The sequence below is a fragment of the Coffea eugenioides genome, chromosome 1, assembly GCF_003713205.1.
Source record: "Coffea eugenioides isolate CCC68of chromosome 1, Ceug_1.0, whole genome shotgun sequence".
Lineage (NCBI taxonomy): Eukaryota > Viridiplantae > Streptophyta > Magnoliopsida > Gentianales > Rubiaceae > Coffea > Coffea eugenioides.
The window spans coordinates 46079835-46142207 of record NC_040035.1 but is presented as its reverse complement, the minus strand read 5'-3'; the positions used below and the strand labels follow the sequence as shown (position 1 = coordinate 46142207).

General features: G+C 37.4%; 8 protein-coding genes across 10 annotated transcripts; 5 read left to right on the top strand and 3 right to left on the bottom strand.

Annotated features, from left to right (window-relative positions):
• Nucleotides 1–8288: 8288 nt before the first annotated feature.
• On the top strand, nt 8289–14896 carry LOC113778375 (ARM REPEAT PROTEIN INTERACTING WITH ABF2). Its single transcript, XM_027323774.1, has 19 exons — nt 8289–8731; nt 8879–9039; nt 9816–9988; nt 10068–10188; nt 10271–10345; nt 10464–10558; nt 10735–10810; nt 10918–11025; nt 11382–11510; nt 11613–11681; nt 11824–11883; nt 12265–12388; nt 12467–12606; nt 13114–13177; nt 13265–13344; nt 13605–13669; nt 13767–13884; nt 13965–14089; nt 14452–14896. Exons 1-19 carry the CDS (start codon nt 8473–8475, stop codon nt 14543–14545), a joined length of 2136 nt encoding a protein of 711 aa, XP_027179575.1. The 5' UTR covers nt 8289–8472; the 3' UTR covers nt 14546–14896.
• Nucleotides 14897–15683: 787 nt separating this feature from the next.
• LOC113763818 (cyclin-P3-1) lies at nt 15684–19426 on the bottom strand. Of its 3 annotated transcripts, none has more exons than XM_027307786.1 (4): nt 18877–19426; nt 16827–17242; nt 16308–16371; nt 15684–16182 (listed from the first exon to the last, which is right to left on the bottom strand). In XM_027307786.1, exons 2-4 carry the CDS (start codon nt 17225–17227, stop codon nt 16027–16029), a joined length of 621 nt encoding a protein of 206 aa, XP_027163587.1. In that variant the 5' UTR covers nt 17228–17242; nt 18877–19426; the 3' UTR covers nt 15684–16026. The 3 variants fall into 3 exon arrangements, with proteins under 3 accessions (XP_027163587.1, XP_027163578.1, XP_027163569.1); XM_027307777.1 differs by lacking the exon at nt 16308–16371 and adding an exon at nt 17469–17567 and having other exon boundaries at nt 15684–16279; nt 18877–19333; XM_027307768.1 differs by lacking the exon at nt 16308–16371 and having other exon boundaries at nt 15684–16279; nt 18877–19330.
• Nucleotides 19427–21174: 1748 nt separating this feature from the next.
• On the top strand, nt 21175–25015 carry LOC113783483 (RAN GTPase-activating protein 1). Its single transcript, XM_027329636.1, has 2 exons — nt 21175–21586; nt 23176–25015. The coding sequence occupies exon 2, from the start codon at nt 23186–23188 to the stop codon at nt 24785–24787; it is 1602 nt and encodes a 533-aa protein (XP_027185437.1). The 5' UTR covers nt 21175–21586; nt 23176–23185; the 3' UTR covers nt 24788–25015.
• Nucleotides 25016–25327: 312 nt separating this feature from the next.
• LOC113760443 (chloroplast stem-loop binding protein of 41 kDa a, chloroplastic) lies at nt 25328–27807 on the bottom strand. The gene is made up of 7 exons (XM_027303019.1): nt 27742–27807; nt 27296–27711; nt 26941–27062; nt 26724–26826; nt 26494–26632; nt 25903–26180; nt 25328–25731 (listed from the first exon to the last, which is right to left on the bottom strand). Coding segments are annotated over exons 1-7 (1242 nt in total). The 5' UTR covers nt 27743–27807; the 3' UTR covers nt 25328–25548.
• A 1212-nt stretch (nt 27808–29019) lies between these two features.
• On the top strand, nt 29020–31218 carry LOC113781709. Its single transcript, XM_027327687.1, has 6 exons — nt 29020–29145; nt 29255–29401; nt 29556–29678; nt 29955–30221; nt 30350–30514; nt 30715–31218. Exons 1-6 carry the CDS (start codon nt 29098–29100, stop codon nt 31036–31038), a joined length of 1074 nt encoding a protein of 357 aa, XP_027183488.1. The 5' UTR covers nt 29020–29097; the 3' UTR covers nt 31039–31218.
• A 107-nt stretch (nt 31219–31325) lies between these two features.
• On the bottom strand, nt 31326–35580 carry LOC113751251. Its single transcript, XM_027295190.1, has 5 exons — nt 35267–35580; nt 33108–33593; nt 32902–32991; nt 32710–32781; nt 31326–31786 (listed from the first exon to the last, which is right to left on the bottom strand). Exons 1-5 carry the CDS (start codon nt 35315–35317, stop codon nt 31568–31570), a joined length of 918 nt encoding a protein of 305 aa, XP_027150991.1. The 5' UTR covers nt 35318–35580; the 3' UTR covers nt 31326–31567.
• Nucleotides 35581–36768: 1188 nt separating this feature from the next.
• LOC113763487 (probable transmembrane GTPase FZO-like, chloroplastic) lies at nt 36769–45926 on the top strand. The gene is made up of 11 exons (XM_027307351.1): nt 36769–37421; nt 37883–38439; nt 38551–38619; nt 40356–40553; nt 41325–41456; nt 42282–42368; nt 42501–42938; nt 43058–43225; nt 44365–44592; nt 44968–45083; nt 45533–45926. The coding sequence occupies exons 1-11, from the start codon at nt 36902–36904 to the stop codon at nt 45810–45812; spliced, it is 2793 nt and encodes a 930-aa protein (XP_027163152.1). The 5' UTR covers nt 36769–36901; the 3' UTR covers nt 45813–45926.
• Nucleotides 45927–48620: 2694 nt separating this feature from the next.
• On the top strand, nt 48621–50261 carry LOC113777878 (protein FANTASTIC FOUR 1-like). The gene has a single exon (XM_027323102.1). The coding sequence runs from the start codon at nt 48953–48955 to the stop codon at nt 49997–49999; it is 1047 nt and encodes a 348-aa protein (XP_027178903.1). The 5' UTR covers nt 48621–48952; the 3' UTR covers nt 50000–50261.
• Nucleotides 50262–62373: the final 12112 nt, after the last annotated feature.

The following is a 62373-nucleotide window of genomic DNA, read 5'->3' as shown; positions in this document are numbered from 1 at the left end:
AGTTGTGTAAGTTAGTGTAAAAGTAGAATAAATAGTTGCTGTCGCCCCAAAAAACAGAAAAAGCAAAAGAAGATGAAGAGAGTGATAGGCTCTTTCTACTGCTGTGGCATGCTAATTTCGTTTCCAGATCATAATCGCATTAGCAAGAAGGAAATGAAAGTAATTACGTAATAATGGAGTAAATGAAATGTGACTTCAAGACTACTGGCTAGTGGGAAGTCATATTGGTCGAGCAGTGACCAGATACATAATCGAAAGTCCATTGCCGTGAAGCTTTACTCAAGTAACAGCTAATCCAAAATTGAAGCGTATTCATTAAGGTGGGTAAAGCAAAAGAAGACAAGAACCAATTTGATTTAGACTCGAGTGATTCTCCCAGGAATCGACCCACTCCCACCAAACCAATTCGCATTTCACAACTTTTTTAGCCTTTAATCCAATAACAAGCGAACAACAACGGCGGCAATGGCATATAAAAATCCTTTTCGCTTTACCCATACTCGAATCATCATGACTGACGACCGTGAACTATGTTATACACAAATTAATCCCCCTTATTTTGTATTATTAGAACATACACATTCTCACACGAAAAGCATGTCTGAAACATTGGTTACCTAATAATTGATCAGCTTTCAGCAGGCAAAAGCGTAACGTATGATATTGAGACTTGCTAAGCTTACCAAACAGAGGAGTACATACAACAGCAGTTTTGCAGTGATGTGTACTCTTTCTTTTGATAATCCGAAGAACAATAATATACAATTGCACGGAGATCCGGTTCCTTATCACGACTCGAGCCAAAAACTATTATAGATCTTGGAAGAATTTGTTGCAAATAAAGGAGTATTTCAAAAGATCTTGTCCCACGTTGAAAAATCAAAGAGACTTCTCGTCATTTTATAATGCTTAGTTTTTATTTGGATTTGTATTAAATTGGCAACTAGTGTGGAACCTTTCTGGCAACTCTCTTCTTTTTCTTCCGCTCTCTGTTGGATTTACGCAACATTTGCTAGTTCTGATCCTTTCTGTTTATAACAAGAAGAAGGTTTGTTTAATGCTAGAGAAACATTTCAACCTCCTGAAATAGTTTTATAGGACAGTGCTATTAAACACGACACAAGTTTCATTTTATTAGCTTTAGTTAACATTGTTTTGGCTACTTCTCCTACAGAAGTTACCAAAGTAAAAGAAACAACAAATGTAACTGTGGTCTAAGCTGCTCTTCTTGGCCTGCACTTTTATTTGTTCTTGGTCCACCAGAATACAATTAAAACTTTCTAAGCTACTATTGCATTTGATCATCGTATTAATTTGAAGTTGTAGGGGTGATCTGCTCACTGTCATTTGTCAAGCATATACCCAAGCTACAGCCTGCAAACAAAGCAAATGTCGATCTATATTCAGCAACTCCGAGCCTTTAATCGCATAATGGTATGTGTCAACAACTGTAGTACAAGGGTACAGATTTGCCGCCTGAATACATGCCCTTATAGTAAACTGTAGTAAAAGCTTTACGTTATTATTGTCTCCTAGCATTTAGAAGTAGTCGCTTTTTTGTTCAGCTGTATTGGACAACGGATTCTTTTCTTTCTTGGGCACGAACAATTTATTATTCTTGTCATTGATTTAGTCGATTTACTGGCTTTGACAAGATTGATGGACCGCATCGTAGAGTATTGTGGGCATAAGAAAATAGATGAACACGGCACCGAAGTGAAAATCATGGTAACGAACTAATCCATATTCTGCAGGCGATAGCAAATTTTTAGCTTCAAACTTGTTTTTGTTTTATTTTATTTTTGGGGTGCGTCTATACTACCAGAAAATCTACTGAATGATTTCCCTTGACTTTTTTTTTTTTTTGGGTACGAAATCTGAATCCAAATGGGATGATTTTGACGAGGGAAGCAACTTCATATGTTATTATTTTTTATTTTTTTGAGTTAATTACACTAAACCCTCCTAAACTTTATCTTTGGTTGTGTTTTGTCCCTTTAAACTCATTAAATAATTAATTTGCCCCCTATTTGACATCTTAAGACAAAAGTGTCCTACTACAAAATTCTGTTTTATGTCCCGTGTTCATCTTATAAACTGATATCAGTAAATTCATTTCCACTACTAGAAAATTCAAGACAAACTATATAGCTTAAAAACTGATATATATCTATTGTAATCGAAAAAAGTGTATATTACTAGCAATTTAACTATTCAAAAATATATTAGCAAACTAGAACTTTGAATTGCTTAATTTTTAAAAGTATATCCAAACAATTAAGAAATTAATATTTTTTATTTACTTTTTTTATGTATAGTTGATTAAACACTATGTTATTACGATATGAATTTGTTACTGTCGTTACTATAAATTAATTTATTCAATAATCTAGGCATACTGATTTAAATAATATATAAAGTAGTCTATGTGCATAGATAATACACATTTTGTTATACATAGATTTTATGATAATTATTACTTTCAATAAAAAAAAGTACAATAGATAGAAATAAATAAAGAATAAGTTTAATAAGATTAAAATTAATATATAAATAATAATAGCAAAGAGAAGAAATGTAATTGATCACGCGAGAGAATGGAGAAAAAAAAATGGATGAGTTAAAAAAAAAAAAAAAAGACTGGTTATGGATGCATAGAGTAGGTGTAATACCCTTTATTACGCCTAACCATTACACCCTCTCCCATAGTGGGGGTATAGTGGGAGTTTTAATAATTACGATGCATATCATGACCCTTATATGTATAATAGACTGGCTGTATGATCTCATTTGACAATTTTAAAACTTGAAATGAGTTCATGGGATATGTATTGTAAATTATTAAAATAAATATGTAATTTGATCGTGAGTTCATATTATTATACTCTATAGCGTATAATATATAGTGAGAGCAATGGTGCAATGAAATATAATAAAGTGATGATGTGGCACATGAATTGCGTTCTATTAAATATATTTTATTGTGGATGCTGTAAACGGTACTTACAATAATGTCAGGCACAGTCAATTCCTAGGGAAATTCCATAATTAAATTAGTTCATAGCACGCGTTTATTATCTCTATCCAAATCGAAACACAATCCAAACACTTAATGCTTTGAGAATTAAATACCCGCTCTTTAATAACGTCATGATATCACAGCTCACAATTAAGCAAGCACTAGAGAAAATCCCATCAATTGCTTGTAACATGTTATTGATTGCAGTGGCCGTTCAAGACACATTAGTGCCGTTTAATTGAGGCCTGATACGAAACCAATTAAAGACGACCATGCATGAATTTAGTAGAACCAAAATAGCGAGGCAGAGCCAATTAAGCCCACCAAGCTTGCATGATCCAGTGGCTGTTTAAGACAAAATGACCTTCTTGTTTCCCCCCTTAAAATTTATTTTTCCCAGGATTTTTCATGCATCTGATCATAGCTTCCCCCTTCATGCTATAATTTACCCGGAATTGAAGTTGAAAGGCTGATCAGCACGTGGGGACTCAAAAAAAATTCCTGATTTCTGAGTACATTAGGAACCAAGTATCTCAGGAAGACAAGCAAAGGAATGCTAGTAGCACTTGAGTAACTCATATAAGTGGGTGCTTTCGAGAAACAAGTTTGGACGAAACCGCTAAAGGCAAGTTTTTTTTTCTGAAGCTGCGTTGTATTTCAGTTCATTGGGGAAATAGGAGGGATATCTTGAGATTGCTGAAAGGAAGCAAGAACTTGAGAAGTTTTGCTGAAACTCATGTGGCTCGAAATTGTGCACATGCATTAGAGGGGGTGATATTTCGAGGTTGCTTCTTCTAAAACGCATGGCACGCATACTGCAGCAGAAACGGCGGACCAAGATTTCACGGTGACGCGTCTGATCAGTAATCAGCAATATTTTTTATGCATGGTACTCCTATTTTAACTTACTCATATTATGGATTAAAGAAATCAGAAGGGTAGGGTCCGTCGACAAAAGTCATCGCGTGGTCATTCATTAACTAGATTGGAAATGATCCGTGCGTATCTACGATCTGATCATCTGGAGCTCGTATACATGAATCATGAGTCGACAGACGAGACCTCCAAAACCGTCCCGATCATCAACAGCTGGCATTTGTCTTTATACACGGCACGACGATGGGACTTAGGTCCCGTCTGATAAAACTGAATCTGAATTCTAAATATTGAAACAATTAATTTGCTGAATTTTAAATACTGAAAAAAATTTATGAATGTCTGAATTTTAATGTTAAACCTATTTATACTGTTTGATAAACATTTATAACTAGATACTTAATAAGTTAAATTTGACAATTTTACCCTTATATCTTTTCATCCAAAAAAGAAATAGAACCTATGATTTAATTAGTTAAAAATGTTAGGTATGAAAATGACAATATTTATGTTTAAATCAAATTAATATAAAAGATGAATTATATTATATGAGGAGTATGGAAAATAAGTGAAAGTCATTCAGAAGGGAGCAAAGAGAAATAGAAAATCATTAGATAAAGAATATTAGGTTGTTTAATTATATAAGAATTTTGAACATAATTAATAAACAAGGGTAGATTTGGCAGATAAGATAAGGTAGTTGAAGTAATTATATTGATTGTTATCAGAATTAAGCATTCAGTTAGGATTCTTATGCTGAAAAAAATATACACAAGTTCAACACTACTTAACAAGTTCAGCAAATGGATTTTCATTTATCAAACACTCAAAACATCTGAATGTCTGAAAAATTTCAGATTCAGCACTTTTTTATGTTATCAAACAGACCCTTAGTCAGATGCAAGAAGAATTATTACATTTTTTATTGATGCAATGGCAATTAGTATTAGAATTGTTACTACTAAGTGTCCTCTTCTTCTTCTTCTTTAATCAAAAGCGTGCATGCCCAATGATCAATTGTTTTAAGCGACGAGCCCGAGCATGAAACTTGGTGGGAACGGACAAATGCAGCTGGATGATGAATGCCAGTTAGACGGATGAGTTGGAACAGTCGATGAGGTAAAAAACAGTGGGATGAGATTCCGGTTGTCCCTTGACAAGTCCAACTGTCAAAGGAGTAAGGAGGAGAGGAGACTTAAAAATACCACAGTTGTGTTGAGCAGATAGGGCATAAATAAATTAAACAGGCAGCAAATTGCGCTGGGCGTGGACTGTGATTGATTATTGAGTCCACGTGAATGAGGCAACCACGAAAGCTGCTTCTTGGATTCGCTTGTGTTCAAAACTCACAAAATTAGGTGGGGCGGGTAGTTATTTGCAAAATTAACCGGAATACTGGCTCCATTTGGTTATCATAATTTGTTAAAATGATTTTAAATATTATTATACTTGCATCATAAGTCGAGTTTTTTTTTTTGCCCGAGTTTTTTTTTTTTGCCCTTCTGTCCTCCTTTCTTTCTTTTAAATGCTAAGGAAAGATAACTGTTTTGTTTTTCCTTTTTGCCCTCCTCATTAGATACTACAACATCCATGTCTTGCTTAACCAAAAAAAAAAAGTGTCCACGTTTGATGCTAAATTGAAAACCGAGTCCCCCACACCCCCGTTAACCGTTAAGCAACGTAGCTGTTTTTCTTGTCCCTTTATTCCCTCCGTATTCTTGAGGAGTTAAATTTGTGGGTTTCTGTTTTGCTTTGAGGCCCAATTCTACGACGCAGGTGGTGTAAAGTAATCTTGAACCCTCAAGTCCCAACTGCCTGGGTAACATCTAAACCCATGACTTTCTTCCCGGTCGTGGCCTGTAACGGATGACGCGGTAGGTTGCAGCTCGTAGGTTCTCGAACAAGAATATATTGGTTATGTGCATTTAGGCCCAAATGATCCGTGGGGGATGTAGCTTGCATCCAGACCCCCTGGATTTGAAAACAATCCCGGTTTATTACGCAACATAAAAAGCTGCAGTCAGGCCCAATTTCAAGATTCCCTTTTTCACTGGCGGAAGAGACACACGAGTAGATGTAACAATTCTCGATATGACCTGAAAGGACAACGTGAGTCAAGTACGAAATTAATGGGTTTGAATTGAGTCTTTACGGGTTCGAATCAAAATTGGGTCGAATCAAATAAGCCTGAAAAGAAAACAGGTTGAATTCAGATTACCCACTGGTTGACCTGATAACCCGTTTATGAATTAAAAAAAAGTCAATAAATATAAAAATATTTCATCTAAGGCTCCGTTTGGATTAGCTTTTTTGGGGGTGTTTTTGAAAAATTTTGTTGTAGCAGAGTTTTTAGATTATATTTTGAGATATTTAAGAGTTGAAGAGTTTCTAAAATATATTTTGAGATATTTTTTAAAATTTTAAAAAAATTTAAACTAATTTTTAGATTACCTTTTAGAATAGTTTTTAAAAATTTTTATTGTCTTTGAAAAACTAGTTTTTGAAAAATAGTCCCGTCCAATTCTTTTTTGTCCAAAGGCATTAATCAATTAATTCTAAATGAATTTGTTTAACTTATGTGAAGTTGAAATTATTATATTTGAACAAATAATCTATTACATTATTTTCTACTTTTATAGTGTCTTAATTTATTTTAGATCTGATTTGAGATAAAACACTTTTACAAATGTTTTAATTTATTTTAGATTTGGTTTAGGATTGTTTTATCAAGATTTTTATTATTTGATTATGTAATTATTCTTATATGAAATTGATCATATGGGTTTGTTTGGATTGTAAGTTATTTGAGATATTTTTACTGTAGCACTTTTTGTGATGTGATGTATGTGAGATGAAAAGGTAATTGGGAAGGTAGAAAGGTGTATTGAAAATTGTAATGATGATGTAAGCAAATATATTTGGGGAAATAAAGGCCAATTCAAACAAACTCATGTTGAAAACTATAATGGTTAATTAGTAAATTGAAATTATGTTTTATGTTATGCAAGTGACCCATCAACCCGAAAACTTTAGGTTTGGGTCAAATGTCCTGGCTCGTTGCGATTTGACAGATTGTTTTCGAGTCAGCAAGCTTCCTGTTGTTGTATCGGGATCTCAATCCGACATGCGCAACCCATTCCTGACCCGATTACCACTCCTACAAAAGGCTTTTCACTTTTTCCATGCCAGCTGCAATAAATTGCTCAATTTGTTCTTCAGTACCGTACGATTGAAGGTATGGTTAAAAGCAAAGTTCGTGTGGTAAAATAGTTCAGTGTAGTACTTACCTGCCTTAGGCTAAGTTTGGGAGTTTAGGATAGAAAAGAGAATAAGGGAAAACTTAAGTTATGAGAGAAGAGAAGGGATTGTTGTGTTGTTTGGGAGTTTTGAGAATTAATGAAATGATTTTGAATATAAAAGTCATTAAATATTTGTTCAAGACATTTTTAAAGATAAAATAGATATTTTAAAAAACTTTCATAAGCTTCCTCCAACTTTCTCTTCAATTTGGGAGGAAAACTTTACTTACTATTTATCATCTTAAATCCTTCCATTTCTCTTCTTTTCTTTCCTAATAAAAATTAACAAACTAAGGAAATGTTCACTTTCTCTTATTTCCCCTTCTTTTCTCTCCAAATAATCCACTCCCAAACGAACCCTTAGGCTTTGTTGAAAATGAAAGAAGAGCCAAAAAAATAAAAATAAAAATTTTGGCATGGCCCTTCCCAAAACTCGTAAATCTAACCCAAATAAAAAAAACTTGTAAATCTAATTTTGACAAGATAAAACGCCTTATTAGTTAATGAATTTGATAGGAATGGGTTTATAGCCTCTATGAGTGACATCCAAAAAATTAATCATATTCACCACCTCTTTTACTACCATTAAATTTCTGTACACAAAATCATTGCCGTTTACAAAATTTTGTTAATTTGTACGTCGTAAAATTGCTTTAGAAGTAGTCAATTGCTCTAGCCAATCGATTAACTAGATCATAGCCAACTGCTTTAGAAATAGTTACTTATGCATAAAATTTACACAAAATGAAAATTTGATATTCATAAGAGCAGTCTAATGTGAATTTATACTAGTGTTAATTTGGAATACATGGAGTGAATATTTGTTTTTTCAGTTCGATAGTTGTGCTAATTGATTTTGGAATACAACTCGAAAAGAATCACGCTTGACACTGTACCACTATAATATGTGTGTACCTGAATCCGTCGTCGGTTGAATGTTTCCATTAATAAAAAATTAATTAATTAACGACCACAGCAAAGTCTCCAAGTTTAGGCGTATAAAAGCATTACAAGAGTAATAGATTGGCGGGAGTCTCTAGTTTGTTTAATTCTCAAATCTGAAATTTTCAGTGGGCGGCCAGTTTGCCCAAAGTTGTCCGCCCGATATAGAGGTTGCGAAACGGAAGAACATTTTACTCCCACTTCACACTAAACTCAAATTTATTTCCCAAATTGCCCTCCCACACAGAACACCCACTCCTCTGTCTCGTTTCACGCACCTTTTCACATCGTGTTCTCTCTCATCATCTTCTTCGTTTCTCTCTCCTCACACTCTCGATGGAGAACCAGAGCCAAAGACGCCATGAACAATTACCATCAAGTTCAGCAGCGAGGAGAAGCTTGAAGAGAAAGCTTGACGAGGATTTCGAGGACGATCGTAAGATCGAAGCTCTCTCCCCTCCCGACGCTCACCAAGATCTCGTCCGTGAGGTTCGCACTCAAGTGCAGATTCTGGACTCTACTTTCTCTTCGATCGAGGCAGATCGAGCCTCCTCGAAGCGCGCCATTCAGATTCTCTCTGAACTCGCCAAGAACGGTAGCGCCGAACCTGCTGATTTCTCGATTTTCATTTCATTTCGTTCTTGTTTAAACATGATTACTGAAAGTTTTGGCTTTTAGGTTAAGATTTCTTGTTCGTTTGATTCGATTTCGTATTGATCTTTGAGGATTTGTGTTGCTACAGAGGAGATTGTTAACGTGATTGTGGATTGTGGAGCGGTTCCGGCGTTGGTGCGGCATCTCCAGGCGCCGCCGCCAGTGAGAGAGGGAGACAGTGCACCGAGACCTTACGAGCATGAAGTCGAGAAAGGAAGTGCATTCACTCTCGGTCTTCTTGCTATTAAAGTAGGTGCAGAACTTTTGCTCTTCATTTATAGTCGGCTATGCTTGTATTTTCCTTGTGCAATCAGTATGTAATCTGTCTTTTTACAGGTAGAAAAATTAATTACAGCAGCACTAAAATTTTTAGGGAACTAAGTAAGCGTAAGCTTTATATAATAGGAGATTTTTTAATTGGTAGTTGAACGCAGTAAAACTTATGTCCAGCATCTGAGATTTTCTAACCTTTTTTGGACTAGCTCTTTGGATGGTCCCAGAAATTTGATTGGTGTAATCTCCTTCACTATTTGTAGACTTTTTATGAGCTTACGTACAGTTTAACAAGAATTGGATTATGCATCGGTAACCAGCTCGCAGAATTTGGCATCTGAGTACAAAATCCTAGTAATAGTTTCACTTGTACTTAATCAAAGCAATGATGGTGAAATGGAAAGTCGCTCTAACTTATATCAAAAGTTCCCAGTGACCAAGAATTATAATTTAAATTAACTAATTATCCACGGCAAATGGTTACATTTTGTAAGTATGAGGCATTTGCTTAATGCAATAGCCTCTATTATGGTAATTGTATTGCTATTTATCTTTTAAGATGCTTGTCATGTTCTCTTATTCTCTACATTATTTAAAATTAATGTTCAAGTCAAGAAACAACCCTACAAGATGAGACAAAACCATTAATTAAGAACACCTTTTGAGACATTCATAAACTTTGCAATTATTATTGCTATTATTTTTTTTATGCCTTTAATGAATTTGCTGCTCAATGTTGCTTTAATTTACAGCCAGAGCATCAACAACTCATTGTAGATGCTGGAGCCCTGCCTCATCTTGTGGACCTTTTAAAGAGACACAGAAGTGGTCAAAACTCTAGGGCAGTCAATGGTGTTATTCGGAGGGCAGCAGATGCAATCACTAATTTGGCTCATGAGAATAGCAGTATTAAAACTCGTGTTAGGTATTTCCTTTTTCAGTCGGAGATGCCTGTTAATTCTAGTATGTCATCCTGACTTAATACTTGTCAATCATATGGTTAGGATTGAGGGTGGTATCCCCCCTCTTGTTGAATTGCTCGAGTTCATTGACACAAAGGTGCAGAGAGCAGCTGCTGGAGCTCTGCGAACACTTGCATTTAAGAATGATGAGAACAAGAATCAGGTTGACGAATAGTCTGGTTTTTATAAATTTATCTTGGCAGTTTTTTTTTCTTTGCTTAAAGATTTATTTTGAATAATTGCAGATTGTGGAATGCAATGCTCTGCCCACACTTATTTTAATGCTTCGTTCTGAGGATGCCGCGATCCATTATGAAGCGGTTAGTTTCCCTGAAAAATTCATGTTTATATTGTGCTTCAAATTTGGTATCTCCAGATGTTGAAGTCATGCCTTAGCTGGCCACTATTGTTAAGATAGCAAATCAATGCCTTCTTCAGGTTGGTGTTATTGGGAATTTGGTTCATTCATCACCTAACATAAAGAAAGAAGTTCTTCTTGCTGGAGCTTTGCAACCTGTTATTGGATTACTTAGGTTAGTCATGATCTTTTTTTAGTCAGCATCATTAGCTTCTTTTTTACTTCTTGTTTTTATTTTAGAAGTTTCTGATTAAATTTCCTATCTGATTTTCAAGGCCATGGATGTTATCCTCTTCAAGGTTTCACTTTCTCACTCTCAGTGTCGTTGCTTTTGTTATATTTTGACTACAGTTCCTGCTGTTCAGAGAGCCAAAGAGAAGCTGCTTTGCTACTTGGGCAATTTGCTGCAACAGATTCAGATTGTAAGGTTGACAGAAGAATAAATTCCCTATATAGCTAGTAGATGTTCTATCAATTACTCTCTTTTACCACTCCCGGTTATTCTTTAGTTTAAGTTCATGTACGAGTTTGCAGGTTCACATTGTTCAGAGAGGTGCTGTGAGGCCATTGATCGACATGCTGCAATCTCCAGATCCTCAGTTACGGGAAATGTCAGCCTTTGCTCTGGGGAGGTTGGCACAGGTAGTTGTTGTTGAAGTTTGTCTTACTACTTGCTCCTTGGATGTTCCTTTTTCTCTGTAGTGTCTATAAGTTTAATAGTTTTCAATGGTTTTGCTAAGTGATGTTTCCCTGCAGATTGTTTCCTCTTTTACATTAAGTTACCTGTTATAGTTTCCTATTCATCCTTCAAATCAATGCGCATTACACGTCTTCTGTGGAATGGAGTCAGTTTTTGTGTGTTTCCTATGTCTGTATAATTTTGGTTGGTTATGTTATGACTACTCTTTTTTTTGCAACGATTGCTAGGTTGATGTCAACTTTTCTAAGAGTTTTCCTTTGACTTCAATTATTTTATTTCATTTGTTTTGGGGTATTAGGATATGCACAACCAGGCTGGAATTGCTCATAGTGGTGGCATAATGCCATTACTGAAGCTTCTTGATTCAAAAAATGGATCTCTGCAACATAATGCTGCATTTGCACTTTATGGACTTGCAGATAATGAGGTATTTCGGACTTTCTATCAGCCCAGCTGAAATTTTGATTTGTTATTTGAATTGCTTCTTTTACTTTTTTCACCTGCTAAGTTATGTTTACCACCCTTGTAGGACAATGTTGCAGATCTTATTAGGGTTGGAGGTGTTCAGAAACTTCAAGATGGAGAATTCATTGTGCAAGTCTGTACCAATTTTGCAATTTACCCACTGGATTTTCTCTCTTTCTGAACTGATTTTACAGTTATATAGCATGTCAGCTGAAAGATTTGAATTGGTTTTAACTTTCTTGCCTTCTGCTGACATAGAATTCTTTTAAATGCAGCCAACTAGAGATTGTGTAGCAAAAACGTTGAAGAGATTAGAGGAGAAGATCCATGGGCGAGTGAGTCCTTTTTGGTAGAGTCCACTTTAGATGGTGATGTCAATTTGAACAATCTAATTTCTGATTTTAGGTGTAAATGGAATTATTGATTACTTTCAGAATTTTGGCTGTCTATTGGCCAAGCCATTGAATGTCATTTACTTGCTGCAATGGATTTTCTAATTTTGAACAGCTTAATTTACAAAGTCAATGTTGTTGAGAGGTAACCTGAATAACACTATTATGTTTAGAACAATGGGGACAAGTTACTATTGATAGTTGGGAGTTTATTGCAAGCATTTTGGTCATGCTTTCATAGGAATTAGCATCTGCTTTATTTGTTGTTATGAATCTGTCCCTCTTGATTACTCCTGTTTTAATTGGTTATATATAACTCTGCAGGTATTGAGCCATTTGTTGTATTTGATGCGTGTTGGAGAGAAGGTTGTACAACGACGCATTGCTTTGGCCCTTGCCCATCTTTGTTCTCCAGATGATCAGAGAACAATTTTTATTGATAACAGTGGTAATTATCTGTTCCAAAAGCTTTGTAAAATTGTTCATATAGACTTTTGAGAGTCCATTTTTATTCTTTTATATGCAGGTCTTGAGCTGCTTTTGGAGCTTCTTGAATCGACGAACTTCAAACACCAACGTGATGCCTCTGTTGCTCTGTACAAATTGGCTAGCAAAGCTAGCACACTTTCTCCTGTTGATGCTGCTCCTCCATCACCGATACCCCAGGTGAGTTGTGGTGGTTTATTTATCCCTGCCAGTTTCAGCTCATGGACTCACCAATAGCTCAATTGACATTGCTTAGCTTGTTGGAATTTCTGAAGGCTATATCTCTCCTGTGCTGTTTCTATGTCTCCTTGTGGTGATGGAAAAACCAGTGTCATTTCAGTAATTGATGTTTGTGTGTGTTATTAATATAAAATTCTGATGCCTCTATTGAACTGTCACAAAAAGAGGATCTACCAGTGGTGTTGATGAGGCCCTCTGGATTATCCCTTTCAATATTGATGAAACCGTTTGTTGGTTTTGCATTTGCTACTCTTCCTATTTTCACCTTGTATAAAGTTCTGTACAATCACTGAAGCACTAAAGTTCATGCTTATACCTTGTCATCGATTCTGAAAAGGATTTGATTTCCTATCTAATAGTGTGAAGTTGCAAACTCTAAATAGTTCACCATTCTGCCTGGGCGAGATTTGACAATTTAGCCAATCATGTTGTCATTTGTTGTTGCAGGTGTATTTGGGAGAGCAGTATGTAAATAATTCTACGTTGTCTGATGTCACATTCTTAATTGAAGGTAAGCTAACATGCTGTGCCTCTGGTGCTTTTTAAATATGTTCTTGTTAATTCAGTTTTTCTGATTGCTGTTGTCTTCACTTGTTAGGGAAACGGTTTTATGCTCATAGAATTTGCTTGCTTGCTTCTTCTGATGCTTTCAGAGCGATGTTTGATGGCGGTTACCGGGTGAGTTTAATACTAGTTTGAAAATTTATTTGTTTTGCAATTTTGTTTTGTTGAAATGCCGAAGTCATGCCAAAACCGTTTTAAATACAATGTTGAAACATATTCCTGTTGGTTGCTCAACAACGGCTCTTTTGGATGTCTGAGCATAGATTTGGTCATTGGAATCTGTGCAAGCTATCTAGATATGTATTGACACATGATTTGTCCTTCAGGTTGATTCGCTGAAAATTATTTTAACAGTGTTCTTAATGGTGTTGTAGGAGAGAGATGCCAAAGATATAGAGATTCCTAATATTAGATGGGATGTTTTTGAGTTGATGATGAGGTGTGTCTTTCTTTAGCAAAATTTTTCAACCTCTCTTTAAGTTGAAGGAAACGATGAATTTGCAAAATGCTATATATGCGTACATTCTCTGTTGCAGGTACATATACACTGGATCAGTCAATGTCAATTTGGATGTGGCACAGGATCTTCTGAGAGCTGCTGATCAGTATCTTCTGGAGGGCCTCAAACGATTATGTGAATATTCAATTGCTCAAGTAAGTTCAATTTACAAGAGGAATGTCTCTTTTGGGCCTGTCATATATTAGGTCTGATGGTTTCTTCTTGTGTTTGGAAGGATATCTCGGTGGAAAACGTTTCTTTGATGTTTGAGCTATCAGAGGCATTCAATGCTATGTCATTACAGCATGCTTGTATACTGTTTATCCTCGAGAACTTTGACAAATTAAGTCTCATGCCATGGTATGGTACTATCGCCTCCTGTCTCTGACTTTTCCGGTAAAGAATGCTTGATAGATTTATTACCATAAAAAGTTAATTAAAAAAATTGAAAGAAACTGAAAAGTGCTTGGTTCCTGCAAGTCTTACTTAGGAGTGTCTTCGAAGTGGTTGGCTTGAAGTCGTCACCACTTGGAGGTTTTGCTACTGGATTACGTGTTGGGTCTTGAACTGATTGCATCATGCTCTGCTGTCAACGATAGACACTGCAAACTAATCAAAATGAAACTACAGAAAATTAAGAGGCACAAAGGCCTTCACTATTGCCTTTTCAATCTATAAGCAAATGTTGATGCCTTATGGGTTTCAGGTTTTTTGAGCTGCAGGTATTCGCATCTGATCCAACGCATTTTACCAGAGACACGGCAGTACTTCTTAAAGGCGCTTATCCGGCCTACCCAAGCTGAATTACGGAGATAGATATTGGGCCAGTTTTGTTCTTTGACTTAGTTGTGTTGACAGAGAAAAAGAATGTACAGATGGAATAGGTGAAAAGCAACCATTGATTCTCTTGATCTGGATGCATCGGCATTTCATGGTTGAATGCAATCTCCAGAATTTGACTGATTCATTATCACTGCACAATTGGCAGTTGTGAAGTCTCTCAGATAGAAGTGCACAGCTGAGGGAAGCAGAGGAGCCTTCAAACAGAACTGTATTTGGTTAATGTGAAGAATGTACCTCGCACAAGCTGAATAGCCAAATGCATTTTGTACCTGAAAAAAAGCTATATATATATATATTAAAAAAAAAAGCAGAATGGTTTGGTAACTTCATGGGTGTTGTCCAATAAATTAACAACTGTGTGATTGACAAGCTGAATTGGCTCTTATTTTTAAATATTTAAATGTGAATACGATTTGCGAAAGGATTAGAAGACAGCAGCATTAACTGACCTAGCCAAAGGAAAACTGAGGAAAATCAGAAATAGAGGGGACTGACAATCAGATTGCGGCCAAAGAGGATGTGAGAGCAATGCCTCGTACGCTGTAATCTTTATGGTTTATCTGCGAAAGCTATCATCGTTTGGATGGCGTTGTGGGAGGATTACATAAACGGTGATTTTGACCATGAGAGTGCAGTTTTTGTTGATAGGATGAGATGAGTGTCAGAGTCATCATTGTCTCGTTTTTTTCCTACGGTCTCTATCTGATAAAATCCTACTCTCGTTGATGTTGTGCAGCCTTTATCGCTGTTTATGTTGTTTAGTACTACTCTTTTTAATTTTCATTTTGTACCGATAAGCATATTAAAAGATGGGATGTATCCAGTATAAATTGTTGAATTATCTTTCACCCCCTAATGAAAAGTTTAAGTTTCTGTAGCCGAAGAATTGCTAATCCCTTGTAACGTGTCCTTGGCCCTCACATAAGTTATTTTGCACCCAGACAAATAAAATCTAAATTAAGAATTATCTTCTGTCATCTCCATTTAATCAAGAGCTGTAGGCCCAAACCATTTAGTATATAATTACAATAACTTTGTCTCAAACATTTGAGAAACTTGGGACTAGCTTTTGGTATTCTCAGCCCGAATAGACATCAAAGAAATACAGAAGGGAAGAGAAAAACTCGAACCATTAGATTGTCGCCTACCATTCTGGCAGTGCGAATTAAATGCACTGCTCTACATAAAACAGCACGTTCTGTACAGTACAAAAGAGAACTATGGAAATAAACCGAATTTTCACACAAGAAGAATCATCACTACAACAGCTGCAAAAAACATGGTACTAGAGAAGAATATCGTCAAAGAAGCAAGGACAATCTAGAGCAACCCAAATTTTATTTACTAAAGAATGATCTTTCATATTGATAACCTTTGACTCGTGGCAGCAAATTCAAGTTGGTGTACTAGCATGAAACTGTCAAGAATGTTATAGTTCCACACGATGAAAATCTTCATCTAGCAGCTGTAGCACAAGTCGAATCTTCGTTGTTTGGCCAACTGCCCTTTATTCCGCATGCCTGAATTGAGCGTTCGATCTGGACACCTCCACTACCTTCCATTTCCAACAGCGCACAGTACTTCCCGAAGGTATCACTGCTTACAAAAAGCTGAAAATCCACACCAAATAAAAACTTCATTTCCAACTTGTTCAACTCTAATGTGCCCACACCTCCAACTCTGGCATAATATGCATTATTGTAAAACCTGAATGTAACATCAAATCAGAAATTACCAAAGACAAATAAGCCAAAAGTAACAGGCGCAGGGAGATTAGTCTGGCAAAGTTTGGACACTCCCTGTGTTGAAAAAAAAAAAAAAAGCCAAAAGTGCAACGCGAGTTAAAAAATAACAGAGTTACAATATGCTCTGATGAAACAGTGAGAGGCAACGAGTTGTCCTCAATTGAAAGTCAAGTTCTCCAATCAAGAACGGAATTATAGCTTAATAACACTCCTTTTCAATGGATTGTCTTGCTTTCCAATCCGTTGTGAAAATAATGGACAAAAACCACAGACCATTCCTTTCAATATCTACAAGGAAAAAAGTAGTAATAACACCCCATGCTCCACTATCCCCCAACATTTTGATAAGATTTGGTGGGCTCCAGAAGTCTTCCAACTCTTTCTGAAATCTCACGCTTAGAGAGTCAAAGCCATTTAATTTCAAAGGAGATCAATTTCGTTTCTAGGAAGCAAACAGATAGGTAGAATATAACGGAAACTGCTTACATTATGAGTTTGAGTAAACTTACGCATCATCAATATATTTTGCTGCCACCATGACACTGGTGATGAGAAGGCGGTGAACATTAAGAGAAGTTACAACAGCATTGGTGCGCTTAATAAATCTCTCCACATAAATATATGCAACAATGAAGCAGGAAGGACTGCAGCATGAGTACTTAAAAATTCGTTCAATGTATAGTTCAATGCCTAAAGAGGGTGCTTTTGAACCGTGAAATACCGTAATAACGTCTTTAGTTTGTGTAGTCTCAAGAAACCTTTCATTCTTCTGAACAGACTTCTCAAGAAGTGAGGACAGATATGATAGCAGTCGGGGTTTTCCTGTACTTCCCTTCCCAGATTCTCCGAGCCCCAGTCTTAAGTAAGTCTCAGAACACGCATTCTCAGTTTTAAGAGCCAATGTTTCCATGACCAGAGAGAAACACTGCAACAAAATGACACTAATGACTGCGAGTTCTAAATATAACACATTACTTCATGGAGAAAGGAGAGAATTATGAAATGTTTTCAATATATAACTGGAAGTGGATCTAGTTCATGTTCATGTTCATATTCAAAACTGCATTTTCAAACAGCATATCAAGCCGGATGGATGCAGAAAATGACTTTCAGCATGAAAGAAATCATTTTTTGGTCATGGGGTAAATCACCTCATGCAAACATCAAACGATGATTCTGAATTCCAAAATATTGGATTGTAGGCACACAGCAGACTCCAGAAACTAGTCAGCGCAAGACCACTTGTACTCCTAAAATTCCAGAATGGAAGTTTAAATAAGACACCCAAATCAACTTTGTTACAAGCAAAAGTTTCAGAAAATCTAGAAACTCAATTCATATCACCCAATTTGTTGAAGATACATATTACAAGTGATCCAAAAACAAGTAGTTCTAGGTCAGGAGACCATTCTACTATAATCCATTTTATCATTTCTTTCTTTTCCAAATGTTATATCTACCAAATATAGAGTTATGGCTCCATTGATCACCATAACGGAGTATACTAGGATTTCTTCCTCAGGAAATAACCTATTTTGTCTTTTCTTTCCTTTTCCCACAATCCACGTTTATGTAGAATTCTGGCTAACCATGTACCACTCCTTTAATCATAGGAATCAAGCACAAGGACTGCATGTGGACCTAACAACTAGATAAACCAACGAACAAAAGGAGGCATTTTCAATGAAAAAGAAAGATAAAAACACCAGCAATTTTGTTAGAGCGAATAAATCAGACTGAAAGTTGACAGCAACGACACCATAAACTCTCACTTCTATAGAACAGATATCAGCGTGCAAGCAAAATCGTTTATGAAGTTCTCCTGTCAAAATAGCAAAAGTTTGAATGAGCTAAAACATGTGATTGGGTTAAAATATTACGGACACCATCCCATTTTACTGAACCTCCATTAATTCTCAATGCCCAGGAAAAGAGAACAAAGTTTTTCTTACACTCTGTCATGGCAATAGTCTTAAATTCGCTGCTACTTTTATCTCAGAATGCTGCCAGTCAAAAACACACACACGCACTCAACCGCTCTCACATAAACTACAAAAGAACAGGACAACCTTCTTAAAACTTTGAACAAGTTTAAACAGAGGTTTAAAGGAATCATATTAATTTATGATTATATAGGAGTACGGGAAATTCTAAACTTTCCCCTTCGTTACCATCTGTTGACTTCTACCAGGTTTCCCATTCTGGATGCGCTTTAAAGTATTCTTGAAATTTTTCTACCAGGTTTCGCATCTGACTCCTTGCCAGAAATTCTTCACAAACACCATCCGGATAAACAACTTAGCAAGAAATGTAGAGTCTTTATTAACTCTACAGCCTCCAGGGTGGAGTAGTAAAGAAGCAAATCTAACTGGCCAATGGAAGAGATAAAGCAAAGCTCGCAAGAACATTTAAATTAAAAAAAGAAAAGAAAAGAAGAGGCCCATTAACAAATAGCGCTCCCCAAGATGACCCGCATTAACTGTCAAAGAAACCCCATTCAATATGAAGAAATTAAAACAATTCCAAATGCATATGGTGTGAAGAATGAGAGTAGCTCACACAAATTTTGGAGAGATCTGATATCTGAATCTTCAGTTCAATCTTCCACTACGTGAGGAGAGCACCATTCACGATGATGACAGGAAACAGATACTCGAGTCACAGCATTAGGAAAAGAGACAGAGACAGGGAAACAGAAGAGAATAAGCAGCTCTCTCTGTTTCCTGTCTCTGAGAGAGGAAGGTACTATACCCGCTGGAGCACAACCCCACTTTTTTGGTCTCTGTGGCCAAATATTTCTCTACATGTTTTTTTATATGCAGGGCAAAGGCTTAAAAAGGAGGATTGATTATTCAATGAACACGCAAGTAATACACCTGCAGTAATATTTCTTTCTTTTCTTCCTCTGTTTCCTTTTCCCCTTTTCTTTCTTTTTTCTGTTCTCTACTTCCGAGTTGGTTGTCTTTTTAGGTAGCTTCACATGGAAAATTAAACTTCTCTCTCTCAACTCCCCAGATGGGCCAGATCCCATTAAAATTTTATTGCAAAGGTAAATACTACTGTTGAAAACCCCATCTACAATCAAAACTTGGATCCGGTTTTTTCAACCCATTTCGGCTCTCGAGCTCTTCCGTGCTCTCTCATCATCTCTCTCTCTCTCTGTATTGTTTATGGAAGCAAAGCTGTCGGTGGTTTTCTTTTTCTTTTCTTTTTTTCCAACTACTACCAGTATTTGTGTCGTAATCGGCTTCATTGCTACTGTTTTGCAGCAGAAAACCATTTCCGGGCGTGTTGCTCCCATCCCTACGTCATTTTCTACTCTCTTTTTACACAATTTGACCCCAAATCATTTGTTCTGAAATTTGATCACCGACAAGGATTAAATTTGACATGTAAAAGCTAAAGAGTGGGATTCCATCTAAACATGAAAAAAGGCATATGCGATTATTGTTTTCAACTGCAAACACACAATTAAGTCTGAAAATAGTAGAATAAGGAGTAATTTTTTTAGTCTTGATTGATATCATATCAACCAAAGTAATTTTTGTAGTAGGGATGAGGCTTTCAGACACAATAAAAATCTTCAACCCGAATTTAGTACTACGAGAACGGAACTAAAAGAGGGTTTTGTATTTTGCCTCTCCGACAATAACACGTCAAACTACAATTTACAGTGCATTACAAGATTTCTGGAAGCAGCTTCCAGTTTAACCTTAAACAGCTCATTGAGACGGAGAAGGTGTTGAGTACTGAGGCCGTTTTCTTGCATGACAACGCTCAACGTTTTTGCCTCAACATATGCAAAGTATCAAGACTTTGAAGATGAAAATATATGCATTATAATTTTTTTTTTGCCTATTTAACACTTCAACAACTATATCATAACAAATATTTACTGGGCATTAGTTGGACAAAACCTTATAATCCTTGTCCCCCCACAAAATTTGATAAATGGACTGATACCTACCGCAACATATGATTTGATTGCTGCAATTTTGGAGGTGCTGAAAATCACGCTTTCAATTTCCATCACGGTTTTATTTTATGCCGCGAAATAAGCCCCAGATAGTGGGTCACTTGTCCAAATCCAAATCATTGACAACCAGAAATCTTTTTCCTTTTTTTTTTTTTGGGAATAAACTAATTGGGGGTGATTAGATTCCCATTTCCGTCCACATCAACCCGGTTACAATCTAAAATAGTACTACTAGCCCTACCATACATAATACAGCAACGCTTCCATCTTCTTCTTCTTCTTCCTTTTTTTTTTTTTTTAATATAAAAAAAAAACGGTGCTCATGAGTGGGGATGCTATTTAAGAATTTAACATAGCTCAAATGTTAATTTTTTTTAAAATTTTTTAAATTTTTGAAGGAGCTTGATCATGATTTAATCATCAGGAACGACCTCCATAATCAATCACCAACACAAATATTAATGCTTTCCAGGCACCAACAAAACAAACAACTCAATTAGAGCCCAACAACTTACTACTTCGGACTAGCACTCCACACAAACACCACACCCGCCCCAATCATTATTTGATTCAAGTTGGCTGCGTAGAACTTGGGCTTGTCTTTAATTAATTAATTAATGGGCTCACAGCGAACAGAACGTGGGCCTAGACAAAACTCTCAAACTTTTATCAACGGGTAGACGAGGTGCTGCAGTCCATCACCAGTCCACCTACGTGCCTCCAACTCAACTGGGTGTCGAATATTTTTTGTTTGATCGATAATTGGAGAGAAAAAGGTTGGCGGCAGCGGCAGTGGGAGTGGTCCGAGTGGAGGAGTTTTCAGTCAATTCAAGTGACCGAGGAGGAGGAATATTTCTGTCGATGCGGAAATCGCACGCAGTCTCGGTTCCCCACACTGGTCTACTAAGTACCCACTGCTAGTAGTATGTATGAACCATATAAATTACTGTATGGAAGTGGTGGTGGTGGTGGTATAATAAATAGAGAATTTGTTTTCAAGTAGAGGGAGTAATGATTCGTCCATTTTCCCTCCAAAAAGTAGACAGGAAACAGATGCTGCTGGATGCTGGATGCTCCTCCCTTCCCTCTTCTTTTCTCGCTTCCTTTTCATTTTAATTTCTTCGTCGGCCCGCCGCCCACCATCTCATAATCAACTCCGCAGTATTAGGAAGATTATTCACTTTTTCTTCGCTCCGCATCTCCTCTTTCATTTTGATTTTCTAGGGTTTCCAACAACTCGCCACCACCATTTTTCGCAACCCCTGCAGTCCTTTTGTCCAATTCCTCCTACCGGTACTACTTTTGTTTATCAGTTCTTTCCTCCTCCTCCTCCTCCTTTATTTTCCCTTAAATTTATTGTGTTAATATCAATATTATCTCTGCTATGAAGACGTTCCGTTGCTTTTTTCATTTTCACTGGATCTACTGGAATTTGTTTAATCTGCTGTTACACCAAGCCTGCGGTGGTTTATTTCTGCATCTATTTGCACTTAATGCGGGCGAAATGTAACTTTATTTCACATGTTTGTTTTCATTTTTATTTTTGCTGGAGTTGTCCGAATTGCAATTTTGTGTTTTTCGCCCCCTCCCATGGCAAGAGTTTGAGTAGAACATTCATAAATCATAATTCTCTGTCAATTCTGCAGCCGCATATGTAGCTTGACACGTTTGCATGACTTACTGATGATTTAAAGCTACTGCTTGGACAAATCTAGAAGAACTTTAAACTTATGGAACAATAACGTTGGTATTGATTAATGAATATGATACGGTGTTTAATCCCGGAATTAAATACATTAGCTGCAGGCATATTCTCTATTCTGATGTAAATTACTTCCTCGACATCTAAAGAAGCTTAAACTGATATACTGATGTCTTTATTTGCACTGATTCCTGCTTTGCGGCCCAAATGAAGGAGAGGAAGTTTACTAAAACTTTTGAACCAAATTCCCAGAACCACACACGCACATAATATTTAATAACTCGTTAGTGTTTTTATGCACTGCTTATTCTTAACTGATCTTAAAAAGCATTTTCTCTTTGTGACCATGGACTTTCTTTTTGTACTGTTAGTCATTTATTTTATATTCTGTATCCTGTATGTAATTTCCCTTCCTGTCCTCCTTTTACCATGTGACATCAACACGATAGCAAGAAGAATCAAGTTTTGTTAAAGTGGCTGGCTTTTGTTGTTCAGAGAAAAACATATTAGGGCATACTAGATGATTTGTTTTGGAGGTGTTGGGAAGTTTAAGCATTAGGAAATACTAGATAGGTTATTTAAAGTGTTTTGAGATGACAAATCCAAGATATAACAACTGAAGTTGAACAGTTTTCTTAGCTTGAATTTCTTCAGTTTTAGGGAAAGTTTTGCTTTCCTAGCCTGTAATAGACTAACTTCCACCTGGACTTTCTAGGGAAAATGTTTTGATGCTTTATTGGTTAGTGTTTGAGACAGGTGAGCCTACGGACACAAATTGATATGTGAAGAGAATGGTGGAGTAGATTCTCCAGACCACACTCTTTTAAAGCCAGTATTATTTTCTTTATGAATATAATTTAAAGTTTGGGTTGGCCTAATTGCTATCTTGGTTGCATCAGTGGCATTGTTGGTTGTGCACTTCCACTGTTCTGTTGGTTCTAACACTAAATCCTCTATTATTTGGCATAAGTTATAATGACCTTCCTGGTAACTTTTGATATTGAAATGGCCTCTTCAATCAAGTGTTGTATTCAATTGCTAATATTTATGTTTGAAGAGTAGTAGAGTCTTCTTTTTCAGGTATTGCTGCTTTCTTATATTTTGTTTATATCAAGACTCTTCTTTTTGTAACAATTCAATTGTTTACAAGCTGACGTTGTGGCTGAATGTGTGTTTACAGGTTTTCTTACATGGATTCTAAAACTTTCTCTATGAAATTGTGGCCCCCTAGCCAAAGTACCAGGCTAATGCTTGTAGAAAGAATGACTAAGAATCTTAGCACTCCATCAGTTTTGTCCAGAAAGTATGGTCTTTTGAGTAAAGAGGAAGCTGAGGAGGATGCTAAGCAAATTGAAGTCGTTGCATTTGCTTCTGCAAGCCAGCACTTTGAGAAGGAGCCAGATGGAGATGGAAGTTCTGCTGTGCAGCTCTATGCTAAAGAATCCAGCAAGCTTATGCTGGATGTTATCAGAAGAGGACCCAGAACAAAGGAAGATGGAAATTTTATTGAGTCTGAGAGAGTTAGAGTATCTCATGAAACAGTTTTTGACATATCTGGAGGTCGTCGGGCATTTATTGATGCGAAAGAGGCTGAGGAGTTGTTGAAACCACTTAGGGATCTCCACAACAAATTTACCAAGATCTGTTTCAGCAATACAAGTTTTGGCTTGGACTCAGCACATGTTGCTGAGCCTATATTGTCATCTCTCAGAGACCAACTGACAGAAATAGACCTGTCAGATTTCATTGCTGGAAGGCCGGAGACAGAAGCCCTCGAAGTCATGACCATCTTCTCGTCTGCTCTGGAAGGGAGTAATCTCAGGTACCTCAACCTTTCAAATAATGCTTTGGGCGAAAAAGGTGTTAGGGCATTTGCTGGACTGCTAAAATTGCAGCATAATTTGGAGGAGCTCTATCTGATGAATGATGGTATTTCAGAGGAGGCTGCACGTGCAGTCTGTGAGCTAATTCCTTCAACTGATAGGCTTAGGGTTCTCCATTTTCATAATAACATGACAGGAGATGAGGGTGCCGTTGCTATTTCTGAACTTGTGAAGCATTCGCCTCTGCTGGAGGACTTCCGATGTTCGTCTGCAAGGGTAGGATCTGAAGGAGGGGTTGCCCTTGCAGAGGCTCTTGGATCATGTACCAGTTTAAAGAAGCTTGATTTGCGTGACAATATGTTTGGCGTGGAATCTGGAATTGCTTTAAGCAAGGTTTTGCCAAGATTTTCTGATCTCACTGAAATCTACCTTAGCTACTTAAATTTGGAAGATGAGGGGTCTCTAGCTCTTGCTAATGCTCTAACGGAATCTGTTCCATCATTAGAGGTTCTGGAGATGGCTGGAAATGATATTACTGCCGAAGCTGCTCCTGCTTTGGCTGCCTGTGTTGCTGCAAAGCAGTTTCTTACAAAATTAAACTTGGCTGAGAACGAGTTGAAGGATGAGGGTGCCATCCTTATTGCCAAGGCTTTGGAAGAGGGTCATGGACAGTTAAATGAAGTAGATTTGAGTACAAACTCAATCAGAAGGGCTGGAGCCCGGTGCTTAGCTCAAGCTGTTGTAAGCAAACCTGGATTCAAGTTGCTGAACATTAACGGTAATTTCATATCCGACGAAGGGGTTGATGAGGTGAAGGAGGTATTTGAGAATTCTTCTTGTGTCCTGGGACCTTTGGATGATAACGATCCTGAAGGAGAAGACTATGATGAAGAGGCTGAAGAAGGTGATGATGATGAGGGTGAATTGGAATCTAAGCTCATGGGCCTCGAAATTAAGCAGGAGGAGTAATATTTAGTACAAATCAGAAACGCATCCTTGATCTTCTTCCTTATCGAACTTTGTTATAGCCAATGTGCTTTAGTGGACTTTGTATCGTGTATGTTAGTTCTCTGTATATCTTGCTTCATTCATGAGTAGTCAGGGACTTGCAACTCGTAAAGTTTTTTTTTTTTTTTTTTTTTTTTTTTTTTTTAACATTGGCGTGCCATTAAATTCCACTACATTGGATCAAACTTATCTCTTTTTTTTTTCCTTGAATGACCTTGCTATAATTTTGGGTTTTATTTCAATGAAAAGTTATTCTGGTTTTTTTTTTGTCTTTATTTATCGGGGTTTAGCATTTGGATTCAATTTCTCTGCAGATGCTTGCAAGGCGGAATATTCAGCAACATTTAGATAATGAATGACCATTGCCAAGTTTTATTTATTTATTCGTGTGAACGTGCTTATTTAGTCGTTCAGGAGTCTATTCGTCTGCTCAAAGATCCCATTTATGTCGCTCGGTTAAGGTGAATAATTCATTTTTTTTATTTACTTAAAATCGTGGAATCTCTTGTCAATCGTCATAAGAGAGATAAGCACATTTCATTAGGTGAAATACACAAAACTAGCACCTAAATAATTTGTAAAGTAGTCTGGTCCTGTTTGCTTTTGGGTGGATTCCCACTGAATTTGCCAAATTTATGGCCTCTTACACGATGTGGAAATATTTCTACCGAAAATTTGCCCCGACAAGCAATCTGGAGGACGCTCAGAACTTAGAAATCAAATTATACGGCTACTGGTACTTTCAGTGAAGCTAGAATTTTGTCATCTATCTCGTACTTCATCTCTTTCTTGTCTCTGCCAAGCTGCACGTACTCGTTAAACCGCTCCTTCAGGTCTTCTGGGAGATTTGTTGTACCCTTCCACCCCAGAATCTCCTTAGCAGCCCTTGGCTCCGCATAGAAATGCTGCAGAAGTACCATGAGCAGGAATTATAAACACACTATGTACAGCTAATCTTCTACTACAATGGACAGGACATACTTGTGCAAGTCATACACTATCATATTATATGCTTCGAGCAGTCAGGCACGATGCTCTGTAAGCTGGAAGTGAAGAAGGGAGTCATGCAGCCTTACCATGTTGCGGAAGGGAAAAGCTTTCTTGGCATCAATTCCAACAGCTTTTGGATCATAATGCACTATCTCCACAGGCAGGCCCGCAGCTTGCGCACATAGCCTCGCCATTCCATCCAGTGTCACTGCACGGTCACTGACACAGTTGAAGATGTTTCCGTTCGCAGCAGCTGCATTTTCAACCGCCAAAGTAAGCATTGATGACAAGTCCCGAACATGAGCAATATTGGTCAGCTGCATTCCAGAACCAGGAATCGGGACCGGCCTTCCTCGAACAATCCCTGTAATAAGTCAATACATGATGGATTCAGAAACTGTAGTGATCGCCAACCACAACAAGCATCCTGATGGATTCGGGCATAAATTTACTATGTTCCCAAGCACCATAAATTTACTAAAGTTATCATTATCAATCCATGCTATTTAATTCCACCCGATAAAAAAAAAAAAAACCTTTTTCAGCAAGGAACAGGAATACAGCATTTGGCTACAAGAATCGAGAAAGCGAATTTACCACTAGGTGACTCAGGCAAGGAAATATTAGAAACTAATGGTCTCGACAAAGAATACACAGTCAGATTTCTATAAACTTACGGTCGAAGAACCACTCTTCACAATCTTTGTTGTTGCCAGAACCGATCATGTACTGTGGACGGAAAACTGCCCAACTCTCAAAGATTTCTGAAATATATTTCTCCACTCCAACATGACCGGCATCAGCTTTAACAACGTCCTGTAACATCCAGAAGGATTCATTTTGAAAGCAAAATTATATTTGAGGTGCAACATGAATGTGTAAGATATGCACTATTGATAATACATACCCCTTCCACATGAGGAGGCTCATCTGTAGGCTTGTAAATACCTGCGCTGCTGATAAACAGAAACTGTTTTACACCAGAACTCTTGGCCCAATCTGCAACAGGCCTATTTTTCAAATAAAGAATCATTAGTACAGTAATATCTCGAGAAGCCAACAACAGATAAGAAAAGGTCACTAGTTAGTAGTTACAACTTACAAAAGAGAAAAATTGCACAAACCTCACAGCATCCAAGTCCTTGCCATTGTTATCCAATACTGCATCAAATGTAGCTCCCTCTAACACCTTCCCAATATCAGCAGGGTCACCCCAAACTGTCCGCCCATTAGCACTCACAATTTCCTGAATAAATCAGAATTTCCCATATAAGTTCCTGCCTTTTGATTTCGATTTTGTTATTATTGTTACTTCCTTTGAAACCGTCATCGGAAAGTTAAGTAAGTACTGATTGACAAATTAAGCTGCTGCCCACTCCCAAAAATCCCAGCAAACCTGCTACTAATGAAATGATCAGAGCATAAAAGCGGGAAAACTGAAGTTGAGAAATGAAAGAGACAAAGGATGACAAATTTAACTGAGAATCGGTTGAAAGGCGGCTTCTTCATCTTGTCAGAGCTCTCTTCACCCACAGTTAAAACGGTGACCTCATGGCCGGAACCCAGAAGTTGTTTGGCGAAGTAGAAGCCAATGACTGCATGTCCGCCGCTGTCGGTGTTGACAATGAGCACCTTTTTCTTCTCTGCAGCACTGGCCTTGACGACACTGAAGGCCGGGATACAAGTTAGAACCCGCCTTGAACTGGTGGAATAAGCGACCGAAGTTGGAGAATTTGAAAAAAGGGAAGAGAGAGTGGTTGACGAAGATAAAGAGGAGAGGGTGAGGCGTGGCGGAAGGGCCAAGGAACGAGCTGCAGAAGAAGAAGTGGAAGTAGATGATGATGGATTAGCGGTGAAGACGATAGAGGAAGAGGAAGCAAGAGTTGCCATTGCCAATTTCTCCCCAGTTCCCTTTTGATCTTTTGTGGTCGATTATGATCCTCTGTGAGGTCTTGAGAACCAGCAACTCTTGATATAATTTTCATAAAGGATAATGGGAGGAAAAAAAAAGCCAAGTAGTTCTAAATGATAATCTTGGTACAAAATTTCGATGTTGTTTAAGCTTTTTCTTTTGGTCCTAAGAAAAAAAAAATGCTACCATTTTAACTAGTGAACTTTTCAAAATTTCAGGTCACTTAATGACCCTGAATTTTGAAACATATCACTTCCCTTTTCTACTATTGACTTTTTGTAATATTTTAGGCTCATTTCAAAAATATATTAATTATTAAAGAACTCATTTTTTTATGGAGAAGATATTTTCATTCCAAAAGCGCCTTTTATCGTCCTACTTTATTTTCAAAAATAAAAATATATTAACAAAAATTTGAAATCAACAGATAACTTGTGTAAATGTGCAATTTCAGGGGAGCGGTTTAAGACATAAATAATATATCTTTACAAGTATATTTAAGGTGTTTTCAAGCCAGAAAAAATATTATTAATGTCCTACAAAGTGTTTGCAGTCAACTCGAGGAGGTTTTCAAATTGTTAGAATTTCTGAAAACTAGGGAAAAAACATGTTTAAAATTATATGTTTGCAAACTCATTTAAGATGCTTTCAAAAACCAAAACAAGTTATTCTTTTAATGAAAAGTGTTTGTGAATTTCTAAATGTTATATTTACTGTGCCAACCGGTGACATGAAAACTATTAAAAGATCTTTCAATCTTGTTAACATCATATAATTCTTAACTACAACACCATACTTGCCAAATTTTTAAAAGTTTAAGAGATTAACTAAATATTTTAAGAAAAAACCAAAAAAAAAAGGCGTGTAAGAAAAGAGCAGTATTGGATAAAGAAGATGTCTTCGTTCCAAGAATGAGTTTTTAATAAGATATTTTAAAATGAGATTACAATGCTACAAAAAGTTGAAAATAGATAAAATGATATTTTTTAAAGTTCAACAATACTAAGTAATATTGTTATAAAATTCAGGAGGGGTTTCTAAATTGCTCCCCTTTTTTTGGGATTGGGGGAGAAGGGAGAGAACTCTTCACACAAATTTCCGACACTTGAAGACCTACATATCTGGTGCGTGGCCTCATATTTATCCATCGGTTGGATTGGATTTGGAATGGTTGAAAGTTTATTTACAAAACCAGAACGTTGGCATCGGCCCACCCATCGCCTACCTCTATCTGGCTCTCAGTTCCAATAGTCCATTGCCCCTGGCTCCTACTAGCCGTTACAAACTCAACTTTCTCATCCCGCTCTTCCTCTCTCACTCCCACAACTTTTCTTCTTACTTTTTTCTCTTTCCAAATCCAAAAGCTCCCATGCCTACTTCACTACTACATTCGTCCTCCCCCGCTTCCTTGAATAAGGTTTGCTTCTTTTAATGCTATTCACTCACTCAACAAATCTAACTACTATGATTAATTTTCTCTAATTCCTCAGCCATAAAAACTTTTTTTTTCTTTATAAAAATTACAGGGATCAGAAGCATTCATGGGTTCTCCGCCTCTCTTCAGTCCATCCTCTGATAAGTGTTTCTGGAGCACTCTCCGCAGCCGCATCGATGTGCTCCTCGAGAGCAGAATACCCACTGATGATTCATCCTCGCCTCCTCCTACCCAGACGGTAGCTTTTCATTTCCTTGTCAGTAAACCAACCCCCCCCCCCTTCCCCCGGGGGCCTGGGGGGAGCGGTCCTTTTTTGCTTGTCTGATCGGTTGCTTATTTCATTAAATTTGCGTTGTTTTTGTTTTTTTTTTTTCCCGAAATTTGATGGATAGAATGCTGGAGCTGTGGAAAGGGAAAAGAGGATGAAGGAGGATTCCATGCTTCTGCTAAGAGGGTTCGACTCTGTTGCTTACTCACTGTCTCAGCTCTCCGACAATCTGGAGAATGCCCTTCAGGTAACTTCAAAGTCAACTTCACGAATCCTTTTTCTTTTCTTTTTTAGGCAACCAACTTTCTGAACATCCTTATCAGCATCCAACTAGATTCCTGACTAATGTCTAAAACACACATGTTCCATTTCTGTCCTAATTAATCTCCCTCTTGATTAAATTTATGGTATGGTTGGTTGAGCCTTTATTACTTCCTTTGTATATCAAACATAAACTGGGATCCATTTTGTAAAATTAGTTATAAATTGGAATGGAATGTGATGGGAATTTCCCCTACGGCAGGGAGCAAGAGATCTTGCCAAACCGCCCACATTGACTGAAATATTGAATTGTACCTTGGAGAGGGCAAAATATGAACAGCAATTGCCACAGAGGAAGGAAGATGAACATGGAGAAGAAACTGAAGGAGAGAGCAATGAAGAAGGAAAGAGGGGACATAAGAGAAAGTTTGATACTCAAGGATATTCTGATCAAGATCAAGAGGATGTATCCCTGAAGGGAAAGATGAAGAGCTCAAAAGAAATGGGCAACCTCAACAAAGCCAAAAATGTTGGTATCTATCAGATTTAATTTTGGGCCATTCTGATCATTGAAGAGTTTGTATTGCAAGAATTTTGTAGTGACAGTTCACTTTGTACCTCTCTTAATTTATTTATTTTTGTGTGTGTTTTGTGAAGCTTGCAATTTCGATGGCAACAAAAGCTGGTGCCCTTGCAAGAGAACTGAAATCCATTAAATCAGACTTATGCTTCATGCAAGAGCGCTGCACTCTATTAGAGGAAGAAAACAGGAGGCTTCGTGATGGATATTCCAAAGGAATAAGACCAGAAGAAGATGATCTGGTAGCTTTTCATTTTATTGTGCTCTTCTGCATAACATAAAATCGTAGACACAAAGGGCCAAAAAAAAAAAAAAAAAAAAAAAAAGATCTTTGCTCTTTCATTAGGTCTATTTCTCGAGTTCTTCTAAATTTCTAATGTCTATAGCACAAACTGTAAAAGAAACTCAAGATAATGTCTAGGAATGTTTATCTAATGTCCAGGTAAGGCTTCAATTGGAAGCACTCCTTGCTGAAAAATCAAGACTGGCATATGAGAATGCAAACTTGGCCAGGGAAAACCGGTGCCTTCACCAGCTAGTAGAGTACCACCAGCTCACCACGCAGGATCTGTCCGCGTCTTATGAGAACTTGATAAGAGGAATGAGCTTAGAATTTTCATCACCAAATTCTGTACGAGAAGCAGATGAAGAAGAAGAAGAAGAAGAAGAAGAAGAAGAGGAAGAGGGCAGAGGAGTTGATGGTACCCCGAGGCCAAATATTTTGGGATTCTCCAAGTCACTGGATGCATACTACGATGAACCGTGACTGAGTCTCATAGAAGACTGGAAAAAACTTGCAATGTAGATTAGACGATCCTGTCAACAGATGGGTTTTGTTATTTCATTTAATTTTTATCATTTTGTATTTTTTTTTCCGACAGAGGGATCATGTTTGTTAAATAATACCCAATGCTTATTATTATTTGAGATGCTCCAATTAAGTTGAGTTGATAACACCCGGAAAACGTTCTTTAGAGGAAGTTGCCTAACAGAAAACAGAGGAGTTTTCAGTTCACTGGTAGAACAACAATGGAAGACTCAGAAAATCCAGACTGGCGTTCCAATGCTCCTATGTAGGCAGCAGAGTCAATGCTTAGACGAACTTAATATAACAATTGGTACTGGGTGTCATTAAATGCCATATTGAAAATACTTGGAAGCCGCAGATACAGATCTTATTTCATGAATTAAACAACCTAGGGTTAGCCCACATGAATTAAGATTTTGCTTCCAAAAGTTGCTTGGACAAAAAAGAAAAAAAAAAAAGCAGTCAGAAGATGCTTTCACACTTCAATTTATTTCTTCTTCCTAACATATTTCTTATGAGTTGCCCCAAATGCAGTCCTCCGTTTATCTGCAGGAACAGCAGCTCCATTAATGGTGGTTTCTGGCAAATTAAGCTTGCTTACTGCTGCTTGAGCAGAAAAATTAATTGCTGCTTCAGTAGCTTTCTCTAGTTGTGATACTAACACCATATCCTTCAGATTCCCAAAAACATCCTTCATTTTCTCATACTGCAGACAGGTAAAAAAGAAACCAAATGTCAAACACAGATCATATGGTAGGTTGCACCACCACATACATCGAGGCCTTGTATCAGCATGCATAAAAGGAGGACTACCAACACCTACAAAGACTCGAAAGCACAACAGGGCAACTAGAGAGCACAAGCTTTCTGCCTACCGCTAGTTAACAAGAAGACTAGAAGAACCCATGAGCAAAGACAGGTTCAACTAGTATAGTATTTGTCCGCATATCTTTTATGATTCTGCAAGTACAACCAGAGGTGCAAACTAAGCTGAGTTGAAGCGGGAAAGCAAGTTACATATTGCAAAAGAATTCGAAGCACTGACACACTACTTTTATAGTGTTTGACGAAGCAACTACTCAATAAACAAGGACTTCCTCAGAATTGCACATTATGTAGTGCTTTATTAGAATATGGTAACCAATGCTAGAAAGCTATCAATTACCAGCGATTTGAGCAGCACAGAAAGATAATATTACCAACAGCGCAAGAACCTGCTCAGGACATCCTATAGGAAGCTCACTATGCCAAAAAAAAAAATTTTCAGGTGCTAAACTCATTATGCAAAGTTATTCAGCAAAAACTGCATGAAGCCCATTTACGTCACAAATGAAAATAGTTTTCTTCTCGTGATGACTAGATGCAGCATATAATGATACTTCAGATCTGGGAAGATAATTAGACCTGTCGGCTAATTATTAAACTCGAATGTAAAAATTTCCTGATTTTGGCTGGCAAGGAAAGTGAAACCTTAAGGAATGACGTAGCGTCCTTAAGCTCAACCTTCTGAGCCTAGAATTTTTGCTTGATAAGAATACATGAAGAAATACAAAGCTATCTTCCATAATTCTATCTAAAACAAAAATAGCTAGCAAATTATGTTTCTCTGAAAAGGTCCAACTAACATACCGCTTCAACTTTTCCACAGGCAAATTCCAACTTTTTGGAGAGTTGATGATTTTCCTCGGTTAAGGCCTCAACCTATCAAAAGCCAAAAAAGTTAAACATGTATTGAAAAATCATAATTTACATGTGTGCACGCCCGCGTGTGTGCGTGAGAGAGAGAGAGAGAGAGACCAGAACTGGACTTCAAGAGGCAACCTTTTTTTGTGACTCAATATACAGACTTCGATAATTAAGTTCCATATGCTGAGTTTCACTTGGAAATGGCCTTTTTTTACCCTGAACAACCTTTCAGTGGAAACAAGAGAATTACGAAGTCAGAATTTCCAAGCCAAAGCAATACAGAACTATACTAAGTCAGAACTTCAAAGCCAAAGCAATACAGAACTAATCCAGTTAGATACCTGCGACTTGAATTCTTCAACAGACTGAACAAGAAAGCCAATTTTTTCTTCCAAGTTGTGTTGATTAGAGATTGGTTGTGAGTTAAAAGGTTGAACAAGTGGCTCTGAGTTCGCTTCTTGAACAACAGCCTCTGTGTTCACTTCTTGAACAATACGCTCTGCATTCAATTGTTGAACAATAGGCTCTGAGTTTTCTTGATGAAGAAAAGGCTCTAAGTTCGATTGTTGATCAAGTGACTCCTCTTCACTCTCACTACCAGCAAGATCAATCTTTTCCACAATCATCTCTTGGTTTGGCTTAGCTGATTGTAAATTCCTAAGCCGGCCTGACCTCCTAACAGTTCTAGCCATATTTGATAGTGCCTTCTTAGATGAATTCTTCTTTAAAGGTAAGCTGCTCGTTGATGCCTTCTTCTTTGATGGTAACCTGTTAGGACTTGTCTGCTCGTCCTCCACGCTCTCCAAAGGAGGATTAGAAGTCCCATTCTATGAAAAAAAACAAAGTAAGTGCATAACGCAAATACAAATACCATTCAAAAAATAAACTATAAAGGAAATAGGATAGAAAGTAATACTTCAATCGTACAAACATGTGAGGCATGCAAAAAACTTGAAGGCCAAAATTTTTCTATATCTCTTCCGTTCAAATTTTAACATACTGCTACAGTGTTACTATCTCAAGCTGTCCTAAGAACAAAATCTTCCGGACCCTAACCTGACAGCAAGTTTTTTCTTTAAGAAAAGAAACAACAAGACAACAAGATAAAGTTCATTGCGTATGCAAGTAAAGCTTCTTGACAATGATGAACCTGTTTACAGAAAGTAACTATTCACAAAATAAAAACAAGAAAGTATGAAGTCTCAAGTATCTCTTAACAAGACCACATTAACATGCCTTTTTCATGCAGACACGTTTGACCCAAAACTTCAAGAATAGTTTTGAACAAAAACCTGCATCACTTGTTACCAACAAACCATAAATATCTCATCTTGTGCAATTCGTTGATTTTTAAAGAGAAAATTATCAGTAGAAAGCTGTGCGGCCAAACGTACACAAATCCACATGCATAAACATATATTATGCATGCATAAACCCATATGTAAATCCAGCGAGATAATCTGATATTAATCACATGGTTGTACAAGTGAGGTTGATCCAGGACTATACCTGAAATTGCAGTGAATGCCTACATTTATTACAAGATCAAAGATCAATTTCATTCTTGGTATGAATTTTTTTGCGATACACCTGCATTGAATAAAAAAAACCCCAAAACCTGATTTTCCCAACGGATCTACTGTATTTATATGTAATGACTGCGCTATAGCAAAATGTACAAGTTTCACATATACCTGGATATTAGTATTGTGTACATTGTTGGAACAAGATTTTGCGTCCAAATATTTGGTTTTCCATTTAGTACTAATTATTTAGAAAAAGAAAATTATGGAGTACTATAACAGTGAGTTTCCTAAATGGATGAGCAATACTTGCATCTTTGTAGGAATCTAGTACATACGTAGAAATTCATAAAAGAATCAATGTGCACTGACAACCTAAATGGACGACCACGTAGCCTGCATCTGAATGACACTTTTCAGACTACCCTGATATCTATAGGCTAAGCTGCAGATCTGATTAAATTACAAACACACTAAAATTCCAGATTGCTAGCAATTTTAAAATCCGTTATACTTATCAAAGTTCCGGCCTCTTTTAGGTTTCCATCCACGGCCGATCAGTAAGGATACATATCTTACATATATAAAGCACAAAAAAAAAAAAAAAACCAAAACCACTCATGGATCCGGCAAGAACCGACGAGGACATTAACACACACAGAGCAGAACATGTCCGTCAGCAATTTTCTCATCCCATTATCAAGTTGTACCTGTTCATACATATACACACACCCATTCATATACATGTTTTTTTTCACCACGAAAAATCCCTCAGCCATCACACACAAGACCACGCCTTTACGAGCGCACAGTATCACGCTAAACATATAAAGACACCCGCTTTTAGACATGCATGCGCGGCGGTGCCGGTGCATAACAGGATAACCAAAAAAAAAAATATCACGAAAAAATAAGTAGTAAAAATTGAGTATGAAGTTGAAAAAAAAAAAAAAAACCTGTACAGCCAAAAACTATACCGCAAAGACGTCATCTTTGGGCTTGGCTTTGGCCTTGGCTTTTTTCCCCATTCCCTTCTCTCTTCCGCTACCAGCAAGTCTACCTCTGTACTTTTTTATTTTTATTTTTTTTTTGGTTGGGGATATGTGTCTTTGAGTCTTCACTGTACCTTTTGCCTCTCTCTGTAATATAGCGAAATCTGTCTTGAGACGAACGGGACACCACCAGTCTAGACGGTCTGAGAGTGTCAAGAGAGGAGGAGTTGTCGGTAGTGTAACTGGACGAAGTTGGACGGGGTGGCATTAAAAACTTTCTTACCCTCGTCCCGATTTTCGGATGCCACGTCTTTGACTCATAGACTCGTTTTTGACATACTATGGAACTTTTCTCCAGTTTATTATGCCTAGATACATGGCACTATTAGATTTTGTTTCTCAATCTTCCTTCCCCATTTTCTTTGGATTATTTCCCCTTTAATTGGGTTTCCATTTGTTTGTGCACCGTGAACATTATGAATAAGTGACCGAGTAATTGAATAAATTAGACCGATTAAATGAATAAATCATAGAAATTAAAAGAAAAAGAAAAGTTATGCAATTCAATTTTCAACCAGCCACTTGTCTTACAAATTTTTTTTTTTTGAGGATGGAGGATTTTCTATTGAATTATTTTTTTATGCATCGATATTTTTAATAATTTTATTATACTAGCAGTTTTGAACATAAGCCACATACACATAATTTGAATTATTTGAAACTGGTCGTATCATGTTTTAATTGGAATAAAATCTTTGCAATTTGCACGAACATAAACATATATATATGTATATGTACGAGTAACTATGAAACACAGACTTTTACATTATTACAAAATAAGTATCAATCTACACATTTTTATTCCCATAAATTCTCCACATATTTAATGTTTAAATTTTAAAATCAATTTTTAAGAAAATAGTTTTTATAAGTATTAGATTGTAGTTTATTTGTCCATTTTTATCTACTCGTATCATTAACATATTTTTTAACAAAAGTATTTTCAAAAAATTATTCTAAATAATCTCCAATCCAAACACACACAAAATACAAAAGTAGAAAAACTGAGAGAAGAAACTTTCGATGGTGGGGAACTATTAGCCTTTGGGCTGATGGCCATCACTAAGCCATTTAAGGCGTCTTCCACCAATTGTCACGTTAAATAGCTTCTTAAAAAATTCAGACAGACATGGAGTATACTGTCTGATCCGATGATGGTTCAATTCTCATCGTCCCTTTAGACTCAATTTGGTCTCCTCCTTATATTAAGACAGTGCAGGATAGTATTAAGACAGTGTAGTGCAGGATAGTATTGACAAAGTTTCGATTGACCCAAAAAAAAAAAAAAACTTTCGGTGGTGGGGTCCAGATGAAACGATAGGAGCAACAATCAACAGCTTCCCGTTCCACCACACAAAACTAGGGAAGGAGTACTACAACAAAAAAGACATTATTGGCGTCCAAAACAGAAGATGATAAGGCTTTTCCACTCACCTTAGCTCTCTCAGCCTCAGAAAACTCCTTCTTGTTTCCCTCCCACCATTACTCTCCACCACTCAATTCTCCTCTCCGCCACCGACTCCCGACGCCCCTCTCTCTACCAGCAACCTCCCCTTCTCTATGGTATCATTAACACCTCACGTTCCCAGCACCCTTTCCCGACCACCACCCCCATCACATCCCCTGTTTTTGTGTAATCCCAAGCTCCCGAGCCACCTCTGGCTTACTCGCGGCTCCAGTTTGCCCCTAACTTCTCCGGTGAAGAGAAACATCACTACTAGTACTGCTTTTCCTTTCATTTCGAGCTCTCTTAGCCAGCAGCAGCCCAGAACTTTATTTCCGGGCGGATACAAGCGGCCTGAGATTAGAGTACCCAATGTGGTGCTCCTCTTGAGCTCCCACGAGGTCTTCGAGGAGGATAAAACAAGGGGCGTCCTTGATGTTCTTGATAAGGCCATCGCTAGTTCGGTGGTTGGCATCGTGGTGCTCAGGGGCGGCGGAGCAAGAGGTGGTAAGTTGCTGTACGAGGCTGCTTGTGTGTTGAAGTCAGTGATCAAGGACCGAGCTTACTTGCTTATTGAGGAGCGTGTTGATATTGCAGCCGCCGTCAATGCCAGTGGAGTTTTGCTTTCTGATCAAGGTCCATTTCCTTTTCGTTAGTTGCTGCTTCCTATTCTCGTTTGGATATAATTGCCCTACTTGACTTCAGATTGATGACTGCTAGTACTAGTATCTTTTCAACTTACCTCATGCAAGTTGCATGTATTGGATTGATTAATAGAGTAGTTGAAACCGTACTAGTTAATTTCTTCAGTTGCTTTAGTGTTCGTTGACAATCATTGGAAAAGATTATACTGTATCAGGCTAATCGTTTGATTTCTGCTAAATTGCCAAATACGCCTGTTTTTTTTTTCCTTGATGAAAAAAATTACACTTTTTTTTCCTTTTTTTTTCTTTCTAATGAAAAAGAAAGAACAAAAGGTTCTGCTTTCATGAATCTTCTATATGTAACCATTTGCTGGTTATTCTTGTTTAGGATCGTCTACTTAACTTGAGTTTCTTTAGATCGTTGGTCTGTAAATTTTTCCTGCTATCTGACAGGTCTTCCTGCAATAGTGGCAAGGAATACGATGATAGATTCAAAATCTGAATCGGTAGTTCTTCCTTTGGTTGCCAGGACTGTTGAGACTCCCAGTGCTGCTTTAGATGCATCAACTTCTGAAGGTGCCGACTTTCTTATATACACCATTTGTGGAGATACCCATAAGGAGGATCTGGTGTCATCTTTGTTTCAGCGTGTCAGGATTCCTACTTTTATCATGGTTGATTCACTTGTGGATGAGAAGTCATTTCATGAAGCTTTGAATTTAGTCAAATCTGGAGCAAGTGGATTAGTAGTTTCATTGCCTGATTTAAAGCTGCTTGGCAGTGATGATTCAAACAAATTATATGAAAGTCTATATGTACTTAGCAAGAGAATGGACGGCAAGGTTCAAAAATCTGATGAGATGAATATGTTGGATGTAGACAATGGTAGTTCTCCAAAGGTAGGGGTGGCTGGTTTTGCAAAATTAGAGGAGAGAGAGAGACAGTTGGTGGAAACAGAAAGATCACTTCTGCTCGATGCAAGAGATGTCATCCAACAAGCTGCACCACTGGTGATCTTTTAATTTTGATATTTGGCAGCTGCAGCTGCACTGATAACTATTTTTAGCTTAATTATTTTCAACGTCTGTTAATCTGCAGTTGTGTTGACCTTGAAATGGCAGATGGAGGAAGTGTCTCTTCTCATGGATGCAGTTTCTCAACTGGACGAACCATTTTTGCTGGTCATAGTGGTAATTGAGTGCTGAACTTCAACAAATTCTGGTACCAGGATATACATGGGTATTAGCTCTGAATTTTAATTAATTCTTTCTTCTTTATTCACTCCACTCTAAGACTTAGTGTCAACTAATTGTTGAGTGCAAATACCTTGTTTGAAGCCTATAAATTCTTTTCCATTCATTGGATTTACAACTTTCTCTCTGTTGCCTAAAAACTCATTATCTTACTTAAGATAGTTTGAGTGTCTGGAATTCATACACTGCTGACTCTGTATTCTGTTTATTAATTCTCACTATGAAAGTTTCTTGAATGCCTTTGACTTGTATTATACCTTCATGATCAACAGTAGATATAAAGCAATGAGACGCATTGCGTTATGATGTCCATGCTGAGAGATCTATTGGTGATTGAGTCCCCGAATTGTTGCAGTATCCCCAACTGATAGATGAATGTCCCAAGATATTTATTTATTTCTTTCTTCAATTTTTTCCTATTCCTGTCTTTCCCCTTTCTTTTCATATAGCCTACATGAAGTGGAAAATAAGGTGTAAATCTTCACAGAGTGGAAATTAAGGTGTGAATCAGCACCTTTTCTACAATCTTTGAAATTCCATCATGCTGTTAATTAATCTGAAACTATGTTCCGGTGTGAGTTAGATATGGTTATGTATCTAGCTGTCAGGTGTTCCGAAATCTAAATAAAAGATACCGGCACACAACTAAAATTTTGGACATGGGTACTTCAATATGGGGCAAATCTGTATATTAAACTACAGCTGTAGAAGAAATCATATACAGTATCTCATTAGTATAGCTGAATGCCTTGTTATATCAAACTTTTTGTGAGTATCTTGCTCTTGGCATTTCATTGGCCGAAAACTAAACGCCTCTAAGATGTCTAGGAAGAATTCTTGGGTTGTAAAGTAGTTCTCTGCTAGGATTAGTAAGGTCCAATAGTCGATCTTTAGTAAAGTACCCAACTGATGCTGACCAGATCAGACACATGTACCACACTGGCCCCCAGGTTGTATCCTGTAACCAGGGATACTTTGGGATTGCATGAACTCTCCATAAAACAGAAATGTGAAAAAGCTTCTGTATCTTGAACCACTAATAATGATGGATCAGAAGGGGAAATACATGAATAGCTGCTTCCATTAAGTTAAAGTCTCTCCTCTGTTCTTGGAAGATTGTACTTGCTCATGTCTGGTGGTAATGCATGGGCATTGCTTGTCAACATCGTACCCTTTCATGTTGTGGTCATAAACTAATTTTAACTCAGAGGATTTCCATCTTGAAAATCTTTGAGCTACGTTTTTATGCTCCTTTTCTGTGTCAGCTTTGATTTTTTCCCCTTCTCTTTGTTCTTTTTCTATTATTTTAGGACAAAAAGAGAAAATGAAAGGCAGAAATCTAGTTTGGGTCTATCTTTCTAAGCCATCTCATGTCTAGAAAAATAATACAAAACTCTCATTCATATCCTGCATTGATTTATTGGGTGACTGCTTTCTACTTGATTTTTGATCATTTTGATGCTTTTATCCCAGTCATTTACTAGCTCTTGAAGAGGATGAATTATGGGGCTTAATTGATCCCTTTTTCTTCTTTCCTCTCTTTTAGTCGTCAGTTTAAAAAAGATTATTTGAAAGCTAAAGTCTGGGATGTGAAAATGTTTGTCAACTCTTTTGTGATGGCAAAAGATTATGGATAATGCTGATCATGATCTTCTTTATCTTGAATTAATTAGGGAGAATTCAACTCTGGGAAATCAACAGTCATAAATGCTCTTTTAGGAGAAAAATATCTGTCAGATGGGGTTGTTCCTACCACCAATGAGATTACTTTTTTACGCTATTCTAAAGAAGATGTTCATCACCAACATCGCTGTGAAAGACATCCAGATGGTCAAATTTTGTGCTATCTCCCTGCTCCAATCCTCAAAGATGTGAGTTGTTTCTTTGTTTTCCTGTTGATCAAGTGCATGTTGAATTTGTAAACCGCGCTTTAATTTCTGTTTTTTCGTGGATATATAACTGATTCTTATATACGTCATCTGTCACTTCAATTATTTTCAATCTATTTTTGTTATTGTTATCATCTTTTGTTTTTGTTTCTTTTTATTGTGAACTTTTACGTTAAGGTTGCTAATTACATGTACAAGAAAAAGCAACTGTTGGTTGTAGCATGCCTTCTGTACTGGTTACAAGTATGGTCAACTCTTGCCCCTTTCTAATGCTGTAACAAGTATGACATGATTTCTGTTGCAAGAAGATCAACCGAGAGTAACTAGATTCGGTTTTATAATGTAATTCTCGGACAAATATTGTCTTCTTGATGAAATCATGAAGGTTATGGCCTCTGTCATATGGTGTCGTCAGATTACTCAGATGCAGCATGCATTAAGCAAGGACTGTCTTTGATAGTAAAGTGATGACTGATATGAAGATAATTTGTTTGTCTTGCTGTATTAAACATACAATTAGTGATCAAGAAGACATGAAATGTAGTCTGTGAAGAACAAATTGTGACTGAATGAATGATGGTTTAGAATATTTGCATGGAAAGAAAAGGATGTTTCATATCTGCTTAAGATCTTTCATGTTCCTGGCTCCTGTCTGTTGTACTGCAATTTATTCTGCCACTGCCCTTTGGACCTAATTGTGCACATCTGAATGCAACGTGTATATATATATATATTGATGGATCTTTGAAGCAGATGATTATTGTTGATACTCCTGGAACAAATGTGATACTTCAAAGGCAACAGCGGCTTACTGAGGAATTTGTGCCACGTGCAGATTTAATATTGTTTGTTATGTCTGCTGATCGGCCACTGACAGAGAGTGAGGTATGATTCTATATGGTTAATTTGAATGTGAATTCCGCTTGGTGTTTTGTAGTTAAGAGGATGGTGTATATTTTTTTATTTGTTGAAAAATTGATTTTCAAAGTTTAGCTGCTGTTGATACTGTGCAATTTAATCATGATGTTACTTATAATCCATTAGGGGCTGGTCATGCCTGTTACCTTGAGAACTGTTGTGAGGAGTTTTCATTGCATTGCAGATGTACTTCTATATCTGCTGCAAGCATTAAGTTTTTACACCTAACCTTTATTTCATAATTTAGTTGTCTTTGATGATTTGACTGAAACGGTTGTCACATATATATCAAGTTTTGATTGTTTGTTTATTGGAGAGGTGTTTATTCAGAGGTTCTGGCACATATACTTGTTGACTGGAAAGTAAAATTTTGGTTTTACAGTTTCCAAGTGAAGCCAATAGGTGACTGAGGTGGTACACAGCTCAAGGAGTTTTGCTTATTCTATGTTTGATGCTATCCTAGAAATATGGTTTTAGATTTTGCTAGAATATAACTGAAATAGATGGAGAAAAATAGGTCTGTAAAGGCTGCTGTTGCTTGCCTCATTTAGTACTTCCTAACTAATTGGTCGTAAATGATTCACGGCTTTACTTCTGTACACTCTGGCTCAGTTAGTACTTCCTAACTAATTAGTCATACATGATATGCGATTATAACCCTTAAGAATACTGTGTCTTCATCTCCATTTCAAGAATTATACCTCTATTGCATTCTGTTGGTTCTTTTTCTTTCTCACTTCTTTTTTTTTTTTATCAGTTGATTAGTTTGTATCAATTTCTGGTTCCCATCAGGTTACTTTTCTTCGTTACACTCAGCAGTGGAAGAAAAAGGTTGTGTTTGTGCTCAATAAATCCGATCTTTATCAGAACACTAGTGAGGTTGGTCATGAATTCCAGTTGAATTGATTATAGTTTCATAAGAAGTGATTTAACTTGTTTCAGAAGTTGTGAAGGGCGTTTCAGACCTTTGGGCTTGGCATGCTTTTAATCTAAATAACATTACCGATGCAGCTTCAGGAAGCTATTTCATTTATAGAAGAAAATGCACGGAAGTTGCTTAATACTGAAATTATAACATTATATCCTGTGTCTGCACGCTGTGCTCTTGAAGCAAAGTTATCTGCTGCCTCAAATGTTAGTGAGCTTGGTGAACTGTACAAGACAAGTTCTCATTGGAAAATCAGTAGCTTCTTCGAATTTGAAGATTACTTGTACAGCTTTTTGGATGGTACAACAAGTACAGGGATTGAACGGATAAAGCTTAAGCTTGGAACACCGCTTGGGATAGCAGAGCAGTTACTGTCTTCTTGTCAAAAGCTTGTGAGAGAAGAGTACCAGAGAGTGAAACTGGACTTGGCATCATTGAATAACATTGTTGATGGGGTGAAAGACTATGCACATAAGATGAAAAGTGAGAGCACTGCTTGGGAGAGACAATTATTGTCTCTGGTAAGAGAACCACTTTAAGCACTGACCTCCAATCTGGTTGTCTGCTTTCTTTTGTTTCTCGATTTTCCTGTATCTGTTGCGAGTTGTTTATGAAAGTGGTGCATTTTTTGAACACGCAGGTTAATTCTGCACAAGAACGTGCTATCAAGCTTTTAGAATCAACTCTGCAGTTATCAAATCTTGATATTGTGACCTCATATGTTTTCAAGGGAGGGAATTCTGCTCCTATGCCTGTGACCTCCACTGTCCAAAATGACATCATTGGGCCAGCAGCTTCTCAAGCAAAAGTGAGTATACATTCTGTTAAACTTGGAGTTTAGCTCTGAGTGGTACTTCCTGTATTCAATGCATTACCAACTCCATTTGTTTTCCTTATAAAGTAAGTGATTTTGCGGTGTATTGGGTACTCATGGCCGAGCATTAAGATATTTAAATCTGGTTCACTGGCTGAATTGTCATTCTTCCATGTTTGACTAGTGTAGTCAAAGATGAGGGTTATACATGGTGTATTATGGCCTTTCTGTGGTTTTGGGAAGTTTTTACCAAAATTTGGACTAGATTTGGCTTGGCCTTGACTCTCTTGTATTTTGATTTTAGCCTGGTCCAAGCCTTGTCTGACTTCCTTGTTTGGCTGTCTAGTTAGCTAGTCTGGTACGGTCTCAACAAGATTGATGAGCTTTAGGTACAATTAACTCTGAGCTGGTAAAGAATTTACAATATATGTTTCAAACAAATGGTATTATAGGAGCCTTAAATTAAGTCAAACTTAAAGAATGAATGTGAATATATTCCAAAGTTGGGGTTTGAACCTCTGGCCTTAAGCTCTGGGTAAAAAGGAGATATATTTGAAGTTAGTGGCAGCTAATTGCCATGGATAGCAAAAATAATAGCTTGCTGTGATTGGCATAATACTAACCTCTTCTCTTGTTTCCAGGCTCTTATATCCTGGGAAAATCAATATTTTGTTACTGGAAAATAAGCAAAATCTCATATTACTTGTGTTTTGCTGATTACTTATATGTCTTGACTGAATTCGTTATAATACAAGTAATTAAAGTAACCCTTTTAACTGTCCCTTTAGTAGGGGGAAGAAAAGGTTAATCAATTAAGTTTGCACGGAAAAAAAGAAACTTAAAAGGCATATGGTTCTGTTAGATTTTCCTAAAGCAGGGCTGGTTGTCAAAGTTAACCTAACAAATGTCCCAAGTTTTGTCTTCTACATCTTTTAATCAAGCTGTTTATGGAACTTCCTAGCAAGTCAATGTAATTGAATCCCCATCAGTGTTGTGATTCAGTATATGATGTTGCACGAATGCAGCATACTTAATTTATTTATGCTTCTTCTGATCCATGATGACGTCATTGCATCACATGTCTGAGTTGGGATCAGCAAATCTGAACTCTTCATGATTGAATTCGTGTTTAGAATATTGTTGGGGAATATATGATATGGTTACAGTCAAGCAATGCTCGTGAAGGAAGAGTTTATAAAGAAGCTTTGGCACAAAGATGGTCTTCATTAGTTGATCCACACCAGGTACAACTTCACAAAACTGACTTACTTGGGGAAAGAGGCGAATTGAGTGTCAAAGTGCTGGAAGATTTCAGTGCATCTGCTGCTTCCAAACTGTTTGAGCAAGAAATTCGCGAAGTGGTAAGTTATTCTGTATCTTTAAGTTGATAAACAATGTTTGTTTTCCTTAGAATAAATTCTGCCCTATGGCATTGCTACTTGATACTGTTACCTTAAAAATTTCCAATTTCAATGTCCATTGTGTGTGATTTTGGTGTTTCAATCAAACAATGCCACTTCTATGAGCAAGATTTAGTAAATTCGTCTTACATGCAGAAGTTTTGGGGTTGCTGCAGTTACTTGGTTGCTTCTTTTTTTTTTTTTTTGGACCCTTGCACCATAAGGGTTCTTTGTTCATCTTTGAAATTGATTGTCCTTGAAACTAGGAGTTTCCATGCATATAACTGTTAGATTTTGACATAAATAATGGCTAATGTTTTCAAGCAATCATTTCAGTTCCTGGGTACTTTTGGTGGACTAGGAGCAGCTGGTTTATCTGCATCACTTCTGACATCCGTACTACCAACAACACTCGAAGATCTCCTTGCTTTAGGCCTATGTTCTGCTGGCGGGTGATGCACCTTATCTGTTATGCTCATAACTGCCCTGTGTGTTGCTAACTATGACTAAATTGACACAGCTAAAGCCTTCTGGACTAATTTTTATTTTTTATTTTTATCAGTATATGTTTTAGTATAGAGGTAGATATTAGCAAATATCTGATCCATTGAGCTAGCCATGGTACAGCTCTCCCAGAAAGTGAGGAATGATAATGCATGAGAGACAGAGTGGAAAGGAGGACGGTGAGAACTGAAAAAATGGTCAAGATAGTGCCGATAGTGGCATAATATATTATCCTCAGGGATGTATGATAGACAACCTAAGTATGGCAGTCATATCTCTGGTTCTGCAAAAATGACTTATATATTATATGGCATGCATGCTTATGCTTCCTCACTACCAGCAATAAACTTTTGCGGAGTGCAACTCTAATCCTGATGAAAGCTTTGTTTTGTGCTAGCTTGTTAGCAATATCCAACTTTCCCGCACGCAAGCGACTGGTCGTGGATAAAGTGAAGAGGGCTGGAGATGCATTAGCTCGTGAACTTGAAGGGGCAATGCAGAAGGACCTTTTAGAGACAATTAATAATCTGGAGAAGTATGTAAGATTTGTGGGCGAGCCATACCAAGATGTAATGCAGCATAGACTGGACGAACTCGCTGGCACTTCGGACGAGTTAATACAGATTGAGAAAAAACTTCAGACATTAAGAATTGAGATTGAAAATCTCCATGTATGATGATACTCGGGAACTTTGAATTAATTTTTGTTCTTGAATGGTTGGTATTTTTTTTTCTCAGAAGTGATGCGGCTGTGTGCAAGCAGTTGCAATTGCAAATTCGCATTTTCTGAAGGACAGAACTTGATGAATTTCGTTTGTTCTTGTTAGCGGAAGAACATCATTTATGGCAGTTTTGATGGCCCTAACCGCAGATCAAATTAGAACCACAACCACCATCTGTCCTGTGTTCCTCAGTCGACCCTGATTTTACAAGCAAACTAGCGGATACCGTGTTCCTTGTGTGCCACTCTGCACCATGTATGTATTACTGCGTTGGAAAATTTTCAAGCGGGATTGTCGTTAAGCATCGAGTATTTGACTGACTATTGCGGGGACAAACTGGTAAGAATGTCAATGCCAGCCATGATAGTAATAATACCTTTAATCATCACGTATGTGATTGCACTGAGGGCAGGGATTGGCAATGATGTCAATTAGTTGAGTTCAAATTCCTATAGAGGGATAGGTCTCTTGACATTAATCATGGTTTGTCGGAGGAGTGTGCTGCTGGGGTTACGTGCGGATCAAGAATTTGAGCCTCTGCATGTCCTGCATAAATTAACCACTGCCTTTATGATCTTTCTCAGACAAATAGAGCAGTGAAGCTTGGAGCCAAAAAAAGGATGGCACTGAAATGGTCAAAAAGTAACAAGAGAGGCATAAACATCCATGCTCCCTCTTCGCCTTTCTTCCTATTCCACGCAATCCTCACACAAAACTTGAATCGTCATTTTCAGACCATTGAAGGTTGTTCATTTCCTTCCTACTTGAGATTTACTGCGCAGCGGATTTCATGATTCCAAGCTTAGCCCCAATGCATGGATTTCGTACATGTAGATTCTTATTTTTATTTTTTTACGCAGCTTCACTGCAACAATCAGCTTGGAAAAGGTCCGAGATTTGATTTGTTATATCACCTCACCTGCAGAAAACAAACGCTCGTTGATGACAATGTCGAAGAACATAATTGCTGCAACAACGTGCATGTTAAAAAGGTACTAAAGCTGCTGTCTGCTCGAGAGCAGAGTAGCAAGGCAACGCCAGCAATCTGCTGTTCTCTTTGAAAACAAGGGAAATAACACATGTTTTTGCAACAAGAAGATGCAAAATTGTTGTGAGCTAATTAATGCCTACTGATTCGCGGTATAGACACAAACGTTGGCATGACACGCTACCAATCCAGAAAAGAAAAGAGGTGGTGCTCTCAAATATTATTAATATTTATGCCCGCACGTCTCGATCCAGTCAAGGTCCATCTACCAAGCAAGCGTCTCTCTGCCAACAACTGTAATTTGGAAAGCACAAATTCCCGGCCCCGGCTCCGGCCCCGGCCCCGGGCCTCGGCCTCCCACCGTGACGAAAGGATTAATTCCATGTAATTTGTCTAGTGGCTAGTACCTAGGGGGCTTAGATGTCGAGCAACCCATCGTGAGTTAAACCTGGGACGACCCTTCAAAATGATCCCATGTTTCTTGAAGCGTTGATCTTTCTTTCAATCCATGAGTTGAAGTTTCAAGTAACACAAATTACGTTGATTTTTTTTAATCTCAATGCAACAATCTCAGCCCATGTCCATACAATTTTATTCCTAGAATACCCTTACAGGCCTTACAAAAAAAATTTTTATGTGAAAATTTATGTAAAAAAGGAGACAAAAGATGTTGTCGACGAAAACTGCAACGGCCGTTCTGATATTATCCCAAAAAGGAAAAAGCGTAAAGCCAATTTGATTCCTTAGCCCACCAGACCGGAGCCGAGTGCAAAAGATAAATCGTATTTCCTCTTAAAAGTAATGCCATAACTAACCGCATCATTACCTTCCATAACTAACAATTATACTAATGGCTTCTTTGGTCTTTTGCATCGCTGAAAGCAAAGCCCGAATAGTAGACTGTATTTTTGGGATGTTATGAAACTGAAATTCACTACAAATACAACGTCACAAGTGGAGGTGCATATATTTTGATGGAGGCTCAAGACTTCCAAGTTCCAAGTGGGGGGAGTGGTCCTACAACCACAAAAAGCATATTTTGATGGAGGTTCAAGTGGTCCTACGTACGACGAGAATTTCAGTTTATTCAGTTCAATGCTCAAAATTTCTCCAGACATTCTAATCTTTTTTTTTTTTTTTTGTCGAAACGATAGATGTCCTATAACCTAATCTAGCATAGTCTAAGGGGAAGGGGAAGAGGTTCGATGTGAGTACAGACTCCATCGATGAAGGTCAATTAAGACCGCCACAAATTGTGACAAATTTGTGGGAGGCAGGGATTGAACCCCTCACCTCGAGACATTCTAATCACTCGAAGTGAAAATAGGTATTGAGTTGAGTGCTGGGATAAAGCTTGTGAGAGTGGGAGTGGGATGGAAAGATACTCCCATGAGAATGAGAAAAAAAAAAAAAAAAGGCAGGACAGGAAATCTCTTTCAATAAAAATATCACAGAGGAAACCTGTCGATGGACCCTTTTTTTTTTTTCCAAATTCTTTGCCCCCTTGTTGGCTCAGTTTTGGATGGTAAGATAATATGCTGCGGAAAGCACGTAAAGTTTAGATTTTTGATGAAATTCTCAAGCCAAACAACCAGGTCAATGGGCGTCCCCCTGCTCCTGTAGTTGACATGCTGAGCAAGGACGAAATAGTACCAACTGAGCCAGTAGCCTTCCGATAACCTATTCCGCTAGTTTCTTTTCCTTTTTGTTTGGGCAGAGTAAAAGCTTTATGTGAAGTTGGCCCCCCTTCCTCTTTCGGAAGAAACCTTTGGGGAACCCCTATAAATTCACCCCCTCTCCTTTCACTTCTCTTTCACGCTCTCTGCTTTCTTTACTATCCCTTCTTCTTTTGTTCTTTTTTTTTTTTTTTCCTTCCAAGACTTCAACTATGCACCTCCTTCTACCTTGAAATCCGAATTTCATCTCAAAATATAGAGCGTGGGTTTGTTTTGAACCTTGTTTCCGAGAGGCACTACCATAATAAGCATATGATCTACACAGCTTTAGGAATAATGCACTATCACATAGCTTAACACCACCCCTGTTCTTCCCCTGTTTTTTCTGCTGTTTTTCCCGTCACACCTTATCCTCGGACAACAGCAACAGCATGTCTTCAAGCGTGTGTCAAGGGTTGCAGTCATGTATTGAGCCTGGACTCGCGGAACCACGTGTCTTAATTCAGAATTTGGCTCCACCAATACACAACTCTTCCCAGTCCAATCCATGGAGTCAAAAGCCAAAAAACGCGCCTCCGCAACCACAACAGGAACAAAATGAGATGATTATTCCCAATGAGAATGACAAGAGCACCCTCATCCAACGCAAATACTGCTACTGTGATTCGGTTGAGAGCAAAAGGAACAGTGACTCGCTCTGGAGCTCCATCCAGGCACTCACCAGAACCAGTCAGAATCGCATGCAAGTGAGCGAGGCAGAACAGCAAGTCTACGTCCACCCTCTCGTCAAGCGCTCCTCATCCGGATTAAGCACAAAAAGCTTGGAAATGTGCACCGAAAATTTAGGGAGCGAAACGGGAAGCAGCATTGACCAAAGCATAGATGACTTCCCTTCCCCTTCACTGGATTCCAGGCGGAGGAATGTCCAAGGCATGCACCGATCAAGGTCACGAGAATTCACCAAAAAAAGGTACCCCAGTGTTGGTTTTCCTCCTCCCCTGACTTCTATTGGCGGCTCAGGCGGTGTCCATATGAGGACTCACCGCGAAGGTGGACGTCTGGTGTTGGAAGCTGTAAGTGTTTCTTCTTGCAGCTCTTACTTCAAAGCTGAACGTGCCAATGGCAGGCTTAGGCTTTCCTTGATGAGAGGTGGCTTCACGGGCTCTGACGACTTTCATGACTTGGTGGATGAGTACGGAGAAAATGCGTACAACATGCAACACAACGAAGAAGATGAACCAGAAAAGGAAACTGATAATGACGAAGAAGAGGTTGAAATTGAAGATGCTGCAGAGGATGATGCTAACGAACGTGCTGGCCAGTGGGAAGATGAATCGGATGTGAACGGTGAAAATGTGGTATATGAGGGTGTGGGGGTTGGAGAGTTGGCAAGACTTAGCAGGTGCAAAGAAGGAGGAGCGATGACTAGGAACGGCGAGATGTCAACTTGGGAGCCGTATTTGGTGACCACTTCCTGAAAGCTCGTAAAAGCCATCTTTTGGACCTCAGGGCCAGGATAATGCTACAAACTTACTACTATTGCATAATATATCACTCTTCTATTATTATTGAATAGGATGTACATATTGCTCTCCTGTGTCTGTCTCTTGTAAGTTGTAAACCCCCCGGCAGTTGTTATTGTTACTATAGGACGTACGTCTCCATCCTGCTATCCACCATTATTCTGCACTGCAGGGGAATCTGCTCTGTTCTTGCAAGGTGCTCTTTTTTTTTGGACTAGCTCAAGTCATCTTTGCTAGTTACTGCTATAAATTTGTTCTCAAGATCAAAACTGAAGTTAGTTAAAGACCTGTAAGATGTTAGTTGAAATCCAGGGGAGTACTGGGGCCTTATTGCAATCAGTTGTTAAACTAGCACGGGTAGAGGCACGTCTCGATCATGCTAATCATTGAGGTCGTACAGAAGACTTTAAGCCTTATGATTAAACACGAGATATTTATTCTTTGAGGTGTCAAAGATCCACTGGTTTCAGTAACAGAATATAATCAAGGTTTGATAGTAGTAATAGCAGCAGCACTAGTAGGAGTAGTAGTACGGCATTCCCGACATTAATCAAATTGTACGCATAAGCTGCTTAATTAAAAGTGGCAAGCAAGTTTGGATGGTGGACGTACGGCTGGTTTACGTATCTAAGCATCACAAAATTGGGAGAGGGCCGGTGCCAGTTATGATTTGGTCCAGTTCTGTGGGATTATTGCAGTACTTATTTCTAGTATACTGTTTGATGCGAAATCACGTTACCTTATTACTATATTCAAGAAGAAGTTGGTGTATACTTCACATTTATTTGGTACAACCATACAAAGTGATTGTAGGCAAGGAAATTCACATCAGCCGGACACAAAGTGATTGTATAAAAGAAAATTCACACTTTCACATGTATTGTACGGCAACCCAACCTAACAGCCCCAGTCCCACAAAATTGCACCAGCAACGGGCGTAGGACCCTCTTAAGAGTAGAGCAACAGCCCGCTCCATTCCCATGGATGGATGGACCAACCTGACATCACTGCAGCTGAAACAAAGCTTGAGTCCATGTGCTCTCCTCGTTCAAGATTCTACATGTTCTAACAAGTTGGTTCAGAAAGCAAGCACTACTCCACGTCCGATCAGTGCACTTAATGAATTTGGCTTATGTTTGTCCCAGTTTTTGTGTAATCCAGCCAACCAACCGGGGGGTTTTCGACAAATCACAGGGCATCTTACGATTGAGATTACATGATCATATGATCGTTGTGGGTGGTCCTAAAAGAATGAAGGGAGTACTAGGTTGGAAGGTTGTTTAAGTTGTGGGAAATGGGGCAAATGGTATGGACCAGGAGAGCAAGTTGGTCTTGCATTCCTTAAAAGAGGAGGGCAATAGCCCAGCGTGGAGTTTGGCCTTCCATACACTACCGTTTCTTGTGGAAAAGAATGCGATGGACACTAGAAAGACATGCAATTAAGTACAGAACGCCAACATGCATGCACATTATTGTGTCTCTTTGCTAAATGCATCACGTGCTTCTGAAAAACCTGGGCCATCAACCATACCCTTTAGTTTCTTCTAATGTTTTTGAAAACCGGATCGGACCGGCCGGCCCGACCGCGAACCCGGCCCGATTCTATGTCATAATTGACTTTGTCAGAAAATCGGTTGAATCGTAAAAACCACCGAACCGGATTGAACCGATGGTTTCCGGTTTTCAACTTTCCCCTCTTTTTTTTTTTTTTTTTTTTTTTTAAAGTTTTGCAAAATGCAGCTATCAAGATTCGAACTCAAGACCTTTGTAATAGAAGACCAATGTATAACCGTTGCACCATCACATCTTATTAGTTTTTTTTGATAACTTATTTATATAAAACAAACACTCATATTTCTTTTTTTCCATTTTTCTTACAAAATCTCATCCTCTCATGGCTCTTTCTTTTTAATCTTCAACTCTCTCTCTCTCTCTCTCTATCCTCTTTTCTTTTATCACTCCCTTTTTAATCAAACCTCTTTATTTTTAATTTATTGATGTTTTCTTCCATCTTTTAATTTTGTTTTTGTCCATTAAATTGAAAAAAGTTAAAAAAGAATTATTTTTCTTTAACCCAAATTATTTAATGCCACAACCACTCACTTTTATCTCATTTTTTGTTTCTTATCAAGTTTACATTTCTATTTTCGATTCTCTTGACTTCCTTCGAACTCCAAACTTCCTTTTTTAAATTGCAATCTCTAAATCCCAAAACGTAAATTAAAATTTAAGTTCACAATGTCTAAATTCTCATAGACGTGAATTTTGTATAATTTCAAAATATTGTGATATTTTTGGGTTGGATTTAGATATAATTGAAATTGAGATGAAATTTATTTGTTTTAACTTATAATTTAAAAAATTTATTTTTAAAAATCCAAGTTATTAAAAAATAGTAAACTTTTCATCATATAAAGTATTAAATTAGTCCATTACATGTCTTATTTTGTGCATATATATATTTATATAAATTATTTTTTAAAAAATTCATTGAACCGGAGTTGAACCTCGACCCTTTCACTTCACCGGTTCAATTAACGGTCCGGTTTTTAAAACATTGGTTTCTTCACCATAATTATCTCAAAAAGAAAAAAAAAACTTGGCACAGTTCAGCTTTGGCTCTGCCCTTTTGAAAAAAAAAAAAAAACGTACTTCATTATCAGTTGCAAACATTAATATACAATTTGTGCTGCATTCACAAGGCAATTGCATGGTTGGTTGATGAGCATATGCATCTTGTATACGTGCCACGGCACTTTCGTGCGAGCAACCTTTCCCCTAGTCTATTCACAAGGCAGCTGGAAGTGAGCCGTTACGGTCCAATGATCCCGCAGCTTAGTCCTTATTTCCACAGTTGGGATCCTCTATGCCACTATTCGGTGCCAAATCCGGTGTCAATCTCACTTATCACGTGATGATAGAAGAAATTTAAATAAACAGCACATGACAAATTAAATAAATAGGACATTTGGCATAAATATTGAAGTGGCACTGTATTATCAAGAAAAAAGTGGCCCTGAGAATCCCGTGTGTTATTTACAGGGGTTTCACGTAAAACACTCTTTAGACGAGGTGCCTTAAATCTATCTGACTGTCAGGTTTCTTCAAAGTGGAAAGTTTATAATTATATATACCCTCAGTATGACTTACATCCCTCTCTTATAGATATGTACTTCGTGGCATTCTTGGTAGGACTAGATTTCCACAACTATCACTTGCACAGAAGTGGAATGTGAATTTAATTAGTAGGAGCTAACAATATTGATATTTAGATGTTTTGACAATATATGAATGTATATACGTATGTATGTATAGCGCCGAAGACAATATCGAGCGAGTAATAACAGCTTCTAATTGTACTTCTCCAGTGGCATCTTGTAGATAAATTAAATGCCTTGTATTGTACTCCTATATGTGGTTAACAGCAAAGCTAAAAGAGGAAAGAAGTACGTAGTAAGTAGTACGTAGTAAGTTTCAAATATGGCATTAGCAAAAATGGCACGCGCAATTAATGTCCGTAATTTCTCAATTTACTCATTAACCAACATATTATTGAGGATGATGCCCTTTTCCAAATGAAATTAGCAATAGCCAAGGGTGTGATATCGTAAGTGGAGTGTGGGCGCCATCACCGTGTAAGCGGCACTAATCAATTTGGAATCCCTTTCGTCCCGTTATTCCTGCCCAATCCAACTGGGGGTTTGGTCCGGTGTTCGCCTATTCTAGTATTCTCTTCTTCTTCGAAAGGGTAAAATGCAGCCCATGTGCTTGGAACAACTAGTAAGTAGGTTACTAATGCCAACGAGAGGTTGTAAGAGCATCTCCAATGGGGGTGTAATGGCTCCCCATTACACCCCTCCATGACACGGCTCCCCATTGGAGCCGTGTCATGCGGATTAATCCGTTGATTTTTCTTCCCATGGCAACGGTAATATAACATTCCAACGGCACAATTTTCTTCCGATTGAATTTAACATTCCAACGGCACTATTATTTCCAACGGCATTATTTTTTAGAATTCTATATAAATACACAACACTTTTTACTAAAACATATCCCAATATTCTACTCTATTATTTCTTTTATTCTCTCACACACTTCTACTCTCTCACTCATTTAATTCATTTTTTGTGATTATGGATGAAAATTGGAGTAGTTTTACAAATATGTTAAATGCTCCAAATATAGAAAATTCATCATCCTCACAAAATCAAAACCCCCTTATGTAATATTATGTTATGGAGTTCAACTAATTACATTCCGAATTATTAATTAAGTATGGATTATTATGATATCTTCGCATTTGAAGTATCAAATATTTGTTTAATTTCCTACATAATTATTTTAAAAAAAATAACAATATATTATTTTTGAAACATAGAAAAAGATATATTATTCAAACTTAAAAATTAATAATATCATTTTTAGAAAATAAAAAAATTCAAAATGTACAAAATTTAACGAAAGTTAATACTTTATTTTTTAAAAATAACAAAATTAGTTTTAAAAATTATTTTATTTATTTATGGGATATGAGTTATGCATTATTAAAATAAATATTTGATTAATTGTGGACCCATGCTATTACACCTTGTGGAGTGTAATCCATTGTGAGTGAAAGTGTAATAAAAGAGGAGAAAGTGGAATGCTGACGTGGCATGTGGATTACACTCCACAAAGTGTAATCCATTGTGGATGCTCTAAGTTCAATTCCTGCACGTGATGCCTTGAAAAGCTCTAGGATAGACCTTCACCCCGGGGGTAAGAGCTGGACTTTGCGCCTTGCGGCCGCTCTTTGGACCAAATCCGAATTAGTCTCACCGAGGGTAGGGCGAAAGTTCAAATCTTATCTCTCATCACTTTGTAATTATTTGGCTTCTCCAAATCTATATGAGTGCATGGTGCACCAATTTCATTCAATGACAGTTCAAACTCCGTCAATTCCTTTATTGACTCAGTTGGACCTCTCCTAAAATAAGTTAGATTAGAAATAGAGTAAATGATATCTATTGACAAAAAAAAAAGGTAAAATGCCAGGAAAAAGGGTGGTTTTTGTTGGGTCTTGGCAAGTTCTTGGAACCGTCTAATCTAAATGAAGTCCAATCCATCCTACACAAAAGGAAACCCCATTTGAGTCTTGTCCGCCCGACCATGGACATAAACAAACTCGCATTACACGAAAACAAATTGGAACAAAACCTACGCTTATTATGAGTACCTTTCAATTACGAGGGTCATAGAACAGTTTTTTTTTTTTTTATTTTTTTATCTATTATCACTATCTACATCAACTTCTATTTTAAATTATGCTTGAGGATGATCCAACAGGATCACAGGAAATCAATAGAATTAAACCACCATCAGATTATAAGAATGCAAAAAGCACTCATTTAAATTTAAGAGAAATCACATGAACTTTTAATTGGAAGGCGAGATTTGAAATTTTAACCTTTCGTCCCACCAAAAAAGACACGTGTGAGATAATTGGTTTCATAGAATAGTTCAAGGACCCGATATTTGCCTTTGGTCTCCTCGTGAATTGTGACGCCATCCCTTGTCGACATCTCCAGGGTCAAAATCACCAACGCCCGCCCGTCCCTTTCCTTGCGTGGACAGTGTGTAGGGATGGCAATGGGGGCGGGTGCCCGCGGGGGTTGGGGCGGGGGCGGGGGGAATTTTTTCCCCCCGCTTAGAAACGGGGCGGGGGGGGGGGAGTATACCCCCGCCCCATCCCCCGCCCCGCCACCCGCAAAAAAAAAAAAATATATATATATATAATATAATATGTAAGTTAATTAGTTATAAACTTATGATAATGATATTATTAGTTAGATGTATTATATAATGTATATTAGTTTATGTAATATAATTGATATTATCAATTATATGAATAATTCTACATGTCTACTAATAGAATTTATTAATTAGTTATACTAAATTTACTAATACATTTATACTAAATTTCTAATTACACTTAATAGAATAACACTTTTTTCTCAAAAAAAAGCACAAACACAATAATGAATTAGTGATTGCATTTGTACTAAAAGTGAAAACTTGACTATTTTAGTTATATTTATTTCATCATATTGGATTGTATTCAAATAACTTATGTTTGATTGTTTTTATGAGTTTCAATTGTAAAATTACAATGAATAATAATTTGGTGATGTGTTGATATTTTAGTACTTGATTATTTATTAAAATTTAATTATAATAAAATTATATAATAAAATTTTATTAACCCCGCGGGGGCACCCGCGGGGGAAGCGGGGCAAGGCGGGGCGGGGCGGGGGGGAGAGGCGGGGGACGGGGCGGGGGGAACTAATAGGCAACGGGGCGGGGGACGGGGGAGGGGTCCCCCGCCCCAACCCCGCCCCGTTGCCATCCCTAATAGTGTGTATCCCTTATAACCAGCCCGATATGAATCGCGCCGCATATCATGAATACAGACTTTCTAACATTCCCTTAAACGGTCCCAATTAAATTGCAAGGAAGTGGTCTGCAGGTGGCCTCGTCCAGCGGAATCAAATCCTACTGCTACCATTTCTACAGTGGTTTTGCGATCTCGTGATGCCCACTTTGTCCTACCTGTTTAGCTTCATTTTCTTCTCCACATGTATTTGATAGGCTCTTCCGGTCCCCCCCCCCCCCCCCCTTTTTTTTTTTTGGTTACAATATTTAGCTTCTTCCTCAAACGTTGGACATCCATCCTTTTCCCATATATTTTCTTCCGTGTCAGCATATCATCAACCTAATCCTGATTTTTTTTTTCCTTTTTGTTATTCAAGTATTAAACCATCCATCGTGTGGTATCAAGAAAACGTTTTTCCTGACCATGGAGCATCGATTCGCACTCCCCAAAATCAAATTGATGATGTAGAAATTCAAACCAGAAATTGTATTGACTTTTGATTTTTTGTATGCTACTGAATATTATTGATTGCATGAGATAGATACGAATACCACTTACCAACTTGTGACATAAACGGGCGTCTTACAACCTTATATTGATTATCAGACGTCAATATAAGTTTAGCATGCAAAATTCAGAATAAACATAAGGACCAGAGCATCCGAGGAAAGGGCCCATATGACATAACTGGCTTTCTTGCCAAGGCCACCAGAGTCTTTGATGCTTATCGCCGTATAGCAGCAACTTCTTGTTTGCATGCATGGTGGTGGTTTTTAGCTAAATTGCGCTGGCGCACTCTTTTTCCTTTTTTTCGTTTGTTTTTTTCCGGTCGTCTTCTACATTCCGTCCTCAAATGTACACATATCATCAAGATGATGATTGACTTCACATTCTCTATTTACTTTGAGAATGATACATACTACGTAGCATTTAATAAGAATATCATATGGTTTGACGCTGAAAACTAATTGCGGGACTTGTTGATCCCATGGACTGGCGAAGAGGTTTAGTGCATGAAAATCTGTACCAGGATATTATGCTGGAACTAGAAAGGGGAGGGGATGAGCTACTAAAATGAAACGGATAATAAAACATTCGTTTTCAGGTACGCCTGATCCTAGACAAGTGCCATATTGTTGCTGAATCATATATATATTCATCTAACAATCACTAATGTTGCCATCCAATCCGGTTCTTGTGGTCGTGAAAAACCAACGTTGCTTTTTCTCTAGTATTTTCATCATTTCTTCTTTCCTCTGGAGCCCGACATATATCCTGACGTTACCTGTTAGAGGATCATCCGTGATATAGAAGGGACCCATTTCTGTGAGCATATGGATTTTGGGGATCTAAACGACGCTGCTGAGTTTTTATGAACTCTCTTGTCTTCTAGCATGTGACGCTTTTCTTAGAACTACGGAGAAAAGCTGCAAATTTCTGACTAAAATTAAGAGATTAGAGAAAAATATTTTGACGGGGACTCCTCTATAATAATTGGGCGATTAAGCAACAGCTAGAATAACAAAGTAGCAAACGAACCCCCAAAAAACAAAAATCTAATTGGTAAATAAGAGGCCTTTAGGCCGTCTCTCCATGCACGTAAAATTTCATGTACGTGTGTTATAACATAAACTCATCACAGATTCGTCAGAAACAATTCACTAAAATAATGCTCCCACATTCATATACACATACACAGCAAATGTGATTGAATAGAACTAATAATGAAATCCATAAAGTTGGATGTATTTGGAATTTCCATCTGTCAACATCGCTTCCTCTTCACATGCATGGACCATTAATTTTGTCATGCAGATGATATCTTGGACAGCTCCAGAATATTTAGGGCAACTGCAGCCAACAGATCTAGAGTAACAAGCTAGGATGGACCTAGTAGCGTCTGCAGCTTTCGTCGTGCCATTGGCTCTCTTCTCCGCAGCTCTGCTGGGCTGCTCTCTCTCTTACTCTGCGTCTGTGTGTGCGTGACACGTAGAAAGAAACAGAGACTGAAGGTTGACAATATTTGCCCAGATGAGTTTTGTTCTTCATCATTCACAATCATGAATCCCACCCGACTAACTTGAATTTTGGACGTACCAGCAGCGCCAAAGCACTCACGTATATATTCTGAATGGACGAATTACTGAATTGAATGCGCCAACCTCCCATGTAACGTACCCGCCAAATCAATCACCATATATTCCCGTCCTGTGATTATGTATGTATAACTGATCTCTTAATGTTATTGCATGGCGGATTCCAATTCAAGGACTAGCACTGTATTGTTATTTTATATATATATGAGACATCATAATACTATCACACCCTCTGTCACTTCTCTATTTCTTAACTCCAACTAACTTGAGCGTCGGAGTCACAACGGGGAGTTAGTCCCGCTATTCTGCTCTTTGCAGGTCAGTTCAGGATCAATTATCTGGTGCTGAGACCACCCCTGGTATCCTGTTCGGATCGCGCTCTCGATAGCCGCATCAATATACAAACAATTGTTATACATTTTTCTACCAGATAAAGTCCGAGTTCAACAGTCAAGCGTTAAATAGGCCGTCCTTCTTAATCTAATTTATTGGACGTGTGCAGTATTGGAAGAACAACCTAATTTATAGTCCGGTTGCAAAAAAGAAGTTGGAACCGCCAGAAAATCTATATATCTATATCTATATGTATTGCAGAGAGGGTTTTTAGCCGAGACCCTCTCAATGGTTTCCAATCTTCTCATTCTTTTTTCTAAAATTTTGTGAATATTTTAATACATAAAATCTAATTAAAAACTTTAAAATAGTGGGTTATAACTAATCCTATCACTAGTCAAATTTAAAATTTAAAACGTTCTCGCTATCTCCTTCATAAACCATTTATAGTTTTTTATTTATACTTTAAGTCCTTTTTACTTCTTAATTAAATAAAATACATTTGTCAAGCCAAATTTCTCAAGGATAATTGATTAGTCTCATTTTACAATTATTCACCCTATTATATCCTTATCACTTTAGCCCCTTTTATTCCTTGAGATAATTTATCTAGAGGATTAAAGAGGATTAATTTATCTAGCCAAATCCTTGAGATAATGTGATTAGTCATATTTTTTAGTTATTCATCCAATTATTTCTTTGTCGCTTTCCTTCTGGGTACAATAATCATTTGTCAAAATATTCTAATGATATACTTGATTACTCTTATTTTTTAATAATTTATGTTTCAATTACTAAATCAATTTTCTTGTGGCCTTAAACTTTTTTTTTTTTTTTTTTGTATTCAGCAAGCTAAGGGCACTTACTAGGTTTGCTTTATATAATTTTTATATTTTTTATGTTGGATTTTATTCAGTAGGTTTGTTTTTTAAAGTTTTAAAATTTGAATGTTGAAATTATACTCTAACATTAAATTGGAGTATGTAAATAACAATTATGACATTTTATTTGCACTTAGAATAATCTCAATATTAATATCGTGCAAGCATTTAGATGACTTTTCATTTAGCACATGTACACCAAAAAGTGTATGTAAAGAAAAATTTATGTATGAATTTTAAATTAATAAAGGTGTATTTAGAAGGTTGCTTTTGGTGGTATTTTAGCAAAATTTTGATAAAAAGGTTGTATTTCACCAATTTTACATCCGAAACTTTACTCTTTATCGATGATTGCAATTCTAGCTTTTTATTTGATTAAAAACACTTAAAAATGAGGCAGCAACTTGGAAAAATAATTCTAACTTTTTATATGTCCAAAAACACTTAAAAAGTGAGATAATGAATTCTAAATAGTGAAAGCATTAAAAAGATAGAACTATAAGGTTAGGGAAGGTAAAGATTAAGGGACAGTTATCAAATTTGATGATTCATGTGAGTCTGGGCAAGTTATAATTAGGTTAATCTATATATTCCTACTTAGTTAATGGTTCAAAATAGACGAGTCATCAATGAATATAGTTTTATATGGGTTTGGATTATCCAATCACCATTCACAGCCCACTACTAAATTTTATTTACTTTTTCATCCATATTTTGTTTAGCAACAAAATAGTAAATCATATCAACATATCAAGTTAATAAATCAATTTTTACTTAAAGAAAGAGAAAAAACATAAAAATTGCTTAAAGGAGCCTAAAACGATCATCATAGTGAGTTTCAAATTTTGTCACTATACGACAATCTAAAAATAGTTTAGGTATTAATGCAAACAATTAATTAACATTCATGAATTTATTAAACTTTTATGAAAGGAATGAAGGAAGTAGGATAAATTTTAAAAAATAAAATAATAGAAATTAAAGAAGAGGAAAAACGATGAATACATCTTTGCAAAAATTAGAATATAATTATTAGAGTAATTTAGATTTACCCACTAACGATTGAGTTTGAATCTACGTCTAATTTAATTAAGTCAAAATAAGTGATCCAAATATTTCAATTTCACACCCACTAATTAATGGGTTAATTTGGTCACCCATTTGAAACCAATTAAATTACACACGCAAACTCATTTGTTAATAGGCAAGCCAAATAAATAGGTTACCATTTACATTTATGAATAGATGAAAATAATAGTAGAATAGGAAATAAGTGGGCTGTAAAATTAGATAAGAGATAGGATAATTGAGTGGCAGCGAGATAAAGCAAAGAGAAAATCGGATTTGATGAAACGAGAAAGGGTTGTAGGGATACAAAAAAAATTGCGTAGGATTTGAAGAAATGACGAAAGGTTGTAGGGATGCGAGAAAGTTAAATTCAAATAGTGAAAAGGAGAGTAGTGAAGAGTAGGAGGAATATCGAGAAGAGATAAGGTTGAGAGGTCAAAAAAATGGCAAGAAAGGAAAGATATGAGATAAATGAATAATAAATGTTGTGTTTGACCATATTTCTCCTCTTTCTCATATAAACCCGTGCATAGCACAGGCCCAAAATACTAGTTCAATCTTTAATCTCAAGCCGTTGCCTCACCTACCTTCGGCCACCATTCCATTCTTCACACATTGTTGGATGATTCCGGAAGGCACGTACGTACTCCTGGGGCAACACCCAACAGATTTTTATTTTGCAACTAAACCTTGTCGTTCTTTTATTGGCTCCCGATTCTGCGTTGTCACAGGGAAACAGAGTCGAGTCTGTCGTGAACAAGGGTTTCCTCTGCATGCGTATCATGTAAGATGATTCGATGAATGAACCAAACATGAAGATCCTCTTTATGACTTTTACGCATCTTTCGTCCTCCATGACCATTCTTGATTCTACAAGTATCCTTCCCCTTTTACATCAACTGCGCGCGGGGCCTGTCCTCCCGCTTTTTCTGTTTTACAAATTAGTCAAGATCAATAATTGCACAGCGCCCCCCCCCCCCTCCACCCGCACCGATTATAATCTCATGCGCGCTCTGCAATTTGCACACCCATGTCTTCCGATCTTCCATAGCTTCTTATTATTCAAGAAAAGGTATCTTTAAAGATCGCCATCGATCGTCTTGTCGGCTATCGGTATCAGGTTTGTTCAAAAGCACAAGTGGACTGAATTATTCCAGACCAAAAATGACCCGTCCTTTCTTCTTCTTTTTTTTTTTCAATTTAAACCCACGTTGATACTTGTCATCGTAGGAACGGCCACGTTATTATCATTCGTTAAATTTTGATAGCATCTCCTTTTTTTTGATAGCATCATAGGAGTTTCAACAATTCATTAATCTTGTCTCGTGCCCCCGTTCGCTCGGCTCCAGCGGCAGATTTACTCCGAACTTCACAATCCTTGTTCCCTCACAGGATCAAGAAAGAAAACAACACGCGGATGTCTCCAAACAAGGGGTGAAATACCAAGACGCGTTAACCGCCTAGCGATTCAAATCCAATGGGCTAAAAGTTAAAATAAGTTCCTTGACTAACAAGGGGATATCCTCCCCCTAACCG

Excerpts from the sequence above, each read along its gene's own strand:
- LOC113781709 (XM_027327687.1), top strand. The coding sequence starts at position 29,098 with ATGCCTACTTCACTACTACATTCGTCCTCCCCCGCTTCCTTGAATAAG. Across the intron at positions 29,402-29,555 it reads CGCCTCCTCCTACCCAGACG|AATGCTGGAGCTGTGGAAAG; the intron begins GTAGCTTTTCAT and ends TTTGATGGATAG. Across the intron at positions 30,515-30,714 it reads GACCAGAAGAAGATGATCTG|GTAAGGCTTCAATTGGAAGC; the intron begins GTAGCTTTTCAT and ends TCTAATGTCCAG.
- LOC113777878 (XM_027323102.1), top strand. The coding sequence starts at position 48,953 with ATGTCTTCAAGCGTGTGTCAAGGGTTGCAGTCATGTATTGAGCCTGGA.
- LOC113763487 (XM_027307351.1), top strand. The coding sequence starts at position 36,902 with ATGGTATCATTAACACCTCACGTTCCCAGCACCCTTTCCCGACCACCA. Across the intron at positions 40,554-41,324 it reads CTGCTCCAATCCTCAAAGAT|ATGATTATTGTTGATACTCC; the intron begins GTGAGTTGTTTC and ends TCTTTGAAGCAG. Across the intron at positions 43,226-44,364 it reads CAGCAGCTTCTCAAGCAAAA|AATATTGTTGGGGAATATAT; the intron begins GTGAGTATACAT and ends ATTCGTGTTTAG.
- LOC113760443 (XM_027303019.1), bottom strand. Across the intron at positions 27,063-27,295 it reads CGCCTTTCAACCGATTCTCA|GAAATTGTGAGTGCTAATGG; the intron begins GTTAAATTTGTC and ends TGATTTATTCAG. Across the intron at positions 26,633-26,723 it reads AGCCTCCTCATGTGGAAGGG|GACGTTGTTAAAGCTGATGC; the intron begins GTATGTATTATC and ends TGGATGTTACAG.
- LOC113778375 (XM_027323774.1), top strand. The coding sequence starts at position 8,473 with ATGGAGAACCAGAGCCAAAGACGCCATGAACAATTACCATCAAGTTCA. Across the intron at positions 10,189-10,270 it reads ATGATGAGAACAAGAATCAG|ATTGTGGAATGCAATGCTCT; the intron begins GTTGACGAATAG and ends GAATAATTGCAG. Across the intron at positions 11,511-11,612 it reads ATGGACTTGCAGATAATGAG|GACAATGTTGCAGATCTTAT; the intron begins GTATTTCGGACT and ends CCACCCTTGTAG.
- LOC113783483 (XM_027329636.1), top strand. The coding sequence starts at position 23,186 with ATGGATTCTAAAACTTTCTCTATGAAATTGTGGCCCCCTAGCCAAAGT.
- LOC113763818 (XM_027307777.1), bottom strand. The coding sequence starts at position 17,227 with ATGGAAACATTGGCTCTTAAAACTGAGAATGCGTGTTCTGAGACTTAC. Across the intron at positions 16,280-16,826 it reads GCAAAATATATTGATGATGC|GTTTTACAATAATGCATATT; the intron begins GTAAGTTTACTC and ends TGTTACATTCAG.
- LOC113751251 (XM_027295190.1), bottom strand. The coding sequence starts at position 35,317 with ATGGGGAAAAAAGCCAAGGCCAAAGCCAAGCCCAAAGATGACGTCTTT. Across the intron at positions 32,992-33,107 it reads TTGAAGAATTCAAGTCGCAG|GTTGTTCAGGGTAAAAAAAG; the intron begins GTATCTAACTGG and ends TTCCACTGAAAG. Across the intron at positions 32,782-32,901 it reads ATATTGAGTCACAAAAAAAG|GTTGAGGCCTTAACCGAGGA; the intron begins GTTGCCTCTTGA and ends GGCTTTTGATAG.